We start from the raw sequence: 72,089 nt of genomic DNA on the forward strand, positions 1-72,089 counted from the left end.
ATCTGTATATTATACTATTAGTTTCTTGGCAGACCTTCGGAATGCATTTTGCATGCCGATTTAAGATTTTTACTTATTTCTAAGTATTAAAGGTAACAAATTGCCTCAAACCACAATTACAATTAGCCAAATATTAGCGTGACTTCCACAAATCAGGCTAGAATAATAAAATCTTTCAACTTATTTATTACAGAAGTCAGTAGAAAAAAATCTAAAATAACAAACCATAATAGAATTTATAGACAAATCAAGGCTTTGATACGAACTATAAACTTTTACTTATTCAATTGTATCAGTGAATCAAAACATCATTTCCATAAAGCATCTAGGGAAAAATTGTTGATAAATATTTCCTTTTAATAGTTTTCCCCTTGATATGGGTACAAGACTAATTTGTCCGGCACTAGATTTTGCCAAGTAGCAACTGTTTTAACCCTGCTGGAATACTGTCTCCTAAAACAGCAACATAGGAGGCTCCTGAGTTGCACAATGTACGGTTGCACATATCCAAAATTCAAAGTTCTTTATATCTCATGAGGACCATTTCTACTGAATTCATTTGAAAATAGAAAGCAATCGCTTTAAGCCAGGAATTTAAGTTTACCTTGTTTGAAAATAACGTACCTCTAGTTGTTGAATGGTCACGATCTGTGTCCAGAAAACATAGATGCAATAAAAACAAAACTGCACAAGAATAACACCTATCTTTGGTGTGTGGAATTACAAATTACATACTTCATTTGTTTTTTTATTTAAAATTTTTTTTTATGTTTATTTATTTTTGAGACAGAGAGAAACAGAGCATGAGTGGGGGAGGAGCAGAGAGAGAGGGAGACGCAGAATCCGAAGAAGGCTCCAGGCTCCGAGCTGTCAGCACAGAGCCGGATACAGGGCTCGAACCCACCAACTGTGAGATCATGACCTGAGCCGAAGTCGGACGCTTAACCGACTGAGCCACCCAGGCACCCCTAGATACTTCATTTGTAACTAATTCCTTCCAATGAGGTATCTATGTTGTTCCCACAGCCCCTTCTTAGCCAGATCATCCTCTCTTCTCTCTCCTTCCTCCCTTCAGCTCCTGAATTTTCTCTACCACTTTAAACTCCGTTTCCCCTCCAAATATACCATCAGAATTAATTAAAATGCTCTAAAACTACTCTAATACAGTAGCCAACAGTCATGTGCTACCTGAAATGCAGCTAGTCTGAACTGAGATGTGCTGGAAGTATAAAATTGACACTCAGTTTTCAAGACTTTATGTAGAAAATATAATGTCCACCTAATCAGAACCCCTCCACCTCCCCCTAAGGGAAGGTGACCTTCTCTGAAAAGATCCTTTCTTTTGTTTTGCTAATAATTCCTGGCCTGACCCTTCTTCCTATAAAAACCTTCCATTTTGTACAACTCCTCCAGGAGTTCCCTTCCAGGTGCTGCATGGGATGCTGCACAATTCATGAATGGCTTAATAAAGCCAATTAGATCTTCAAATTTGAAAATTCAAATTCAAATTTGAATTTCTGCTGAGTTGAATTTTGTTCAACAATATTGATTACATGTTGAAATGACACTCTCTTGTCTATATTGGGTTAAATGAAAAATTATTAAAATTAATTTCACTTTTTCCATTTCACCTTTTTAGTGTAACTAGCAGGAAATTTAAAATTGCATATGTAGGGGTGCCCGGGTGGCTCAGTCCATTAAGTGTCCAACTTCGGGTCAGGTCATGATCTCATGGTCAGTAAGTTCAAGCCCTGCATTGGGCTCTGTTGACAGCTCAGAGCTTGGAGCCTGCTTCGGATTCTGTGTCTCCCTCTCTCTCTGCCCCTCCCCCATTCACACTCTGTCTCTCTCTCTCTCAAAAATACATAAACATTAAAAAAAATAATAAATAAATAAATAAAATGCATATGTAGTGTACGTTGTATTTCTAGTGGCACTGCTCTAAGAAGTAAAAGAAACTGAATATTAAAAAGACCAACCCTCTAGGGATGTCAGGGTAGCCTAGTTGGTTTGAGCCCCTTCTGACTCTTGATGGCTCAGTTCTTGATCTCAGGGTTGTGAGCGGAAGCCCCACATTGGCCCCCCACACTGGGTGTGACGCCTACTTAAAAAAAACAAAAACAAAAACAAAAAACAGACCAACCCACCATAGAAAGCATTTTAGGAATAATCTTGTAAGGGGCTTATCAAATTACTTATTACAAAAAGAAAAAAAAAACTTTGTCCAAAAAGGATTCGCAAACTAGGGGCTGAACAAGTAAAATATTTCTCCATTCCATTACACGTGCGAATTCTTCATGTACAATTTTGCACCACACAAATTATTAATGCTGAGAAAGAAAGGGTATGGGGGCCAATGTCCACAAGTGGCCCAGCTCTGCGAACCTCTGTGCATTTGGGAAAGAGCAGAGCAAACCTTGTAGTCCTGGAAGTCAACCATCCTCCAGGGGAATTGAATGCATAACCAGAGCCTTATTAACATAGCCTACAGTTCCCATCACACCCTATAGCTAATTTTCTTATCATTAATACTAATCACACTGTAATTACTTGTGCAAGTAACTATCTCCAGCACAAGACTATGAGCTTTGTGAGAGCAAGAATCCACATCTGTCTTCCTCACGGACATGTCCACAATGCCCAGCAGCATGTATAATAAGGGCTCAATCACTATTTACTAAATGAATGTTTGGTAAAAATTGAATCAAGTAGTTTTTCTGTTCAGTGCACTGGAAGCCACATATCTACCAATGAGTGGCCTAGCTTGAAAACGCTATCAAAGCTTCTCTTTATGGCAGAGATAGAAAAGAGGCAACTGATAATAATAATACAGAAATGATGATATAGTGCAGGCAGCTAGCTAGGTATGTGCAGAGAACTGGATTCTCTGACCTGAAAAAGACAGAAATCACCAACTACCTCCTCACTGAAGTCAGGGAAAACCTGGGGGAGCTCACATGAGCTCTTCCCTATAATCGCTGCCCTAAAGTAACCAATAACTTCATTGTAATACATTTGCAATGAGGTTTTGACCCTCCCTGCAGGGGATGACTGCTGTGACAATTCCAACAAGGACCATGAAGGGTTCAAAATCTCACCCTCCCAACTAGTAGGAGAGATCTCTTAGATGACTGGAGGCAACCTCAGTCAGAGACTGCCCTAATTTGTACCCATAACCCATACAAGTATAAAAAATAAGACAACCCTGGGCCTGCCCAATCGCCCACTTTGAGAGTGCACTTTCACTCTGGCCACTATTAAAGGATTGCTTGCTTGCAAGTTTGGCTCTGAATTCTTTCTTGGCCAAATTCAGGAACCAAGTCCAGAGAACAGGACTCACCAGTAACAATGATATATTAATATTAATAATTAATAATTGATATATTTAATATATGAATATAATAATTAACAATAAAAGTGTTTTTTTAATATTTTTTAACATTTATTTATTTTTTGAGAGACAGAGAGAGACAGAGCATGAGCAGCGGAGGTGCAGAGAGAGGGAGACACAGAATTGGAAGCAGGCTCCAGGCTCCAAGCTGTCAGCACAGAGCCCGACGCAGGGCTTGAACTCACGAGCTGTGAGATCATGATCTGAGCTGAAGTCAGTCGCCTAACCGACTGAGCCACCCAGGCGCCCCTACGATAAAAGTGCTTTTAATAAAAATGATAATAGGGACACCTAGGTGGCTCAATCAGTTGAGCGTCCAACTCTTGATTTTGGCTCAGGTCATGATCTCAGGGTCATGGGATCAAGCATCGAGCTCCATATTGAGCATGGAGTCTGCTTGGGATTCTCTCTCTCTCTCCCACTGCCCTTCTCCCCCATTCACTCTCTCTCTCTCTCTCTAAATAAAAAAGTTAATAATAATAATAATAAAGCTAACATTTACTGAGGGCTTGCCAGGTGATACCCATCGTGCTAACCATTTGGCAACATTTCATCCTTTTTCACTTAACACTACAACTAACCAGATGAGTACTATTATCATCATTTTACACACTGGAAGACTGGAATTTAGAAGATTTAAGTAATTTGCCCAAAGATACCCAACAAGCAAGTACTAGTAAAAGGATATAAAATTAGTCTGATTCTAGAACTTAAGTCTTAACACTATGCAAGATGATTCCCCAGGACATTTGAGAATCTGAGAAGCAAAACGCCTCCCAAAATTGTCCTGAGGGATAGAATGCAGGAGTATCTATCCATAGGTGTCCATCCCCCAATGGAGGGTCATTGCTCTGTCAGGCCTCTGCCGCATCAGAAAAACAGAAAGCAAAAAACACAACGTAAGCTTGAGGCCAGACACTGGCAGCAATAAGTGATCCGGTGAGATTGAGAAGACATATGCATCTCTACAGAATATCTAATTCCCAAGGCTTAGTAGAATCAGCGAGAGAACCCGCTGCAGCAACTTATGCTGAGGCCATAGTTGACAGCCATCTTCTTCCTCTTCCAACTTTCATTCTAGATATATTTCACCCTTGGCCAGCACCACAGCTGACTGCTTACCTAGTGGGGTGACTGAGACATTTGAGCCTTTAGTTGCTTTGCCCTCATGAGGCTATTATTGCTGTAGTTGCCTTCACCAATTTGACTGGGCATGGAAACACCAAGAAACACCTCAATGAATCCCCTAGCTTTGTAGACACAGATTCTCCTTGTCCTCACTAAATAGAGTAGCATTTGTAATGAACAGGTCTGAGAAGAATCCAGGTCTCTTCTCCACCTGTTCGCCCCACTAGTATGAGGTACCCAACTAATCAAGCTGTAGTTATAACTTCAGTTTCAGTGGCTCCTATTATGGTCTCTGGTAGGAGAGTTCTTCTGTGGAGATTAGAACCTCTAGTAGAAGACTAGGAAGCAGAAATTCTGCAGTTAAGTCACTGGGAGGCAGTGTGAGAAAGGCCAATATTATTTCCACTTCTTGGTTCCCAGACTCATATATTCGAGCTCTTTGGGGGCACAAGATCATATCTATCAGCTGTTTTTGTTTTGTGCATGTAAGTATCCGGGATGATGGCCTTCCAATTCGATCAGGATTCCTGAGTGGGAGATATGATGGACCATGCCAATGTCCTATTAGGCCAGCTGCCTCCAGGGGATGCAATATACAGTAGGACCCATAGAACCCATGGTCGTGTACCCATTGTGACACCTCTTTGCCATAAAGTCGGTCCCTTACTCAAAGGCAATGTGTCAGAAAATCAGGTATCTTGTAAGTCCATCAGATTGTAGTGCTGGCAGAGGCATTGGGAACAGGACCAATCCATAACAAGGAAGGTGTCAATTCTTAAAGGATAAATCCCTTCACTCTCCAGGAAAGACGGGCTTTTCTGTAATCAATCAAGTGGCTGGCTGCTCTCCTTTCAGGATTTACTATCAATCTTTGCTGCTGACACACTGGACATTCCAAGAGCTATACAAGCTTTAGTAAGCAGGAGCTTTTGCTGTGGAGCCAGACATGCACCCTATCCTTAACATCATGGCTCCTCTGTTCATGAGAGTATCAGGCAAGCACTGAATCAGCTGAGGACAAAGGCTAACTAACACACATTGGACTTGCTGGCTGAGTGCCTCCTCTGTGATAAAGATTCTAAATGGGGCATAAAAATAATATATAAAGGTTCGTGAACTTTGTGCAGACACCCTTAGATCTATCCACATGCCTCGTCCAAAGCTCCTTGTCTCCAATCTGCTGATTTTGTACCATCTTCACCCCTGACCAGAAATAGACACTAATTAGGAGGGAGCGGCCATTTCTCCCTCCATACTGAGTAGACAATCAAGTGCTCACAGCTCCGTCCAATGGGGGCATTTCACCCAAATGTCTTCTTAGGGCCATCCCTGAGTAGGGCTGCAGAAAAACAATGATACATTTTCAGCTCAAACCAAGCTATTTAGCCAACCAATGCATGTATAAGGTCTGTGTTGTTGCTGTCGCTATTGTTGTCTCTTTCATTACTTCATCTTCAGAAGCCTGTCCTAAGGCCATAGATGTGAGCTGACTGAGAGGCACTGGGGCAATAGAGGTAGGTGGTATCTAACTTACTTTGCCCTCTGGACCTCCTCAGGCCTGATCCTTAATGTACCATTTTCCTCTACAGCAGATTGCTGTTCTACTTGCCTAACCTTATGACTCAGTGGGTCTGAATTTGACAACAGCCAGCTCACGATGGGCACCAGTGCTTTCATAGCCACTTGATATCCCACAGTTAAAACCCAGTCTCTACCAGCCCCCAGGAGTATTGCAGGAGCTTATCAAAATCAAGCAGTTTTCTGTAGTCTATACCTTGGATCTTCTATTGTTTTCCAGAGGTTCCAGTTAACATTGTTATCTACAATAGATGCCTCCAGCCCCAATGAATCTACTGGGTCACACAGGTCAAGTGCAGAAAAGTTTATACTTCAGTACTGCTTGGATCCGCTACAGAGCAGATCTGGGCCACATTCAGAGCTGAAGGCTTTTTGAGTCATCTAATGAATGGATTGAAGCAGGATTCCTAAATGTGGTATATGTGGCCTCCCAAATCAAGGAGTCATCGGTGCAATTTCTCTCTCTCTCTCTCTCTCTCTCTCTCCCTCTCTCTTTCTCTCTCTCTCTCTTCAATAGGGACTGCAAAGTGCATATATTTTCCTTCACTTGAAAGGATGTAGCCAGTGCTTCTGTGCCCCATGACATGACATTCCATCAGCAAATCTCTGACTTAAGCCACAGCTTTGTTGAACATGTTTGTGGGAGCTCAGATCCACTTTTCACTTGCAATGTTTCAGCTCAAGCAGACTCTATGAGTCTCTCTGCTTCCTGCCCCAGGGTCTCCCTTGAAACTACAGGTGTCTTTTAGACAGGGCTCATGTATGTTCTGAAATCCAAACTCCGGTCCTTAACACTTTGCATTCCTGAGAGAACTGAGCGCTGTTGTCTGGAGCAACCACCTCTATATGAACCCCAGTACTGACTCTCCTCATTCTCCCTCTTCCTTTCCTTCTTGTTTACCCTCTGCTTCCTGAGATGGCTTTCCAAAGAAATTACCTGCACACAAGTTCTTGTCTCAGGTCTTATTTCAGGTGAAACCAAACTAAGAGAGGATGCCACCAGCTCCTAAATCATTAGATGCCCCCAAGTCAGGCAGATTCTAAATCCTCATAGGTTTTCTCTCTCACTCTGTGGCACTCTCCCTAGAATATCTTCCTAGAATATCCAGCACTTGCCTCCTGTTATCTCTGTCCAATGATCATGATGTCAATGATAGAGAGGACGTCGTGACTGTCAAGGTTCCTGCAGGACTCCATATTGACGGAAAGCAGAAAACTTATCCTATCCCTGGAAAAAGACAGTGAATATGTACTTAAGTCTTTTTCATAAAGGAGTGAAGTGCTTTTGTTCTGCTTTATGGATGGGACATTTGCCAGCTCAATAACCATATAACAAGTATGAAAGGCTGTTTTAGCTATTTTAATAAAAATATCACATCTGGCACAAGAGCAGCTGTTATTGGAGCTATCGCTTGGTTAAGTTTCCAAAATCTACCAAAATACACCATGCTACTACTAATTTTTTCAAATACCAAAAAGATGAATTGAATGGGTTATGACAGAGATCATCATCTCTACATTTTTTAAGTGTTTACTGATGCAATCTCTACAATCCCTCTCGGGGGCAATAAGCTTCCGGTTTTTTATTCTGGTCCAGGGAGGCGAAATGATTTCAGGAGTTTTACCTTGGCCCTTCCTAGCATAAGAACTCTTACGACAGGTCAGAGAGGGATCTATCAGTTGCTAAGCATGTCAGTACCAATTATACCTGGGGGAATCCATAGACGCAGTGGACACACCGTGACGCAGATTTAGTCCCTGTGTAATTCACTTTCCACAGTGTGCTTCTCCTTGGGCAAATGGCTTTTGGTCCCTTGGGAAATGTGTTGGGAACATTTGTTGTAGGTAATTTGTAGTGGCATTGCAGGGTTCTTCCTCAAGGGACCTGGCTTCCCCCTCACTTGATGGGTCTGAATGTGAGGTTACTCGTATTAAGGCAGTTAATGTCAGCCTTTTGCTCACTACTTCTTCTGTTTGTTTTTATGGCTACTCAAGGTGAACAATATGCTTAAATACACATCTGCCTCACTGTTAGAAAGACTTTGACGGTGAGCCTGCAGACCAAGGCAACCCGATGCCACTCTGGTTTTGCTACCAGTTTTAGTAATTGCATCCACCTTCTGTTGGCTAAATGCTACCACAGGGCTTTTGCTCTTCTGGAATCCTCTCACCCCTGTCATCCTCCACTGATTATTCGGGATCCTTGTTCCATGGAAGCATCTCCTACTTCAGCCTGGGCTTATAGAGGACCCTAAACTTCTCAAAGGATATTCATTATTGCTTTATTGAAGGCAGTGCCCACCTAGCCTTCCCAGGCAATATAGTCACATGTCGGGTTCTTTGCCCTCCCATTAAAAATTCACTCCAGGGGTGCCTGGGTGGCGCAGTCGGTTGGGCGTCCGACTTCAGCCAGGTCACGATCTCGCAGTCCGTGAGTTCGAGCCCCGCGTCAGGCTCTGGGTTGATGGCTCAGAGCCTGGAGCCTGTTTCCAATTCTGTGTCTCCCTCTCTCTCTGCCCCTCCCCCGTTCATACTCTGTCTCTCTCTGTCCCCAAAAAAATAAATAAACGTTGAAAAAAAATTTTTTTAAATAAAAAAAAAATTTTTAAAAATTCACTCCAAAAATACCACCTCCCTGATTCCTTCCTCAATATTCTGTCAAGACCATTTTGCCAACCCTGTTTCATTTACTGGGGGCTTCCACTGCATTTAAGCTTCAGTGAACCATCTCAGCAGAGCATGGGGACTGCCTCTAGGTGACCTTGCCCAGCTATTAAATTGAATCATGGAGACTACTAATATGTCATTAAATCCTCCCTTATCCAGCCTGATATTTTGTCCCCTTCCACTATCCCACAAAGTCCAATACCTGCAATAACCACTCCCAGATTCTAGCCTGTGTCCTCTGGATTGCTGCCGGTTCTTATCGGCTAGATCTAGTGATTCTTTGGGTGACAAAACCATCTCCTGCCAAAGAAGGGACTGCACTTCCCCACTAAGGCTATAATAAGAGCCCACCCTAATTTTTAGTCTGGAGGAAATGAGGAGAGATTGGAGCAGATCTTGAGGATAAGCATGACCCTGTCAAGCACCTGTCTCTGATGAGGTCTTTTCATGGTCTTCAGGTGGGGGTGGGAGTGATTCTCCCTAAACAAGGGTGTGTGTGTTGGGGGGGGGGGGCTAAGGGTTGCTTCTACTAGCCCAGAGGGATTAAGGGAGTTTCCAGGTTTAAGGTTCCCAAGATCACCCACGTAACTTTCCCCTTCTTAGTCTCAGGATCCTTCTCCTCCCCTGACCCTAACATTAGAGACCCGTCAAAGATACACATTGGATTACCAAGCAGCTCTGCCACCCTTAAAATTAAATCTTGAACATGATTTTAGCACCCTGTCCTGTGGCTGCAAGAGATGAGGGTCTCCTTAAATGCTGATACATCTCCCAGTGAGCCTTGAGCTGAGAGCTGGCTGACCATGAAAGTTAAAAAAAAAAAAAAAAAAAAAAAAGCCAGCGAATTCTGCCATCTTCTAAGTGTCCTTATCTCTTCCCACTCAAATGCTAGAGCTACCATGCAGACCAGTGTTTTATCTTCACCTTCTGTTCACCACATCTAAGAAGAGCCTTAGTGATGGTGATACCCCAGCACACCCGGACGTATCAGTGTCGCCATCTGACTAGTGAGTCACCTGAGGGGCTGCATTTGAGACTTTCTTCCTACACTAACTTTCTTAGCTTGGTTTCCCTAAAAAGCGTAACCATGTGTGTGCCCAGGCCATCTGGAAGATGATCCCAGTGAGAAGCAGTACAGGAATGAAAGGAAGGTATAGGAAATGGTCTAAGAACGCAGTTTGAAAGTTGCTGCTCTGGGCAACCAGGATACAGTTTCCCCAGGACCTCTTGAGAAGCACACAGAATGGCCCTCCAGAACTGCCTCACTAAAGGGTAAGAGCAGGAGGCTTTACCCATCGGGGACTGTCACCCGTTGGTTGAAGGCCAACCCAGGAGTGAGTTGTTGTCATGGGAGTTAGCAAACTTTTAGAGGAGACTCCGGGCAGACTGCAAAGAATGATAGAGAAAGGAAGCCATCAGGGAAAAGTGACAAGTTTGCATGAAACCGACCCCACAACCAAGTCCAAAATTGGAGGTGATGCTCAGAACATGAGTCAAGACACCACAGGCTTTTGACACAATAGGACTATGAATTTCTTAGGAGTCGACAGTCAGTTCATTGCTGCACATCTTCAGTTTCCCACGGTGGTCATCACTAGGGCATCACAGTGATGTAATGGAGTCAGTACTTGTTAAAAACCGACTCAGTAACGTACTACTCAGTCTGTCATTCACCTCACATCTGACATGTAAAAATATTGCACTGGCTGTATTTCTTTGCTAGGGCTGTCATAACAAAATACCAGAGAATGGGTGGCTTAAGCCACAGAAATTTATTTCCTCAGAGTTCTGGAGGCTAGAAGTTCGGGATCAAGGTACTAGTAGGATTGGTGTCTTCTGAGGCTCCTCTCCTCTCTCTGGCTGTCTTCACATGACCCTCCCTCTGTACATGTCTGTCCCCAGATCCCCCCCCTTTTTTTTTTTGACAACTGCTACATTTCACCTTTTCTCCTCTTTTCTGCTTTCTGTTAAATGATTGCTGTTCTTCCTTTAAATGTGTTTAGTGATTCCCTGAACAGTCATCCAGGTAGATAATGTGCAAACCCCAGCTTGTCCAAGAAAAACAGCTATGAGTCCTCCACCAGCTTCCATAGCCTCCTGGATGCAGACCTCTTGATTCCCAATTCCCTGGGTTGTTTTTCTGGTTTGGTTTGGGTTGGTCTGGTTTGGGTTTTGAGGATGTCTAGACATTAAATTCCATGTCATTTTCAGTATTTTCTTTTTCATAGCTTAAAACAAATTCCAACTATGCTCTAAATGTATTTGCCAGTCCGTCTGGAATTGATAATAGCTAATGGATACAATCTAGGAAGGATGGAATTTGCTAGTAAAGAGGGAAATGATACATGAGCCCTCGGTGAGGCAAGGCTGAATTTTCACACACCAGCTATTAGCTGCTTTCCTGTCTTAGTTTTGCTCGTGGAGATCAGCATATTAGCATTACTGTAAATCCGATTACTGCCTGTTTAATGTCTCTGTTTATTTTGGTTGATTCTGCTCGGACTGCCTTCCCTCCCCTTTCCCCCATTTCAAAGCCATTGGAATCCTCATCATCTAGGTTCTGCCCTTTAGAAGAAGCTTTCATAAGCCATGCCAGCCAATACTTTACTTTTTCTGGATTTCCATACTCCTGTCCTAACCCTCATTTGGCATTGCATCTTGGTAATTCACTCAGCAACTATTTACTGAGTGCAGACTGTACCAAGCACTCTGTTCTAGATGATGGCAATACAGCTGTGACTGAGACAAAATCTCTGCTCTCATAATACATGGGGGAGGCGCAAACAGCAAGCTGCTGAATGGAAACTGGAAGTAGAGAAATAAAGGGGAAGTAGAAAGTCCTGTCAGAAAGGCTATGGTAATTGTCCAGGCAGAAGTAGAGGGTAACTTATGATGTCTCTTGTACAATAAGTTGTTCTATGCTGACATTTACCTTTTCTTTTGTGCTCACAACTCCTTGAGGGCAAGGAACCCATACTTGTAATTTATGAATTATGTATGCAAACTCTGCATATGCCCATTTAATAGGTGCTCAATAAAGAACTGTTGTTCAAATGCCTTTAAGTCCACATTATTCAGGTAACAGTATGGCATCATTAATGGCTTTGTCATTTACTGTCTCAGTGGGAAATTAAAATTCTCTAAGTCCTAATTTCAACATTTATAAAATGCTTTACCAGATTGGTAAGGATTAAATAAAAATGCCTAGCCACACTCACCTCGCTTATACTAGGAGATATCTGCCAGTCTTTGATATAAACCCTCACACCCAATACAAAATACAAATGTTGCCCTTTCTGTATAATGCCTGTGAAATTGTCAAAGCTGTGCGAAACTGACTTGATGTTAACATATACATTAATCCAATCCATCTCTCTATGGGTATCCAAATCATGCACTCAAAAAATGTTCTGGCTTCCTTACAGTAATCTTTGCCTTCCGGGCCATCTTAGTGTTACCTAAAGCTATCGCAGCTATCCCATCTTGGGGTTCATGTCATTACATCTCAGCGACCGTAGATGTAACCCTAAATGCAGGATAAATGTTTAGTGTTGATGGCTGGCAGAGCTACGGGATGTATGTACATTCTGAGCAGTAAGTGACATTGTGTTAACAATGCTGTCAACTTTCGTGTCACGTTGGAAGGCCTGGGGTTGCTGTAGCTACAAGGTGAATTATAACGTCAGAAGCAACCCAAGTGCGACTTCAGTCCGCTGTCACCAGAAAGCAGGTGCAAGTCAGGCAAAAACATAATAGAGACAGGTAGGGTGACTATGCCATCTCATCTGGATCAAGAGGGAAGAGGGAACCCCAGTGTTTCTAATTCCGGGTTCAACATTCTCCACTAGTCTTCCTTCCCAAATATCAGCAAAGGGCCATGGCAGTGGAAGTGGCCCCCAGCGTGGTGGCCCACGGGGGTAGGGACCCGGGAGTACGAGGCCGAAGCAACCCGGAGGCTGCAGAGGCTCAGAGACCAGCAACAAGCGAGGACCGATCAAAGGATAAGAACACTCTACCCGATCGGCGCTCCCCACTCCTAAGCAAATTTTAGTGGGCGCAGGAACGCACTCCCGGCATCGCGGTGCCCACCTTGGCTGCGCTCTACCCAGGTTCCTGAGAAGATAGAGCATGCGCGAAAAGTAACCGCGCCCTTGCGGCGAGAGACCCCAGGCCGGCGAGGGGGCGGGGCCGCACAGCTGCGCACGCGCGGGGACACGTAGGCGGAAGTGGCGCGCGGGCGCAGGCCAGGCGAACACCTTGCGAGGAGGCGGCGGCCGCTGTGGAAAGTGCAGGGGTAGGCGGAGAGGAGAAGGAGGTGATGGCGACCTGGGGAGGGGGAGACCGCTCCGTCTGGCAGGCGCCACCCGGGCTGGGGTCACCTTTTCAGGTGGCTTAACGGCTCTGGAGTGGACGTGTACCCCCGGCTTTTCGCCGTGTTCGGGACCCAGACCCTCCCCTCCCCAGAGAACCTGGACACAGCTTATCTTCCTCATCTATAACGAGCGTGCGGCGAGGGGATTGAGGGCAGGACGGAGGGCGGGGATGACTTCCTTTTTTAAAGAACGGAAACCTGGCACGGTTTCTAGGGAGGAGTGTGTGTCCCTCCTTGTCCCCTTTGCGCCCTGCGGCAGGCTAGAACCCCCTCAGGCCCCGGTCTGTGGACTCAGGCGTGAGGCCACTTCCAGGAGGGCCTTTTAGACTAGTGAGGGGCCTCTGGAGAACTGGCAGTCGCCTGGGTTCCCAAGACTGCTTTTGAGTGAAGAGCTACTTCCGGGTTCTGCGTTAGATAAAGTACTTAGGGTCTTCTGCTGTCCATCTGCTTTGCGGTGCAAGGTGATCGTTCTTGCCAGGTTATTAAATTTATGTCATAATCTTCCACTAAAAGTTATGCAGATTCTCCAGTCTTTGCAGCTTAGTTTTCTCCCCCGCCTTTTTATTTTTCTTTTAAAGAAATACTGAAAGGAGGTGGAATGCTTTGGTGTGCTGACAGTGGGTTTTTTTAGTGTCGGGCATATGCATTTCTTCTAAGGTAGGGTCTCACATGTCGATGTCGAGGGTAGATTTTTGGATTCACGTTTTCCTAAGTGAATTGGGATAGTTTGGGCCTTGGAAGAGAGAGATACGGCAGCATTTGAAAATAATTTGGATGAGTGTTATTTGTACTTAATTTCTTTATATTAAATCCAAAGCTTAGATTTATCCCTTGGAAAAAAATAGAGTAACTGTCAAAAATGAGTACCCTGTTTGATCTTCGTGTAGTGAAGTGTGTACAAAGAAATGAGCCCCCCTTTTTTTGTTGTTTTATAACCATAACCCATAGGTGAACAATTAATCGAGTCCAGTTAATGTAGATACAATGGCAAGATTATTTTATTTGTAACAACGAGTATGACAAAATACAGAGTAAAGTATGTTCAGGTTATTTACACTGTAATGTAATTTCCTCATATTCTACCCTTTAGTAGTGGGAGACTTTTCTTCTAAAGACTGGAAAAGAACTAGATTAAGAAATGAACTGAAAGATTTTTAACTTAAGTGGGTCATTGCAAACCAATGTTATTACCAGTTATTTATAATTTTTAGATGTCAGTATATACTGAAAATGCTGTCTTTTCCCATTTTAGCAGTTGCTTTGTACCAACAAGTAACTAAAGTTAGATATATGTGTTGACTTTAAGAACAGGAGAGGCCCCAGGCAGTGATTCACACCTGTGGGGTTTTTTGTTCTTAGTTTAAGGCTTACTGTGAATGTCTAAAGCAGAGCAAAATGTTGATCATTTAATTTGAAAACAGGTTTAATTCTATGCTGGATTTTATTTTTCCTGCATCGAAAGGACATTGGCCTAGGTTCTGTGGATATTGATTGATATCCATCATTAATGTCTGAAACGGAAGGTTTCACACATTAGGATCACAGTTATTGGGTATCAGAGTTTACAGTGTCTTCCTTCATCAGTCATGTGATCTGACCAGTGATGTTCTGATTAATAAAACTGCATTCTAAGTGCAAAGCTTGCAAGGCAGGTTTTCTGGAACTGGTACCTCAAGTAAGCAAAAGAAATGAATTTATTTCCATGTTCATTTCAGATGCTTTGTGGGAAATTTCAGTGGAGATGTCAATATTTTGGCACAGATGTCCAAGAAGTGACAGTGCTGAAGGGATTTAACTCTACATGTCTGGCACAGATCTGCGGCTCCTAAGATTGCCAATAGGTGTGTTGAAAGTGGCAAATTGTTGGAAAGGAGCAGAATTCTGTTGATTAAATTGGTGCTTACTAGAGTGCAATAGACTCCTTCATTTCATATTTTACACTTTTGTTATGTGTTGAAACATAGTGAAGATGATATCTTCTCTTCCCCTAAAGATTTCAGAAGCTTCTAAGAGAAGCAACCATAAAAGCAAAAAGTTATGCTGTTATGATTTAGGTATTTGTAAAAAATTTTATAAAATGCTATGAGAGTCCAGAGAATCACCCAGCTTGTAATGTATAGGGCCTTAATCAGAGGTATAGCATAGTGGGTATTCATGTTGAGCAGTGTGAAAGAGGGATCAGAGAGGGAAGAAGAGATTATAAACAGTAATCTAGTGATGCCTAGTAATCTAGGCAAGAGAAAACAGCTGCTAATGGTAGGTTCAGAAACAGATTTTAAATACATTTACAGATGTAGAGTCAACAGGAACCTTGGCAAGTGTAAATTTGAGGAAAGGGAAAGAATCTAACATAATTTACAGATTTTCTGCTCGATACCATAAGTGAGATTGGGAACATAGGAAGGGCAGGTTTGTTTGGAGGTGAACATAGTTCAACTTTGGACTTTTATTTATTTATTTAAGTTTATCTATTTTGAGAGAGAGAGAGAGCATGGGGGAGGGGCAGAGAGAGAGAATTGCAACCAGGCTACACACTGAGAACATGGAGTCCAGTGCGAGGCTCGAACTCATGAACCCCTGAGATCATGATCTGAGCCAAAATAAAGAGTCGGAGGCTTAACTGACTTAGCCACCCAGGCACTCCCAGCTTTGCACATTTTTGAAATGAGGTGCCAGTGGAACTCATGAGTAGAAATGCTTTCAAAGATGCATTTGGAAATAGAGATCTGGATTTCAGAAGAGAAGTCCGGGTTGGAAGTCCAGATTCATATTTCCAACTGCACATCAGAGGAGTGAGTCTCCCAGCAGCCGACCATATCGCACTAGCAGTAGTTCTAAAAAGTTGGGTAATAGTTGGGGCGCCTGGGTGGTTCAGTCGGTTAAGCGTCCGACTTCAGCTCAGGTCACGATCTCGCGATTCGTGAGTTCGAGCCCCGCGTCGGGCTCTGGGCTGACGGCTCAGAGCCTGGAGCCTGCTTCCGATTCTGTGTCTCCCTCTCTCTCTGCCCCTCCCCCGTTCATGCTGTCTCTCTTTGTCCCAAAAATAAATAAACGTTAAAAAAAAAAAATTTAAAAAAAAAAAAGTTGGGTAATAGTTAACATTGGTGGTCTTACTATATGCCAGATGTTTTTACATGTATTTCATTTAGTACTAACAAAAATTCTATGATAGGCACATTTTTTATCACCCCCCCCCCTTTTAAAGATGTACAACCTGAAGTTCAAAAAGGTTAAAAGAATTTGCTTAAGGTTCTTCAGCTAATCAGTTAGCAAAGCTGGGTCGTGCACTCAGATCTGTCAAAATCCAAAGCATAGGGAAAGCACCATGCTGTACTGCTTTCTCATAAGGGTAGCTATAATTTTTTTGAGTCACTGCAATATGCCAGGCATTTTGCTAAATTACAAACATCTCAGCAGAATATGGTTGGGGAGAAATTTTTGATACTAACAAAAGCAGGAAAGAGGTCTTCTAGAAGTTTTATTTATTCTCTCGTGTAAATATATAATCAATATTTGCACATCCTACTCAACCTGTTTTCCATAAGACTTTTAGTTTTGCTCACAAAGTTTGCCACCACCACAGTACATTTGAAAAATCATACTCAGGTAGACAGGGTGATTGCAAACTGGGGTTTCAGGACTTCCAGACGAAGGGCCAATTTATTTGGTTCCTTTATTAGGGTGCAGAGTATGCCGGATCCCAAGAACGGAGAGATAAGTAGGATTTGAGTCTTGCCTTTTCAGTTCTGTTCTCTCCCAGCTGGGGAATTAGAGAGGGTATCACAAAGGAAGGAACGCTAAAGCTTATTTCAAACCCTGACCTAGAGAAAGAAGACATCAGGCTGAAAGAACATCATTAACATAAGGTAGAGGTGTTTGAAAGTCCATGGTCTATTTCTGGAATGAAATAGTAGTCCATTGTGGGCAGTTTGGGGCTTGATTGAAAGATGTGGAGGGAGGAGAAGCTTAAGGGGGATCAGATTTATTTGAATGGTACTCTGTATCCATGCCTACACATGTGGAAAGTAGTTACTCAGGTTTTTGTTTCTTCTACATTCAAGATCATTTGAAGCATGATTTATAAAGAAAGTCAGATCTCAAGGGTGTCCTGCAATGCAGATGTCTTAAAAAGTCTTAACTCAGAGATGGCAGTGATTGAAACATAGTGTGGGAAGGAAGAACAATATATAAAGAAGAAGAAACAGGTAAAGGAAAAGAAATACAGTAAAACTTTTTAAAATTATGCTTTTTCTCTTTAGAAATTTGGTGGGTGCACTGTAAAACAAATGTTCTTTGATGCCTGAGTATGGTTAGTTACAAGGTGTATTCAGAACCTGGATCCATATTTAAATTACTAAAGATGGCCTGCTTAATCTCTGTGATCAGCAAAGGAGAAGTGATCACAGAGTGACTAAGTCTTGCCATTTTAAGCCATGAAGACAGTTTTGTCAAAATTATCCTTATCCATCCTCTTTACTCAACTAGTCTGAATTTTAGTCCCCATTGGGGTTGTGAAAGACAGTCTTTTCTAGGATAATTTTTCATCACAAATGTGTTTAGTTGTCCTAACTCTGCTCTCTCCTCACCCTGTACTTGGAATTCATTTTTCAGTTTATATAAATCCAAAGAGAAACTGACAGTCATCTACAGAGTCCTCATGACTTTTTTCCACAGACTAACAAAAAATGATGTTTTCCAGCTTTTTATAATCCCAAAGACTTCTTTATTTCTTTTTTTTTTTTAAACAGCTGTATTGAGGTATAATTTTTATACAAAAAAAAAAAAACTACACATGTTTAACATAACACAATTTGATGAGTTGGGACATATGCATATACCTATGATACCATCACCTAATAATCAAGGTAATACATATATCTGTCATCTCTACAAGTTTCCATGTGTCTGCCTGTGTGTGTGTGTGTATGTGTGTGTGGTTAAAAATGTATAACATGGTATCTACCCTCTTAAGAAGTTAAGTGCACACCACCATGTTGTTAACTATAGGCACTATGTCCTATAATGAGTCTCTAGAACTTACTCATCTTGTATAACTGAAACTTGAAATCCATTGAACAACTCCCCAAAGACTTTTTAAATTAAAATGATTTCCAAAGGAAGGAAACATCTTTTAACCTAAGAAATGCTGTTGCTAAAGCATATCATCCTTTCTATAGTCTCTGACAAATCTAGCTTTTTTAAAAGTAACTTATAGTTGTTTATTTTAAAACATCCTTAGCAAGTATATTTTAAATTGTATTAGTATTTAAGGGAGCATCAGTTTTTTTTGTGCAATTAAAGATCAACTTTAATGTTGAAGATGTTACTCATAGACTGTCATGGGCTTTAAGAATTATATCCTTAATACATATAAAAACAGTAAAAGCGTATTTACTTCTTTGATAAGTAAACACAAAGATAAAAAATAAACACTAAGTTAGCTTTTGACGTTTGCTGTGGGAATGAGAATGGCATTATGTTTAGCGATATTGGTCTTTACCAGGCAAACATAAATTGGAGAGTAGACATTGTTTTTGGTTGCTTAGAAGTTTGAATAGAGGAATTACTATATTAATATCTAGAGAAAATGAGATTCGCCTGTATAATTTTTAAAGTGTGATGTGAACTATTACTTGGAGCATAGTATCTTATCCAAAGGTTTTGCTTTAATTGCTAATTTCCTTCTTTAGGACTTGGCTCAGCAAGCAAAAGAAACACTGAACAAAGGAGAGGAAACCAACAAAGATAAATTTGGAAGCACTGAATGCAGCAAAACAAGAACAATGGATCTCAAGTTCAACAGTTCCAGGAAATATATTTCTATAACTGTCCCTCCCAAAACACAGACAATGTCACCACACATCAAGTCAATAGATGACGTTGTAGTGCTTGGCATAAATCTCAGCAGATTTAACAAACTTACTCAGTTTTTCATATGTGTTGCTGGAGTTTTTGTATTTTACCTAATTTATGGATATTTACAGGTAAAAATATTTATTTACAAGATGCTAATTATTTATAACAGTTGAGGTCAATAAGAGCATTACTAATAGTTTTACCAAAGGTAGTTTTCTCCATAGGATACCAGTTTATTCACATTTTTGAGTTTTTTAAATATGGAAAAAGACTTTCTAAAAGTTAGTGTGCTCCTTTTTTCAGGGATCAAAATTTCACAGTTGAACATTTCAGATGGGAGAGGAACAGAGACCATCTTAAAAAATTAAAATTATGAACACAATTTGAACTATTTATTGTGGTTAACAAAATGGGGGTAATATGCACCCATGTGTTTGTAAAGAGTGATTCAAGTATTCGCTGATACTTTGGAACATAATTCTCCAATAAAATTGAATAATAACACAAAAGTCATATTCTAGCCCATGGTTGATTCTTGGAGCTCATTAGAGTGATTTAAAAATTATTGTATTCTTTTCGATTATCATATATAGATGAAATATAAAAGGAAGTATAAATAAAGAAGATGGTAGAACTGATTATTCCTTACCTTGTAAAAATGCTATGAGGAGTATTAGCGTGAAATAAAAACATGAATTAAAAATCATAGTATTTATAATAACTAATTTCCCCACTAGAAGATGATACAAACATTCAGATATCACAATGAAGAACAATGAAAAATAGTAAATTTTATCAAAGAAAGGTTGCAATTTCTTGTTAAGACATATTTCATTTCTTCTTCAAAATACCATTGTTACCAAATAGTCTGGGAGCAGAGTTAGTCATTAGAAAGGAAAATGAATTAGAAGTTTGCTGTACAAATTTATATTAATCTTTTTCTGTTTGATTAATGAGCAGAGACTTAATAATCTATGCAAAACTTCTTTTAAAATTAGATAAACATCACTTTCACTTTGTGACAACTGATGTTGCTAGCATACTAAAATAGTTTAGGGGCGCCTGCGTGGCTCAGTTGGTTAAGTGTCCGATTCTTGATCTCTGCTCAGGTCGTGATCTCACAGCTTATGAGATTGAGCCCCGTGTCAGGCTCTGCACTGATAGTGCAGATTCTGCTTGGGATTCTCTCTCTCCCTCTCTCTCTCTGACCCTCCCTGGCTCGTGCTCTCTCTCTCTTGCTCTCTGACTCTCAAAAATAAATGAAAAAAAGAAAAGCTTTAAAATAGTTTAGAGAAAATGGTGGGGTTTTGTAATGAAGTTATTTATATATATATATATATATGTATGCATAATATATCTGAATGCTAGCATACTTAATAAAGCTATTTTCATGTTTTTTAGTTCATGTGCCAGAAAATTCCTAAATACCTTGCAGACGTACTTGAACATGAAGTAAATTTGGGGAATTACACAGTATCTAGTTCAGAGTTTATGAGGGAGGGTGATTTATTGGATTAAGCCAAATAACTATTGGAATACCTCTTAATGACTTGTTAATAATGGCTTATTAACAATTAATATAAATATTACTTCATGACACAACATTGTGTTTAGATAAGTAACCATTTACAAGGAGAAATTTCATAAAATCCGTGGCCCAGATATTCCAAAAAATAACATTGGTTTGAACTGATTAAATTCCTATAGAAAAAACAGGTCTGAGATAATAAACTTCTAATGAAATATATTTATTGTATCATAAAGGAGTTCTTGACCCAGGGACCTTTCTCAATGTTTGGGGGCAATTTTTAATTTTGGCAATCTTTTTTTTTTTTTTTTTTTAAAGAGCAAAGCATAGGATAATGTTGCTTTATAGCCAGCCTTCCTCCCTTTGTTTTTCTCACTCAGTTCTTTGGAAAGGCCTCCTGGACTTCTCTAATTTTACCTTTGAGGTGCCTTGTGATTTGGATGGTGTTTTGATTTTTGGTGGGTTTTTTTGTTTTGTTTTGTTTGTTTTTTTGGTGGTGGTGGTGGTGAGGCTTGGTTTCTTTTAAAATGTCGTGTTTATAGGGGCACCTGGGTGGCTCAGTTGGTTGAGCGTCCAACTGCGGCTCAGGTCATGATCTCACGGTTTGTGAGTTCGAGCCCCGTGTCGGGCTCTGTGCTGACAGCTCAGAGCCTGGAGCCTGTTTCGGATTCTGTCTCCTTCTCTCTCTGCCCCTCCCCACTTGTGCTGTGTCTCTCTGTCTCTCAAAAATAAATAAATGTAAAAAAAAAATTTTTAATGTTGTGTTTATAGGAATTTATTGTGAAGAAATTGGTTTGCCCAAGAACTTAACAGTATTCATGTATCTCTTGACAGGAATTAATATTTTCAATGGAGGGTTTTAAGTCCTTTGGCTGGTACCTAACTTTAGTACAGTTTGCATTTTACTCCATATTTGGCCTAATAGAACTTCAGCTTATTCAGGACAAAAGGAGAAGGTATGTAGTTTGTTTTTATTTTTTTGACAGTTAAATTCATTAGTAGTAGTTAAATTTTTTGTTTTGTGTTTTGGGAATATGGAGTATATTATACATGCAATATACATATTTCCTATTAATAAAACATATCTAATACCCAAGAATTTTTATCAGTATAATCAACTTACTAAAAAATACTAAATATATTTCCTTTATACCCTGAAAAAAAGTGGTCTCTCTTACAGTGTAATGTTATCAGAAAAATGTAGTTTAGGCTCAACTTACAGTAAATGTATCTTCTTGAAACGGGAGAAAGTATCAAGTGTACATAAGTGTTTTTATAAATTTCACTGAAGTGGGTGTGATTACTGAAAGACTTACAGTGCTACTAAGATCAAAGTGATGAAATGAACTATCAATGCCACTTTTATAGTGGTCTTTGAAATGTACAGTTAATGTTTGGTGGGATATGCTCTGCTTAATATTGTTGTATTTGTAATGTCCAGGACCTGAGACTGCATGTTTAGACATCAGAGAAATTTCATAACGTGTGTTTTCATCAAAACCACAGGAGCTTGTTTAACAGTGTATTTTAAATTGACCATCTAGATTTGAGAAATATCTCAAAATATTTTTAATGGTATACTGAACAATGTGCAATAAAAACCTGATTATATACAAGAGGAGGTTAGGAAATTGAATGTAACTTCTGTAAGTGTGGTTATCCTGTCATATCAGACTTTAATATGTGAACATTTCATGTATATATCGGGCAGTTTAAATGCAGTAAAGGAGCTATAATACTGACATTCGATCTTCATTGATACAAATGTTCAATCTTTCAGTAAAAATAGGATATTTTCACAGCTGCTATTTTTCTTACAAATATATTTTTGATATTTCTAAGAAGATAACTATAAAATTTTAAATATTTAAGTCTGTACCACTGGTATTTCTTCATAGTCCTAATTCATAGTTCTCAACCTCTTTACTGCCAATAAATTTTTAGAGCATTCATAGTAAAATGTTTGAGTCTGAGGATAGCATTTGTATTATTTTCATGCTCTAAAACTGCCATTCTCAGTCACAGGTGATAGAATAAAAAGTAATTAAATATATCTGTCAAGACTAATATGTAGGAAAACCTGATGATTCATTACCAATTGCAAACTGCTGGACGTCTGTTTTCAAAGTAAAAGAATCTAACGCTGTCTTTCTTAAATGGAAAGTGATACCAAGATACGCCTCTCTGTCATCTACCCAAATGAGATGGGGAGTGTGCCTCCGGCCATGTTTATCCCTGCCTTTAAACCACATGACTGTAACATGTTTAAAGATAAAATCATTTCTGTTTGATTTAAACATAAATGAAGGAGTGTAGGAAAAGAATTTACGGATGAAGATAATTATGAGTTGAAACCTTTTCATTTCCATGGCACATTAAAAACATTTTTAGAAAAAGTCTTTAAAGGTATGTTACGATGAAAATATGCTCAGTCACAGATTTCTGAATTTATTTAAATGCCACTGTTCTCTAAATCTTGAGTTAGCCAGATTCTTTGCTTAGTTTTTTTTTCCCCCCTTTCTTCCTATGTTTATATGAATACCTTGTACTTGAAAGAGAAAAGGATATGGAGTCAGGAAACATGTATTTGACTCTTGGCATGGCCTCTAATTAGCTGTCCTAAGACCTCAAGGGAGTTTCTTAAGTTCTCTGACCTTTGAGGACCACTCCATAATGTGTGGTAAAGCATATTGTAAGTTGCAATACCCTGAACCTGCTACTTGTTATTTTTCACCCGATTACCTTGTAACTTTGTTGTTACTTTATTTGAGTTTTTAAGGAAGATCTGTCAAATTGGTTTTGAAGGGGCTATTTAAAGTCACAATTTCCCCACCATGTCTAAAGAAGTAAGAAATTGAGATACTAAATAAAACAGACCCAGTGAGCACCCCAGAGGCAGGATGATGAATCTAATAACCTCCTGGTTTCACCAGTGAGCGAACACCCCTGGAGGAGGCTGGGGCCTTCATGAGTCTCTATGGCAAGTTGCTCTCAGAGTTGCAACCTTCTGAATATAGGTCTCCTGAGTTTCAGGCTGGTTTTCTTTCAACCTGTGTTATGCTACTTTTTAATCAACATTCCTTATGATTTTTCTGACTTGAGGTTTTTTTTAATTTTCTGGCCACTATTTGCAATTTATCTCTGAGGAAATTTGACCACTTTGACTTCTGTCATTACCTGGAAGAGTAGTGCTGTCCTTCCCTGATGATGCCTCACTGAGGATTAGACCCCACAGACAGCACGTAAATCAGTGTTTGTGTTCTCCACTGATGCATATGGGCATGCCACGTTATTTCCACACGGACTTTAAATGTTGACTACGCTATTAGTGGTTGAGTAGGAAAGGCCTGAAAATTGAAATGTAAACGGGAAGGATACATTTTAATTGAATTTTCCAGTAAATTATTTTGCCTTATATCTAGCCAAATAAAAACTATGGAGGAATTTTGTTGCCTTGATTTAATCCCAAATGGAAGCTACATCTAAGTATGCAGCATAATCTAATTATGTGCATAGTACTTCACGTGTTAGTCACACCAGTGTACAGGGTTATTTTAGACCACTAAATAGCCAAAGTGCACAATAATAGTGCAAAATTCTGAAGATGTCATATTAAAAATCCCCTTTAGGAAATTCAGATAGGACCCCAGGTAGTGATTTGGGATCGTGAGGAGGGGAATCAGATACCTCATCTTGAAGCTAATTGTAACATTTTATGGAATACAGAATTAGAGTTCACCCATATGACATTGTGGTAATAAAAATCACGTTCAGCATTTTAAACTGCCATGTACTTTTTCTGCAGGTACTCTGCTCAGGTTATTTTAGCAGAAGGGCTAGACGTATTTTTCCTAATGCTAGATGGGAACATTAGGAAACAACAATTTAGAAGTTGAAAATTAGTTAAGGTTCCTTTTACCATTATGGAGGTCAATATTTTTTAAAACTCTTTTTTTCCAAATTTAGTCAAGATGGTTTTTATACGTAGGTAGAACTGCTGTTAAAAAACGTCTTACCAACGTTTCAGACCATCCAGAAGAATCTGTAGAACTCTGTGGTACACCGTGTTTCACACAGCTGAAAGTTCTCACTTGTGATCAATTAAATAAGGGTAAATTGTTGCTTTTACCAACATTCTTCTGTATGAATACAGCGTGATAACCTTTAAAATAGTGATACTTCACCAGTATTTGTAGAAATATTCATCAGAAATTAGACATTTACACATTGTAAACACATTATCTTATAATAGTGTGAATTGGGTCCCAAAATGAAGATTTTAAAAATTGTCTTTTACAGAATACCAGGAAAAACCTACATGATAATAGCTTTTCTAACTGTGGGTACTATGGGGTTATCAAATACTTCCTTGGGCTACCTGAATTATCCCACCCAAGTCATCTTCAAGTGCTGCAAATTGATTCCTGTTATGCTAGGAGGAGTTTTTATTCAAGGTATAGTAATGATATGTTTTCATACTGTTTGAAACTAATAGGATCTGTTATGGCATCTAGCATTAGGAAAAACCTGAAACTCCAATTAATATTTTTTAATGAACATTCGAAATACCAGAACAATTCTGAGTGACATTGTATCAAAATAAGGTATTATAAAAACACTGATACTTCTGCAATATCCCCTAGTCTTTGCCGTCAGTAATTTGGATTGGGGAAAAATAAAAATAGTACTTTTTTAAATTACTTTTTCTTTTAGTCTGGAATCCATCACATTTCCAGAAATACTGCATTCATCTATTGAAGACGTAGCTCAGAAATACCTAGAAAACTCCTCTTTTCAATTCTTTCATTCTTCTGCTCTGCAGGGCTCCTCTCTCTACCTCCATCATACACACGGACAGTTCTCACACTAAAGTAAAGGTTAACCTGAGCAGAACTGCTTTTTTACCAACTCTGCTGGCTCACTGACTTCCTAGAGCCCCAACTAAGTTACAGGCTATGTGGAAATAGGAGCGAAAGAGGAAGCAATGATAGCAAGTGGAACACATTTTTGTTGTTTCTATAACAGTCATGCAGAATATTCATGTTTTGACAATCAAGGGTTTCTATTTCACTAAAGTTCTTACACAGCCTGACTTCATTTTTTACATTAGAGGCCTTCCCACAAAAGCCCTTTGAAATGAAAGTATGGATGTCAACTACTTCATGTATAATTTCAGGGTAACTGTTGATGCAGGAAAAAGTACTGATACCCTTCCCTATTAAAAACCACATGCATGTGTAATACGTCCTTAACAATCCTTACCAAAAAGTTACACTACATGATTTTATTATTTAGATGTGGATCTACTAAAATAGGTTCATTCGCACCAATTCTGATTATGGTAGTTGCAAACTTAAACAATTATGCAGCCTGAAAAAATTGCTCTGGTTACTTTGTAAACGTATGGGCTGTAAGAAAATTCAGAATCTTCTAATATACACGAAGTAAAAAAGGCACTCATGTCCATGCACTTTAAATGTTCATATTTACTCACCGTAACAGATAAGGTAGGATCTCATATCTAACTCCTAAGGACATGTTGCTGCTCATTGGTAATTTAATTTTCCGAAGCCCTTCTGTGACTGTCTAAGGCACTGATCTAAGCATTCTTCGTATGTTTTTGACTTTGGATATAAAAAGCAGATCCTGCTATACTTGGTTAGACACATAGATCTAAAACTGTGTCAAGTGGGCGTGTGCATAATGAGGTTGGCTTACATTTATTTTACACAGGGAAGCGTTACAACATTGCAGATGTGTCTGCTGCCATATGTATGAGCCTTGGCCTGATATGGTTCACCCTAGCTGACAGCACGGTTGCACCAAATTTCAACCTGACCGGTAAGGAAATTGTTTGTGCTGCTCAGATTTTACAGGCATTTGGGTTTAGAGTAAGAACTTTTATAATTTCATGAGAATTTTAAACGATAGTGTGACATCTATGATTTTTGTATCTGACATAAAGCTTTCGGACTTTCTGTATAAGATGTAGTAAAAATATTACAACCCTGCAAATGTAACAGTTCTTTTCAGTGCTCTGGTATCTTGACATGACAAAAGGCTGTGCGGCCAGTCAAAACCTTCTGTGATCCAGTACATGATAGATGAGTTTCTTATGGGCTGAATCGGAAGTATACACATTAGTTATAGGAGAATCACAGTAGTAACTTTTTATTCTTTTAAAAAAAAAAAAAATTTAAATTGCACATTTACTTGTCATTATTTTAGCTAAAGAGGAAAAGTTATGCTATATGTTAACATAGAACTGTGTACTCTAAATATGTCTATAACCTTACAGTGCTTGAAGTTTCCACCATGAACAGTTTCCTCCTTGTGTGTCCCGTGGAATTTTGCAAATAAAATTTAGATTTTTCACAGGCAAAATAGGTATTCTCTATATTTAGAACTAAATAAGAATAAAAAATGTGTTATAATATTGTTTTTGTTCTAACGACCTTGAAGAGAAATTATTATATTATTATATACACAGTATTGTCATTCTTATACTGTTGAGTTTTATTCATAAGCTTAGTATCATCCCATCTCCTAGCCTGACAAAAGTAGTATTTAAAATACTTACGTGTTCAGGGCAGGTCTTGGTGGCCGGAGGAGGAGTAGGTGCAGGTAAAGGTGGCAGCAGCCAAGGCCACGGACTGCATCATGGAGGTCACCTGGGGCCAGGCAGAAAGCAGCAGGAAGCCCAGTGCTGACATGCAAAGATCACTACTTTGATTCCAGTGCTCACTTTGGCATTTCGAAAGAGATGCTGAAAGATGAGGCACTCACCCTCATGTACCAAAACTCCATGTTTCATAGCCGACACCTCTTTGTGGACAACATGGTACTGGACGTGGGCTCTGGCCAAGGGATCCTCTGTATGTTTGCTGCCAAGGCTGGAGCCCGCAAGGTCATTGGTCATTGGGATCCAGTGCTCCAGTATCTCTGATTATGTGGTGCAGATTGTCAAAACCAACAGTTTAGACCGTGTGGTGACCATCACCAAGGGGAAGGTGGAGAAAGTAGAGGTTCCAGTGAAGAAGGTAGACATCATCATCAGTGAGTAGATGGACTGCCGCCCCTTCTACAAGTCGATGCTCAATACGGTGTTCCAGACAAGTGGCTGACACCTAATGGCCTCATCTTCCCAGACTGAGCCATGCTGTATGTGACAACCATTGAAGACCGGCTGTACTAAGACTATGAAGATCCACTGGTGGGAGAACATATATGGCTTTGACATATCTTGTGTCAAAGACATCGCCATCAGAGAGCCCCTGGTGGATGTGGTGGACCCCAAGCAGCTGGTCACCAATGCCCGCCTCATGAAGGAGGTGGACATCTACACTGTCAAGGTGGAAGACCTAATCTTCACCTCCCCCTTCTGCCTGCAAGTGAAGCACGCCCTGGTGGCCTACTTCAACATCAGGTTTACTTGCTGCCCCAAGAGGACAGGCTTCTCCACCAGCCCTGAGTCCCTGCACACGCACTGGGAGCAGACAGTGTTCTACATGGAGGACCACCTGACAGTGAAAACAGGCGGAGAGATCTTTGGCACCATTGACATTCAGCCCAGGGCCAATAATAATCGAGATCTGGACTTCACCATTGACCTGGACTTCAAGGGCCAGCTGTGTGAGCTGTCCTGCTCTACTGACTACCAGATATGCTGAAGCAGCACCTGGCTTCTCCCACAGGCCCAGGGGCAACAGTGTTCTTAGGCAGTTCTTCTCTTCCCTCCCTCAGAAGGGCTTTTTTTAGGGCCTGGGCTGAGGGGCGGGGCACATCATGGCTATGTTTTTCATAATTTATGCTTTTATATGGTTGCATTTATTGCCAGTAGATCCTCAACAGGGGGGAGGACAGTAAAAATAAAATAAAATACTTACGTGTTCATAGGAACTCTGAAGAAAGGGAAAAAATTTATTCATGAGAAAAAGGTACTACATAATGAAGAAAATGATTTACATCAGCTTTGCTGTTCCTAAGAATCAAAATTTTTCTTCATGGCTGTTAGTCAGCCTTCTTTATTTACTAACCTGGTTAACCAGGCTAAGTTAATGGATTTAAATGTAACCAGCACAGCCTCTTGGAGTAACCCTTCAACAACCAAAAGATTCTGATGGAACCTCTTACAACATCTGTTTCAACTTTGCTCAGAGTACAGGTGATCATTACTTCACTGAGTTTTCCTCTGAGAGAGAAGCTTATAGTTACAGATGTGTCTGACATGGTGTAGATTTTTCAAGAACGCTTCGTGTCAGCAACTCTCAAAGGAAAATTATGTATGGAAACTGAGGTAATTGACTCTTTTACTTATTGAAAAAGCAGTTTTAGAGAAGGCACAATTTGCAGTCAGAATCACGGCTTCAAATTCTGTTCAGATCACTTAAAATTATAACCCTGGCTAAAGTGCCAGACCCCTTTGTACTCTCCCCTTAAAACAGAGGTCATGATGATAACTTGCCTCACACAGAGGTGGTGGGAGGATTGACTGAGGTGATGGAACAGTGGGTATGAATGAAAGCACATGCACGTGCTGAGGGTGAAAGTGACAATAAAGATGGGCTGAAGTGGTGTCAGTGGTGTCGGTGGTCCCACAACCTCTCAAGGTGACATGACCGCTGACCTTTTCCAACTCCCATGGAAATATTTTGTAAGAAAATTAGAACCTGGTCATACTTCATCATTAAGAATAACTGATGAGCACTTATCATGGTCTCTGATCTGTAATAATATATTATCTAAAGGAGATTGGATTAACTGTTTAGGTAGTTATTTAAGATAGACATAAATAAAACTTTGAATGTGTAAAGTGAATATATCTGAATTTACTTATGCAGATAAATGTCTGCCTTTAAATATTCCCCTTAGAATGTAGTTCAAGCATTTTCATGCTGTGTTGCCTTTGTTCAAAACATTTTTAGAATGTCTTTGAATAGCCTGCCGGGAGCGAGGATGTTGTATTCAAGTCTTCAACAATAGCCCGTCTTTGTTTCAAGGACAGGTTTCATATTTGAAATAAGTAAAAGAGCATTCAGGATCAAGTTTGGTGAATAAAAATGTATGATTAGGTAATAAATACCACAAAGTTAGATGATGAAAAGGCAAACTGAAGAATAAGTATGAAAACTTGAAAATTCTCAAGTGCACACACATGCACATATATTTTTCTCCTCCGTGTAATTGCTTCTGCATTGTTTAAAAAAATGAAAAGGGGGAGACTCCCATAGGTCCCAGCAGACTCGCAGACGTACCCAAGGCTGCTTTTTGTTCTTTCTGTAAAGCACATGGCTGGTGACCGGTGTCCTGAACACTTCAGGTAACCAACCACCTGCTTCTTAGGTAGATGTGCCTATTCGCATTGGTGTGTTGATTTTCAGATTTGTACATGCCAGTTGTACTGTTACAACTAGGTAATAATATTGCTTGCATTGTGCAGAAATGAAGGACACCTGGGTGGCTCAATCGTTGAGCGTCCGACTTCAGCCTAGGTCATGATCTCACGGTTCACGAGTTCGAGCCCCACATCAGGCTCACTGCTGTTGGTGCAAAGCCCATTTCAGATCCTCTGTCCCCCTCTCTCTGCTCCTCCCCAACTTGCGCTCTCTCAAAAGTAAATATTTTTTTTTAAATTGTTTAAAAATGAGTTTGAAGAGAATTGTTTCTGTTAATTGAAACAATATGGTTGACTAGTCAACAGAATCATTGTTGAATTAGGTGTGGAGGAAACAACTGTAAAAATAGCAGGATATCATAAAAGCGTGAAGGGATTCTGCCCCCCGACTGTGTCCGAAGTTCCTGTGTTTTCCTGTATGCTTTTTAACGAAAACAACTGGGAAATCATTAACGGTGTGTGTTATGAGTATGGTTTTCGTTAGGACACATATTCAAAGAAAAGACCTTGGCAACTATGTGTATGTTTATGTGTTTTAAATGTTTTAATAATGTAGGTAATTTCTTTTATGATTTCCATCCTCATCTGATTTTTTCAATTAACTAACTACCAGTCCCGATAGAGCTCCTAAGAATTTCTTCTGTATGTGTTTAATAGAGTATTCCTTTCAAACATTTAACCTAAACAGAACTATTATTTTATATAATAATGAAACACAGTAAGGTGACAACTTTAATGTAGTTTATTAGTGTCCATTACCTTTTTTTTTTTGACGTTATCATCTATGCGCCCAATTATAGCTGGTTGTGGATGAAAATAATCCATTTTTACTGAGCAAATGTGATTTAAGATCTGCTTTGGTTTTTCAGCCAAGTTAAATCTCTGGTAAATCTTGAGTGTCATTCCCATGTTTAAATAAGGAGGTTGTATTTTTCTGCACTTTCTTGAAGGTGTGATCCTTATTTCCCTGGCACTGTGTGCGGACGCCGTCATTGGGAACGTTCAAGAGAAAGCCATGAAACTACACAATGCTTCCAACTCAGAAATGGTAAGTGCGCTGGTGTTTTTTTCTCCACGATGGACAGGCTCAGAAATGGTGACGTGCTTCATTTTGCGAACCACTTCTGGTGTTGGAGACTGGCACGGCATTTTCCAACTGGTTTGTCATCATTATTTTCACAAAAGTAATCCATGCAAACATTACAGGAAATGAAAAAGTAAAAATACCATTACCACTATGGAGCTTATTGAATAATATTTGATGAATATTTTCCCTATTTCTAGAGTTTTTTACATATTAAAAAATCCTTTGTTACATCACTTTTCTCCTCTCTTTGTATTTGGTATTATCTTCCATTTAGAAGCTTGTGATTTTTATATGGTTGATCCTTTCCTTCATGGCTTCTGGAAACATATTATGATTGAAAAGGGCTTTCCCATCTCTTAAGATTTAAGAATTTTACCCAGGTTGCCTATCCATTTTATGATTTCCTTTTTAATTAAAGCTTCGATCTAGCCAACACTTTAAAAGATTTTTCTTCCATATGGCTATCCACTTGCCCCAATTTCATTTATTGAAAGATCCACTTTTCAGCCTAAGTGCCTTCTTTATCATATCATAGCGTAATGTAGGATTCAGAATTATATTCTTTTGGATTTCTTTCTGCACCCAAACCATGTGATGACAGCAGCTTTGTCATACATGTACCATCTGCTAAGACTAGCCAGCAATGTTCCTTTTCTTTTTCAGAATATTACTACCATGGTTATTCTTGGGTGTTCATATCCCCAAATAAACTAGAAATCGCATTGCTATTGTGATTGGTATAGCACTGAATTATAACTTAATTTAGGGAGAATGACATCTATACACTTGATTCTTTCAGTCCAAGAATAAGGTATGACTTTCCTTTTATTCAAGTGTTTTTTTTCCCAATGTCCCTTAGATTTTAATTTTTTTTTTCATATAAATCCATATTTCTTATTGAAGCTATTGTTAGGGGTTTCATCTTTTTGCTGTTGTTACTGCTAATAATGCTCTTTCTTTCCCTATACCTTCTACCTGGTTGGTATTTATGTATAGGAAAGTTACCACATGTATGTTTACATTAATTTTCTAACCAACCTCTTGCTAGACAGAACATACTACATTAAGAGTATATAGGAATGGTCTTTCCTGTTACTTTGTCAGCAGAGTGAGCATCTTAAAGGAGTCTTTAATCTGGGTCAGAAGTTTTCTTGATGATCGTCACCACTCTTCCTGGGTAAGGTCAAGATCAGAGAATTAAGGAAGTGTAAATAGTTAGAAGTACAATGGTTAAGAGCTTAGGCTCTGGGCTAAGATCACCTCAGTTTATATCCCAACTTGGCGAGCTCTCTTATTTGGGGAAAATGACTTACTGTCTCTAAGTTTTAATTTCCTCATCTGCAGGTTGAGGCGTAAGTGGAATTATTCATAGACAGCATTGTTAACACAGTACCTGCAGCATCACAGGTCTGTAAATTTGATGACGATGCTGCTGCTGACTGTTCTGAGAGTATACTAAACCGGGATAGAAAGATTGGTAGGAAAACTGGGAAACGAAGCAATAGATATGCCAGATACTGCTTATTTTCCTTATATTTTAATTTCTTTGCAAATTTAACGTTTGGGTGTTTTCATGTTTAATAAGTAGCTTTAAAGTTATTTTGTTTTATTTATATGTGTTTTTAGAACCCCAACAATAAAATATGGTTTGAGTTCAGTAATTAAGCCAGGCAAAAAAATGAATATTATGTGACCATATATATGAAAGGATCAGTACTGCTGTGTTACCTTATATGTAAAAAAAGCTGTAAACTTCGAAACAGGATCCGTCATCGTCTCGACAAAGTTAGGCCGTATTGAAATAATGATGTTACTTAAAAAATGGTTTGTTCTTCACATTTAATTAATTAAGCCATGTATTAAAAATCCTTCATTTTCTGCCTTTGGTTTGATAGCATTTTTTTCCACTTTATCTACTATAGGTTTTGTATTCGTATTCCATCGGTTTTGTGTACATTTTACTGGGATTGACATGCACTAGTGGGTTAGGCCCTGCAGTAACATTTTGTTCAAAGGTAAACACTAATCATATTTTTAAAAATAAACATCTCCCATTAAATAGTTTCCTCTGTATTTCTTGTTCAAAAAGATTATTTTTATGTAATTTGATAACTCCTTTAATATAATATATGCAGATCAGAAATTATTTCAGAAATGAAATGATTTATATTTAAATTTATTTTATCCTTGCTCTACCCTATAAGTTAATTTTTAAGCGATGCATAATGTGTAAAAGTTGGGATTTTTAATTTCATCATTGTTTTTCCATTAAATCGGAACTAAATAAGAATCTTTGCTTGACTGCATTGTTGAATGGCTTATTACTACTCAGGAGGTTGATTAAAATCTGTAGTTTTATTTCATTTGTAATACCTCAGGGTTTGTTTTGCATTTTCCTAACAGGCTTTTTTTATATGTTGCAGAATCCAATTCAGACCTACGGTTATGCTTTCCTTTTTTCCCTCACTGGGTATTTTGGAATCTCCTTTGTTCTGGCTTTGATTAAAATTTTCGGTGCACTTCTTGCTGTAACAGGTATGAATGATATACTTGCTTACATTTAAATTTTCTCTGACTCTCATTTTCAAAAGATACGGGCAGTGTCTACTCTGCGTTAAAAAGAAAATTGTTGTATTTCATCAATTTATTTTTTGGCTTATGGTATTTCTTTAAAATTCTAAAGAAAATGATGTTTCCTCATAATATTTTATTTATTTGAAGGTTTAATTTTAAAATCAAATATGTATATATATCTAAATAGTAACTTTTAAATGCATTAAAAGAATTTTTTATTAAAAAGTGTGATGGGCTATGGGGCGCCTGGGTGGCTCAGTCAGTTAAGTGTCCAACTTCAGCTCAGGTCATGATCTCGCAATTTGTGAGTTCAAGCCCCACATCAGGCTCTGAGCTGTCAGCACAGAGCCTGGAGCCTGCTTCAGATTCTATGTCTCCCTCTCTCTCTGCCTCTCTCTCTCTCTCTCTCTCTCTTTCAAAAATAAAATAAACATTAAAAAAAATTTTTTTAAAGTGTGATAGGCCAAATAAAAAATGCTGCTTTTATATACACTTTTAATTTATAACAAAAATTCTAGTTTTGATGCACGGAAAATATGGCAGCTATATTTCAAACAAAACTTTGGACCTTCATTCGTACCCTTTCTGGGGCATTAGCCAGATTAGCTTCTCTTGTCACTAATAATTATTATGCACCTGCTTTGTGCAGGAACTTTGCTTGGCACTTTAGAGGAATGGAAGTTATATTTGTTATGCTTTGGAGGAGTCAGGAAAACAGATGAGAGGCTACAGGTGAGGCCCAGTGAAAAAGATAGATGATTCCATGTGCTAACCTCATACCATTTGCCAAGTGAATGGTCCAGATGACAAATGCACTCAGCATCTCCCATATGGAGAGAGCGCTGAAAGGAGCCCAGGATTGGATGCAGTGTGGCTGGTTTGGGATGTCAGAGAAGGTAGAACGTCGTCCCAGCTCAGATGCTTAATGGCATGTGGCCTGGAGAGTAATTCTTTCCTCTTCTCTGGCCTTCATTTCTCTCTTGGAAAGAGACTGGGTTGGACTTGAACATTTCTATCAGAGATTTGTAAGGTTTGCATCATAATGCACACACACATTAGCCATTTATAGCTGATTTTAACATTTCATACTTTTAAGGGAATACTTAGTTTAATACTACAGAATAAATTAAGCAAATGGATTTAAATCCTAAACTTTCTCTTTATTTGCTCACATATGACTCCCCTGCTGAAGTTTGTATTGCTGATGGTAAACAGAGGGCATTTAGTTATAGGTGAGGCCATATGTATAATCTGTCAAGTTATCTCATACTACCAAGAAAGATTACAAATTCATATACTTAGCTCGGGTTCCAGTTTCGCTTAAAGATGATAACTCTTCAAAAGGGGGTTGATATCAGTTGATACGTATTATCTAAACCCTGTAGTTAGTATAAAAAAATATGAGATGCAGTCCTTGTCTTAAAGGTGCAGACAGGTTTATTTCTCTTCCGTGTAAAAGAAATGCGGTGGCGATAATAATAGCCAGCATGTATATAACCTTCATTATGTACCCAGAGCCATTTCACATACATTATTCATTTTCATTTCGCAATAGTCCTGTAATAAAGTAGGCACTGTTATTGTTCCATTCTACAAGGGGTAAACAGAGGCACGGAGAGGTTAAGTGGCTTGCCCAGTGGTCAACCAGCTAGTAAGTTGCAGCATCAGTATTCCAACGGAGGCAGTCTGGCTCCTGACCTATGCTCTTAACCCATATGTGATCCTGCCTCCTGAACTGCTGTGGTGGCTCCACGTTCATCAGGAAGCCGGACTCCTGTCTTCTCTGCCAGCTTGTCCTCATCCTCATTTCAGGCAGTGGGGTGGAGAGAAGATGAAGGACACACCTTTGTCTTCAGAAAATCTTCCTAGAAATCACACACCCCTAGAAACAGCACTTCTCACTTTTCACCGGCCAAAACCTAATCACATGACCACACCTGACTGTAGGAAAGGAAGGTATGCCCAGGTAAAAATAGAGCACAAAAAATAACACAGAAGGAAAAATAGATCTGGGGAGTCAGGCTCTGACACATTTCCAAAACTTTCTTCATTTGGAGTTCATTTATTCATGCATTGGACATTGAGTGCCAGGGACTGTAGTCTGGGGATACAAGGATGAGTAAGACAAGGAACTAAGTAAGACACACAGTCCAGAGAGAGGATAGCAAGTAATAATGCAAGGCGGGGAACAGGGCTGCCATGGAGATATTTGCCGAGTCCTACCTCTACCTGGCTGGGACAGGGAGGAGGGCTTCATGCCTAACAGCAGACTTAAAATAATACTTGAAAGACCGGTAAAGGTTAATACAGCCATGTCAAGATTATTCATGGTCTTACCCAGACATGACCAGTAGTATTAGGATATTAGCTTACTTTATCCTTTAGCTTACTACTTTCATTTATTTATTTTTAATATAATTTATTGTCAAAGTGGCTAACATAACAGTGTGTTCAGTGTGCTCTTGGTTTTGGGGGTGGATTCCCATGGTTCACCGCTTACATACAACGCCCAGTGCTCATCCCAACAGGTGCCCTCCTCAATGCCCATCACCCATCTTCCTCTCTATCCCACCCCCCATCAAACCTCAGTGTGTTCTCTGCATTTAAGAGTCTTTTATGGTTTGCCTCCCTCCCTCTCTGTAACTATTTTTTTCTCCTTCCCTTTCCCCATGGTCTTCTGTTAAGCTTCTCAAGTTCCACATGAGTGAAAGCAGATAGCACTCCTAGGAATTTAGCTTACTACTTTTAAAGAATAATACCTGTTCTACCTAATCATACCTTCCTCGTGAAAGCCTTTCTTTCCTGCCAGACTAAGCATCTCTAAGGGATTGACATGCCCCACTAGTGTCGTGGCCTTTATCAAGTACTCATTACAGTTGTACTTTAACATTTAACTGTATGATTTAATGTCTCTACCCTCTACCAGACTGTTAACTCCATAACCCCAGCAGCAACTTTCTGTTTGTTTTTTGGTTTCTGTTGTTTTCTTAGCGTGTCATGTAGACCTCGGCACATAGCAGGCTTAGTTAATATTTGTTGAAATGATTTCCAAAATATTCTAAAAGATAGATATTAGTAGGCACATTCTAAGGCAACCTTTTTTTCTCCCTACAGTGACAACCGGAAGAAAAGCAATGACTATCGTACTTTCATTTATGTTCTTCTCCAAACCATTCACATTTCAGTAAGTAGTTTGTAATTCAACAAGTTTTTCTACTTGCAGGTACCTGGTTTCACATTTCATATTTCCTTAATTTCTTTATAAAGAATCAGTTTTATCTGGAGCCATACTTTATTGACGTGTCTTCTGCTACTTCAGAAATGCATGTAATTATTTTGAAGAAATCATGTTGTACACTTAAACTGCCTAACTAGGGTTCCAGTGCTAGCATGACCCTGTTTCCAGTATAAGTGAACGTGAGTGATGTCTTGAGATGAAGGGATTCTGCCTTGCCCTAGTACAAAAGTATAAATTATATGTATGTAATACATAAATTATATATGTTATATATATATGTGGTTTTTAAAGTTACTAAGTTTAGGGGCGCCTGGGTGACTTAGTCAGTTAAGTGCCCAACTTTGGTTCAGGTCATGATCTCATGGTTCATGGGTTCGAGCCCTGCCTCGGGCTCTGTGCTGACAGCTCAAAACCTGGAGCCTGCTTCGGATTCTGTCTCCCTCTCTCTCTGCCCCTCCCCTGCTCACGCTGTCCCTCTCTGTCTCTCAAAAATAAACATTAAAACAAAAAAATAAATAAAGTTGTTAAGTTTATTGTTCCCCTTAGAACAATTTGTTCCCCTTAGAACAAAGATTTGAGGTAGAGATCTATTCTGTAAGTTTATTTAGTTTATGGCTTCTTATAAAGCATTTACTGTTTTCTTTACTGTCTGGTATACATTTAAAATTAGTATCCTTTCAATTTATGCTGCTTAGTAATTGAGAAGATTCAAACCTAGAAATTATCAATGTATAAGCTTAAAGTTAACCACAGATAAATTTCAGTTGGTGTATTTGTTTTCTGTAATCAGTTTCTCTTTGTGCATGTGCTAGGTATACATTATAGCAACCCATGTAATTCCCCTACTTTCTCAGGATGTGCCCCTTTTTACCTCTGTATGTCCCACCCAACTGGGATAACTGGGTAGATTGTTGAATTCCCAAGATGGCCACTGGCAGATTTACACATTCAGTGTTTAGACTCTTAAGACTATTGGTTAGGACATGGACTTGAATTTGCTATTATCCTCAAAATTCAAATGAACTATATTTAATATTTTGTAAAATATCTTCTCTGTACCTATACTTAACATAAATAATAGGAATTCTATCTAATCTGGTCTAAAAATACTGGCTTTTTTTATTTTAGTGTCATGGTGGCCCTCCAATAACAAAATGTTTATTTTATTGAAGAATTATTGTTAACTCATCACCAAGTTCTGTGGTTAACAATAAATCGTTACCTTGATATTAATATTTTTTCCTTCCTTCTTTTCTTAGGTATGTCTGGTCTGGTTTGTTAGTTGTCCTTGGTATATTTCTCAATGTTTACAGCAAAAATATGGATAAACTAAGACTACCAGCACTATATGATCTGATAAACAAAATAGTGGAAATGAGAAAGTCAAGGACGTTGGCACAAACCGTATAGTGAGTGATTCATCCTGTTTAAAACAGAACTCTAAGGGAGTAATCATCAAGTAATTAACTTTCCAAAGGGATTATTATAAAAACCAAAGGATCTGAAGGCATGCTACCCATTTGTGGATGGGTCACCTACGAAGTCAGCCTTTTCTTCAGGATACTTGTTTAACCGTTTGACTTCTGAAGCAATCAAGAGAGCCACATCTGGCACGCCTTAGAATCAAATGTCAGTGCGAAGGACTGACATTTCTTAGCAACCTGTTGAGAATTGCACTGGAAATGGACCATGTTGCAAAACTAATTGGATATCATTATGACATATCAAAGAAATTGATATAATAATATCAATTAATAGATTGTTTTGTTTTCATTCCATTTTGGTGGTGTTATTTAAATGATTCTCTGTTATAAGAGTGAACTGATGATTTAAAGTCTAGAAAGAATAACTTCATTATAAATAAAAATTATTCTGTGATTTTTTTAAATAAATGTGTTATTAGAATTTTGTTATGAAGAGGGAAGTGAAGGTTGGAGTAAGTCTTTACAGAAACTTTAAAACTTAGGCTTTTCTCCGATAATTTAGTAGGAGTATTGGAGGAAACGTGCTTTAAGTTTTCTGTGAAATATAGACAGCATAATAAAAGGAGTCATCCTGCAACCTGTAAGTATGTGTCGCAGAAAAAATAGCTACTATTCATCAAAGAAGTGCTAAAAGATTTAATGATTTGGATTTTTTAATTGAAGGGAAAATAATGCATGCCTTAAATTACAATAAAATAATAAAACCATCATAGTTTTTCTCATAAAACTGAAATTTAATTTGGCAGCTTAAAGATTAAATAGGGTAAACGTAAGAAACACAAGTAGATTTTACCAAATTTGTACAGTATCTTGTTTGCACAGTTTTGAGTATAAACTCGTAAAGATTTTGGCCTTATTTTGTAGCAGTTGAGTTTTGGAATTGCTTCCACTGTATTAAAAAAATCCAATTAATCTTCATTTTCAGCATAAGTAATGCTAGTTAAAACAGCTTAGTTTCTGTGTTATTGGTGATATCACTTATATTGTGTGAGTATAATATACTTGGAATATTAATCTTGTTCTGAAAATTCCATTGTATTCTGATGGTAATTTTAACCTGTTATGTGCATATGTGGGTGTAACAGAGCCCGTGATAATTTAAGGGTCTAGCCATAAGGAATTCTGACTGAAAATCAGTTACATGTTAAAATACTCTGAGGGTATTTTTCCCCAAATGGTAATCATTTTTTAAGTTTTCGTATTTTAAAATGAAAGGAATCTTAATTTATATTTCATTATGCCTTCTTAAACTCTTAAGACGGTAAGGAAATTTGTGCCATTAAAAAAAATCAGTTTTCCCGAGTTCTTGATAAAAGATTATAATTTTAACTTTTCAAGGCATCCTTTTATGTACACGCTTTTCTAATTTTTTTTGTCTTTGCCTGTTAAGAATTCCTCACCCCACCCCCCAATTTTAAACAGCTGAGCACTGTTTAAAAATTGGTTTGCCAGCCTAACCCTTTTACTCCCATTTCCTTTTTTTACCTGCTATCAGATGGAAGCAAACCTCATCTCACTTATTTGTGTCCCTAGAGTACCCTTAGTGAATAGTTTGAAATACAGAATACTTTTCTATAGTAAAGGAAATCAATATTTGAATGTATACTTTGTGTCAGGTTTTCTAATAGCATTCGTAAATATTATGTGATCCCAACAACCCACGTATAAGTAATATAATTAATAAAGGAATTAAAAATAACAATTACTAAAATCACTAAAATTTAAGTGCTTATTAGGTGCCAGGCACTATTTTAAGTGAAATACTCAACAGTTTATTTAATCCTCACAACAGCTCTATGAGGGCAAGTATTATCCTCATTTTACAGATGAGGAAGCTGTGACCAGAGAGATTAGGTGACATTTCTCACCTAGAAAGAACCAGAGCTAGAAAGAACCAGAGCTGTCTGTCAAGCAGCCAAGTCCCAGAGTAAGGCTCTTAGCCATGTTGCCTCTCTAAGTAGATGTGATGGTTTATGTTCATGTTTTGCAAATACAGAGGTTGAGGACCAGGGTAAGTACTCACTAGCTCACAGTTAATTGGATTTCAAGTCCCTTTCCATCATACCCCAAGGCATATTTTCTGAACCCCACTATGAGCATTTAGGTAACAAGTAACGTAATGATGAAATATTTTTTTTAAGTTTATTTATGTTTGAAGGAGAGCATGAGCACGAGTGGGGGAGGGGCAGAGAGAGAGGGAGAGAGAGAGATTCTCAAGCACACTCAGCATGGAGCCTGATGCGGGGCTCAAACTCACAAGCCATGAGATCATGACCTGAGCTGAGATCAAGAGTTGGATGCTTAAGCGACTGAGCCACCCAGGCGCCCCAATGATAGAATATTTTTTAGTAAAGAATTTGTGAGACATACTTTAATGAATAGGCAAAGATGATTTGATTGGAACATTAGTTCAGTGCAGATAGATATATTTGTTTTAAGCAGTATGTAAATATAGATTGTTTCTTCAGCTATATTCACATTAGGTGCCTATCACATAGTTAGCACTCACTAAATATCTGTGTTATCCAAGACTAGTCCTCAAAGAATACCATGAGGCCAAAAACTATATTGGATAATATATGTTCTGAATTCTTCCAGCAATGTCCCTCTTTTTAGCATAATAGTGCAGCAACAAAATAATAGCAGAAGAATCTGGCCAACTCATGTGGATCACTCTATTCAATCTTACGTACAGGTAAGCCAGCCTAGCCAGAATCCTTAGTAAGGCCAACTTATATGATGAATTTGGCTGGCCTTTCCTTGGTTCCTGGTAGGGAGTTTCCAATCTTTGGGATTTCCCAAGTGATGGGCATGTCTTTGATATTCATGGTAGGTCCCTAAATAGTTCCAGAGTAGGGGCTGACCATGTTAGAATGACTAACCATGTAACTGTCTATGGAGTTGGGGTTTTGAGCCACATCATATCAGCCCGACCTCCAAGGATGGCAGAGGATTTGGGACGTCAGTTCAATTGTATAGCCAATGATTCAGTCAGTCATGGCCATGCGGTGAGGATCAATAAACACTATACCTGAAAGCTTGGGAGAGTTTCTCAGATTGGAGATGCACGTGGATGTACCAGGAGGGTGACAGGAGGATGTGCCAGAGGACTTGGAAGCTTAGTGTCTGTCACGCTCCGCAGACCTTGCCCCAAGGATTTCTTCTTTGGTCTGGTCCTGATTTGTAACTTTGTAACAAAACAAACATAGGAAGTATAGCACTTGCTTGAGTTCTGCGAGTTGTTCTGGCACATTCTCGAACCTGAGGGGATAGTGGGAACTGCCGAATTTGTACCCAGTGGGTAACAAGTACGAGTGGCCTTAGGATCCCAGGGCTTGCAGCTGAGGGAAGTCTTGTGGAGACTGCCTGTGAAATGACCTAATCTGGGTTGTTACAATTCCATTGTGGGCTTTATTGCTGAACAAATGCTTGTAAATAACTATTAGCATTCTCTGCACTATTCTCAAAGCCTCTTGAGTTTTCTCAAGTGATTTTCATCTTCAGCCCACTTTACATTCTAGATTCCTCCTTGATCAAAGAGCATAGAGTTCTAGTAAAATTTGACCAATATTTGGGGCCAACAAATAATAGGGCTTAACATAATGAAAATATTTTTGCATTCCAATATCACGTTTGTCCTTTAAACTACAGTTTTCCAATTACCAAGTTATGCCCAGAATGCTCAAAACCTTTGTATGCTTTCTTCCTAATTAAGCACATGACCTTTTTTTTCCCATTGTGTGTTTGAACAAAAACATTTTCTCCTGTTTTTACTTACTCTGCTTTTTACGTGTCCCTATTGAATGTCCTCGTTCTTGCCCATGGGGCCAACCATCTTAACCTTTTTAACAGATTGTGTACCATCACTGACTTGACTACTCTTATTTTTACTTTAACATACTTTCCTCTTCCATTCTCACTGGCCAGATATGAGCCAAGCATTATACTAGATGCTGAGGATGAGAAAAATAATCAAATAAACCCTAACTCTTAAGGAGAACCTATTCTATAGAGAAGATTTGCTGTGATTGCTACGTGAAAATACATAAACTTCCTGTCACAGAGTAGCTTGTTAGCCTTAAGTTTTCAAAATAACGCCCCAAGGTGGTAGTGCTTCTAAAAGTTATATGTGCACGTAAGTCACCAGAGGATCTTCTTTTAAAAGATTTTAATTTAATAGGGTTGTCTTGGGGCTGAGACTTTGCTCTAACAAGATGCTGATGCTCTGGTCTTTGGACCACACTTGCGTATCAAAGCCTTAGAATACCAGATCTGTGTCCTGCTCTTGGGGTCCAGACATCTTAAGCTATTTGAATAGCTTCCACCTCATTCCCTTCCATTTGCTTTTCAAACTTCCCATTCTGTGGGACCTACCTCACACTATGTAACATCTCTAAGTCTCTTTGTTCAAACTGAACAAAAATCTTACCATGTTGCAGAGTTGCTAGCGTAAGTGAAAAGAGTTCTTTAATCAGTGTAGGTGTATGAAAGATTTAATATTCATTACTTTCTCCATAAATGTGGCTTTTTTTTTAAATCTTCACGAAACTAAGATAAACCCATAATTTCCTACCAGTCATGGTCTGTTGTTTTAATTTCATGGCATGTAGTTAGAATCCCTTTTACGCTATTTTGTAGTGACATTATGAAGAAAATGTTCACTTCAGTGATTTACTCCGGCTTCAGAATGAACTGTATTATAAGGGGTTCAGGAAGTAGGACTTAACACTTAAGGGATTCTTCTGAGACTTTAATCACAAAAATGTGTTTTATTAAATATCTTAATGCTATGATACCCCCAAATGTCTAAAACATTCCCATTTTCATCAGTTTCACACAATTGATAAGATTTAAATAGGTGAAATAGGTAAAGTGTGGATAATTATCACAATAGATAATGATAGAAATGAGACTTTGGAGTCTGATTATTAGAGATTTCCTTACAGTCACCTTCCATGTTTTCTCCTAACACCAGTCACAATGAAAGGACTAAAAAGCATATTTCTGACTCGACAGAAAATGAACATGTGGGAATTCATTTTTTTATACGTTATGAAAAATTGTCCGTTAATATATATCCTATTTTTAATTGTGTAGGATTTGTACGTGTGTGTATACCCAGAGATGACTCATAAAGGTGGGTGATTATCTTTTCTCTAGTTTCTAACTACGTATTAATTGACATAATGTTAATCTGCAATATATGTGCTGATCTCAGTACTGTTTTGGTATTTGGGTACCTCTCATGAAATGAAAAGTTGATTGAAATGTCTGCCCTTACAAAGGTTTGATCTAATAGGATGGGATGGGGCTGGGGGTAATTTCCTGTAAAATACCTACAAACACATCCACAGCCAGTTCAAGCCTATCTTTAAACCACTAGGGATTATTGCAGGATCCAGGAGAGGCTTGCACCAGAGGAGTGCGGTGCCCGTGGGGACACAGGTTGGCTCATGGAGCTAGTGCACAGTTAACGGGACTAGTTCAAATGTGCCTACATTAGCTGACAGTCAAACACTGAATAAAGAAGCTCCTTATTTTTTTTTTCTTTAAGGTTTATTTATTTTTGAGAGAGAGCGCGCGCGCACCAAGTGGGGGAAGGGTGAAGAGAGAAGGGCAAAAAGATCTTCAGAAGATCTGAAGCAGGCTCTGCACAGACAGCAGAGAACCTAATGTAGGGCTCGAACTCACGAGCTGTGAGATCAGGACCTGAGCCGAAGTCAGGCACTTAACCAACTGAGCCAGCCAGGTGCCTGGAGGAACTCATTCTTTAAGATCCCAGCTACTCAGATTCTCAAACTTAATCTTACTAAACATATATTTAATTATTCATTCAATTCTCGGCAGTCAGCCATTCTCATAAAACTGAGCCATGGGTAGTTTTGTTTTTGTTTTTGTTTTTGTTTTTTCCCGTAATTCTCAGGGCTTATCTATTTACAAAATTTCTAAGAAGACCTGATAGTTTTTTGTTTTTGTTTTGTTTTTATTTTTGGTTTTGTTTTTGTTTTCTTTTCTTTCCCTCAAGGACTCCTAAGAGATGCCAATTCTACTTTTGCCTCACATATCCCTGAGCTGTTCTTTCATGGTTTCCAACTCTTTATTCTTTCTTGCTGCTTCTAGGAGAGTTTCTCAGTCTGATCTTTCTGCTTGTTCTTCATCCATTCAACCTACTATTTGTCCCATTCAGTGCAGTGTCATTTTTTTTATATCCCAGTTATTACATATTCATACCTAATATGTCCACTTGGATTCTTCTAATGATTTCTTGGTTCTGCTTTATGTTAACAATATTTTCCCTTATTATAGTTACCATGGTTATTTTAATTTCCTGGATTCTCTATCCTAATCATTCTGTTTCTGATGATAGATGTTTTTTAAGTTGGTGGTCTTTTATTAATTATACACCTTTGTATAGGCATTGGCTGTTCAGCCCAGCCTTCTCACTGCCTGCTATAACACATTCCCCCACATACCTGGCTCCCACACACACCAGGCCCCTCCCACACTGTGCTCTCTGGCACTGTGCTCCTCCCCCATACACCGTCCCCTCTGCACATTGCACTCCTTTCTCCACGCTGCAAGGCTTAAGACTGTCTTGGCCTCCCCAGGACATCTCACTTTTCTGTTTTTCTAGAATCCATATGTCTGTCTCCCTATTGCCTTTATCTCTCTTCAATAATTTCTCTGGGGTGGTTTTAGAAGAAGCCAGCAGCCTGTGCTAGTTCACCATTTGATAGGAGCTGAAATTAATTAAAAAGGAAGCTCTCTCAATTCTGTCTCTCAGTGATTCACACTAATGATTCTCTGATTTGCCATTCCAACCCCTATAAGTAATGGTTTGCTGGCTGCTATTTTGATTCAGTGTATTTTACAAATACTGGTTCATTTAAATTGGTAAAAATTCAAATTTAAGCAGTAAGATTTATAATATTCAACCATTTGAAAGATTTCACATCTTTTGAAAGGAAAATTAAGTAATGGAAACATAAAATAGAATTCAGTCATTACAATAAACTTAAATTTTATATTATAGTTAATTAGATGAGATTTTTTTTAATTAATTAATTTATTTGGGGGGCGGGGTGGCAGAGAGAGAGGGAGAAAGAGTATCCCAAGCAGGCTCCGCACTGTCAGTGCAGAGCCCAACACGGGGCTCAAACTCACCAACTGCAAGATTATGACTTGAGCCAAAATCAAGAATCAGAAGCTTAACTGACTGAGCCACCCAGGTGCCTGAAGATTATTTTAATACATCTGCATAATTACTTGAGATTGAAAAACTTCACTACACTTAAAGCTTTAATTTTGAGATGATACTTATTCATATACCTTATAAAATTCTCCAATTGTGCTGTTGTTTAATGCACAGCGAAGTAATCATCACTTGTACAAAATTCTGGGAACAGAAAAGGCAAAAATGATTTCTGTTGTGCAGACATGGAAATGGGCCTTGGCAAGACAAATGTGGCTAAAGTTCACATGTAGTAAAGAGGCAAAATGAAACCACACCCAGTGTCTTTCACTCTGTATCCTAATACCTGTCTGATAACCCACGATTCCTGAACCTCCACTCTTTCTAGCCACCACAACACCACATTCAGATTGGCATCCTCTCCATTGTTCCTGTGGTCCGTCAAAGGACTTAATGCCGCCTTCTTTCTCTGTCCCACTTACACTGAGCAAGACTTTTCCCAAGGAAGGGATTTTATGGACAATTCTGCTTGTATATTACCTATTAACACATCTCAGGAGACTGGCCACTTCAGCCAGGTTTTAAGAGAGATACCCAGACAGTGGTGAAAGAAGGGATTTTCTGCCTTGTGTCCCTAAGCAGGTAAATCCACATATGCATCAGTGAGATTTTACAGGTAGGCACTTAGGGTAGGCTACCAGCAGGTAATAGAACCCAACCAGAGGAGAAGTTTTAGGGACAAGTGGAGGTGGGGGATAGAATTAAAGGACTAGTCAAGGGAGCCTGGGTGGCTCAGTCGGTTGAGCATCCAACTCTTAATTTCAGCCCAGGTCATGATCTTGTGGTCATGAGATTCTCTCTCTTTTTCCCCCACCCCCAAAAAGAAAAGAAAAGAAAAGAGAAAAGAAAAGAAAGAAAAAAAAAGAAAAGAAAAAGAGAAAGAAAGAGAAAGAAAGAAAAAGAAAAGAAAGAGAAAGAAAAAGAAAAAGGGAGAAAGAAAGAAGAAAGAAGAAAAGAAAGAAGAAAGAGGAAAGGAAGGAAGAAAAAGAAAAGAGGAAAGGAGAGAGGAAGGAAGGAAGGAAGGAAGGAAGGAAGGAAGGAAGGAAGGAAGGAAGGAAGAAAAGACTAGTCAGAATGTGAGTTTCAGCAGAAATGCTGAGCACAGAGCTAAAGTGTGGTCAAGGTTGAGAAGACATCACTGGAACAGAACACATGGCGGAAGCTTAATCACAAGGGAAAAAATAGAAAGTGTAGGTGCCAGGGTCAGAGGAAAATGAAATGGGGTCTGGCTTGCTAAGCTGTGAACTCCAAGGTCTATTTGCCTCCCCCAGTAAGAGATCCAGAAGGGACTAAACGTAAAGATTAAAGGTTATCCACCATGGGAATTTCAAAAATATGGCCTGTAAGAGCAAGATCAGAAGTTATGCTTAATGATTTTGTGTGACTCTTCTAGGTTAGGTCAAGACAATGTTACCACCATAAGAAAGGGGGAGAATCTAGAATTAGGAATCAATACTCCTGAATTAGTGTCAGTAATGTGATGAGAGTTAACATAAATTGCTTGATTTTACTGTATTTTATCTGTTGCTTTGAAAAAGGGATGATTAAAAACACGTTCACCACAGAAGTGAGATTTCTTTCTTACGATAGTTTTGTTAATAAGTGGTATATAATTTGAAATCATAATATTCAAAATTCAAATTACATGATCTGAGCTTTTCTAAGCATACAGCTTCAATAGTATTATGATTTGACGATTATCTTCCAAATAGACATGAATATTCAAATGAGGTGGCGATAATGTCAGAAGGCTTCATTATAACTGCATGAACACAGACTTTTCCTGGAGAGCAGAGACGGTCATATTCTATTCATGTTCTATTTTAAAGTGACATTGACTCAAATTAATAGTGCCATCTGAACTAACTGACTTTTCCGAAAGGTTAATAAATAACAATCCATAGACGCACATGGCCCCTCCACTGAGAAGTATGAATTATCAGCAATTGTGATAAGCGATGAGAAAATAGTAAGCTTTTCTTTTTTGTTTTTTGATGAGATCCATTGACCCAAATGTCACATTGCTTCATCCATTCAACAAATGTGTACTGAGCAATTTGAAAGGCTCTCAGAATATATATTAGGATATATATAAATGCCATAGCTCCTTCACTCAATTATCCTACAGGAGAGAGGCAGGCATAGAGTTATGGTATAATCATTTCTATAATGTGATAATAATTTCTATGATGTGAATATATATGTGTTCAGAAAGACTTTCGAAGAGGAAGTATTTAAGAAAATCCATATAAGAAATTATGAGGACATAAATAAGTACTTGGAAATTGGTGCTGGAGAGAATGGAACCAATATGAGAGATATGTAGGAGGTGATTAATACAGGGGGTGGAAGGAACAGAAGAATTCCAGGGTAACTTTTGAGGTTCCCTCTACAAAATAACTGACCAGTCAGTATAAAGGTCATGAGAAACAATGAAAGACTGAGAAATTACCACAGGCTGAAGGAAACCCAGGAGACAGGATGCCATCATGGTATCCTGGATTGGATGCCTGAACAGAAAAAAATACAACAGCGGACAAACTGATGAAATCTGAATAAACTCTGTAGTTTAGTCAATTGTATCATATTAGTGTTAATTTCTGAGTTTGATAAGTGTTTTGTTTGATAAATATGTTAATACTGGAAGAAGCTGGATGAAGTGCATATGGGAGCTCTCTATAACTCTTCATTAAATCTGAAATTAATTCAAAATAAAACTTTAAAAATAGAAGGTTGTTATTCATCAAAAGATACCACTAAGAAAATAAAAATATAAACTGTGGAGTGGGACAGTGAATTGACCACACACATAACCAAAAAAGAACTTGTACATAGGATATGAAGAGAGTCCCTTTAATGAACAAGAAAAAGGATAACCACACAAAAGCTGGGAAGAGACTTCAGGCATTTTACAAAAGAACATAGCCAAGTGGCCATCAACATATGAAAAGGTGCTCAACCTCAGGGAAATATAAATTTAACCTCAATTGAAAATCTACAAATTTACCAGGAAGGATAAAATTAAAGAAGTCACAACTACTGCATATAGACAACCATGTGGAGAAAGAGGGCTTCTCGTGCACTGCTGGTAGAAATATAAATTTATGCAACCATTTCAGAAAGCAACTTGTCAGTATATCTACAAAATTTGAATGTATGCTTCCCCAGTGACCCAGAAATTCTACTCAAATGCACATACAACAGAAATGTAAGCACATGTGTATCCAAAGACACAAGAATATTCTGAGCAACATCATTTGTAAAAGCAGAAACTGAAAGCCACTCAGATACAGCAGCCACCTACAGTAGAATGGGAAACAAGACAAAAACAAAAACAAAACATGGTATATACATATAAATGTAATGAAAATGGACAATAAGAATAAATTTCATATTAATGATGTTGGATGAAAAAACATAGTACAAAAGAAGAGAAATGTCTGATTCCATTTATACAAAGTTCCAAAAAAAAAAAAAAAGACAAAGCAAAACTGGAATGTTTAAGGATGCATGTTTTGATGGTAAAATTATCTAGGAAAGCAAAGAAGTGATATGGACTTTGTGGGGCACCTGGGTGGCTCAGTCGGTTGAGTGTCTGACTTGACTCTTGATTTGGGCTCAGGTCATGATCCCAAGGTTGTAGGATCAAGACCTGTGTCCACTCTGAGCATGGAGCCTGTTTGAGATTCTCTCTCTCTCTTTCTGCCCCTCTCTCCCATCCCATACTCTCTTTCATAATAATAAAATAAAATAAAATAAAATAAAATAAAATAAAATAAAATAAAATAAAATAAAATACTACTACATTTTGGGGGTACAGAAGGCAGGAGGAATGGCAGGAGGAGGTTCATAAGGTGCTTGGCAGTTTTTTATTGTCCTGTGTGGTAATTTCACTACTGTGCCATTTCAGATAAAGCATCGAGCTGTATATTTTTTGGTACAGTTTTCTGTACGAGTATTATATTGCACAATTAAACAGTTCTCTAAAAGAGGAAAGGTGGGGGGGAGAACAGAGAATATATTCTTTAGAATATAAGATGACTCAACAGTTCTCTAAAAAATGGGGAATCTTAGGGGTGCCTGGGTGGCTCAGTCGGTTAAGCAACTGACTTTGGCTCAGGTCATGATCTCACGGTTCATGGGTTTGAGCCCCACGTTGGGCTCTGTGCTGACAGTTCAGAGCCTGGAGCCTGCTTCAGATTCTGTGTCTCCCTCTCTCTTCTCCTCCTCCAATTGTGCTCTGTCTCTCTCTCTCTCTCAAAAATAAATAAAATTTAAAAAAAAGAAAAAAAATTTTTTTTAAATGTGGAATCTTAGACCAACCATGATTATTTCTATGTCTTAAGTCTCGTTTTCCTCTTTCAGTGAAAAGATCTATTCCTTCATTTTGGACTGAATCAGACATTTTTAATAAAACATAAAATTTTCTTTTCACAGTGCCTTCTCCTTCCTTATCAGAGTATTTTTAGCAAGCTAAAGGTGCTCCTGGAAAGAGTTGTTTTTCCTTAATGACAGCAGCTGATTACATGGATGTCACTTACACACACATGCCTACCTTTAAATATGTGTTTATTTTTTAAACCTCCCTTCAAAGTCAGTATATTTGACTGGAAGGGATATATTCAGTCATTAAGATACTTTTTCATCACATATCGCATTAAGTGTTTTCCATTTAGAAGATAGATCTAAAACACTAGTCTTATCATTCTTCTGTTTGCAATTTAAGTATAAAATCCTGCCAGTGTTGCATTCATTAGAATAAAACAGTCTTGGAAATTAAGCACTAATTTCCCCCTCAAATGGCCATTTCTGGGTTTTTTTTCTTTCTAATTACCACTGTAATGAAGTGGCCAGTATTGTGGTAGGAAGTGATTTCAAAGGCAGCAATTTCTTATTATGAATCATATACTTTATTTCTTCCCTAATGTGAGTCAACCCCAGTTATAGAAAATGCACGTGCAAACTCCCATGTCTGCTGAGACTAAAATCGTTTGGGAATAGCAAATCATACTTTCAGCTCATAGAGTTAGGCTTTCAAACATTCCACTAAAGCAAAGAGGAAGAAGAAAGCCATTATATTTTCGCTCTGGGATCATTTCTGATCACTCTAATCTATTGCACTCAGAAGCAGATTTTCAATATCTTAAAACACTGCTATATTAATAACACATCTGGTAAGGCTAACTTGTATCAAAATAAATATGAGAAAACGCACTTTAAAAAGAGTGTTAAGTATGCACTCCATTCTTTGGTATTAGCACTATCAAATTTAAATGAGAGTGGCATCTAGGAATAGGTTAAGTGTGTCTATTTGAAAATAAACAGTGCTAAGCTTTGGACTCTCACAATTGAGATTTTTCTGATGGAAAAATATAGAATAATACTGACCATGACTAGACACCTGGTTGGCTCAGTTGGTTAACTGTCCAATGTTTGATTTTGACTCAGGTCACGATCCCTGGTTCATGAGATTGAGCCCCGTGTCAGGATCTGCACCAAGCGTGCAGCCTGGTTGGGATTCTCTATCTCCCTCTCTCTCTCTCTCTCTGCCCCTCCCCCCCATCCTGCTTGCTCACTCTTTCTCTCCAAATAAATAAATAAGCATTAAAAAAAATATGATGGTAATTGCCTAGATTGTGCACCAGATTATTTTATCATTGCCACATGTTAGAAATTGATAAACTGTTACTGAACTGTCATACATAGCTGCTTGCAATATGGTAATGGATAAGAGAAATCAGTGTCCCTCATGGGCATTTCTGGGTCTATCTGGACCCTCATTTCTTCCCAAGGGTCTTTCTTCTTCCTATAGCTTGAATACATTGATCAACAATGTATTCACTATAGGTTCATGGGAGTAGAAAATGCAACCTGGTCGGTCCTCGAAAAACCTCTACTGCTCACTAAAAAACATTCAACCTGTATTTACTATTTGTGCAAAATAATTTACATTTCACGAAGCTATTCTTTCTTTGTTTTAAGAAAACAGAGGTCTTGGGGTGGCTGGGTGGCTCATTTGGTTGAGTGTCTGACTTCAGCTCAGGTCATGATCTCGCAGTCCGTGAGTTCAAGCCCCTCATCAGGCTCTATGCTGACAGCTCGGAGCCTGGAGCCTGCTTCGGATTCTGTGTCTCCCTCTCTCTTTGTCCCTCCCCCACTCATGCTCTGTCTCTGTCTCTGTCTCTCTCTGACAACAATAAACATAAAAAGAAAAAAAGAAAGAAAGAAAGAAAGAAAGAAAGAAAGAAAGAAAGAAAGAAAGAAAAAGAAAGAAAACAGAGGTCTGCCTAAAAAGAAAAGGCAATTTGAGCAATCCATGGCTCAAAAGATAATATTGGAGGACAACTACAGTGGCAGTAAAAAGATAAGTGGTTGAGGAGGAGGAGAGGGAAGGGAAGGATGAAGAGAGGAAGCACAAAGGAAGCTATTCTGTGTGAAACTGTCATGTTGAGTACATGTCATTACACATCTGTCAAAACCCATAGAACTGGACATCACAGAGTGACACTTAGTGCAAATTAAATGGACTCTAGTTCATAGGAGTATATCAATATTGGAACATTAATTGTAACAAATGTACCTCACTGTGGAAGGTTGTTAATAATAGGGAAACTATGTGTGGGGAGTTGGGGGTGAGAATGGGGGCATGGAAGGAGGAGTGGGGTGTGTATATGGAATACTTTTTACTACCCACTCATTTATTCTGTAAATCTAAAACTATACTGAAAAATAAAGCTATTATTTAATTTTTTAACATACGAAAGAAGACGGGAATGAAGAAGCAACCAAGGTAGACAAAAAATGGCCGAATCTCTTCCTGGAGATCTGGGAGTAAATCCACAGCTCCCCAAGCTTGCTTCAAGATGGTGTGAATTACACATACAATTAAAAGACTTGAAAATATGAATAGATTTAAAAGAATAACAACTGTTTTGAAGTTTTGCAATGCCTGTATTCATCTGGACCATATCAGAAAAATAAAGAGAATGTCATTACATATTCATTAAGGTATTTTTTTCATTAAGGTATTTTAATAAAGTTTAGACGTTCTAATTAAAAAAAGATTTGCTTGCTCACTGTGAAAAATTGGTGGTGGGGGAGAACATAAAATAAAAAACAATTTTATATGTTAAAATATATATATATATATACATATATATATATATATATATATGTATATATATATATAAAACACTTGCTCAACAGATCCATAATGACAAGGACAGTGAAGGCAAAGAAAGACCTAACAGCCCAGTACTAAGAGGCTGGGCGGAGAAGCAGTGTAAGCGAATAATTGGTTAAACAGCAAAGGGTGCTCAGATAGCTGCACGTAGTTCACTGCAGCTGAAACTCAGATTTCAATTAGGGTTAAGCTGCAGAGGGAGATGGGGAAGGCTTGAAGTTGGGTGTTGCCCTTTGGGAGTGGGAAGCCATTGTGGGCCTCACAGCAGGAAGCAACATGACTTAGCAGTGTGCCTGGTGGGGGGTGGGGCAACAACATAGGAGGTGATGTATCAGAATAATGCAGATTAGACCTCATGAAGGGATATACAGAGGAGGGGATGACTTTGAGAGATATAAAGCAGGCAGCACAGTAAGACAGTGGCAGCTTGGGTGGGAGGAGCCAAACACTTGAGACGGCTCCCATGTGCCATCTGTGACATGGGGAGTCTAGCAGGAACAGGGGAGGTTCAGAGCACAGCGTTGGGAAAGCACTGGATTTCTTGCGGGGCATGGTGAGATTTAGTTTTCTGTGGGTCATCTGGGCCTCCTTGTCCAAAAGGAAAGCAATGGGATTTATGCCAGTCAGAATGGTCTGTGCCAAAGATGAAGTCATCAGTCTACAGATGGTAGTGGAAACTGAATGCGTGAGATCACCTAGGAGATGTTACATACAGTGAGAGGGAAAGTTGCCCAGGGACAGAACTCTGAGAAACACCCACATCTCATGGAACAGCAGAGGGAGATGATCCCACCCAGGGCTCTGCAAAGAACTGGAAAGGAAGGGAGAACCAGTAAGCAAGAGGAAAAAAAAAAAAAATGTTATTCTCTGGTGAAGAATGTTACCAAGTATTTTCCTTCAAGATGTTTTCTCATTGCTAGAATATTTTGAAAAGTCACAAAAGAAAATAAAATTTTGTTCCATGTCTTCTAACTCTGAAATATTAAAAATATAGCTCCGTTGGGATGCACACGGGCTGTTATATGTAAGTGATGAATCACTAAGTTCTACTCCTGAAATCATTATGACACTATATGTTAACTAACTTGGATGTCAAAAAAGTTTAAAAGTTATTAAAAAATTAAAACATAGCTCAGTTAAATCAATCTAATTATAATGGAATGCCAAGTACGAATTAATTTAAAAAGTGTTGTATTCAACTTAACAGCACTAGTGACCAAGAGAGGAAATACTGCTGGCTTCTCTTCTCGTGGTAGATCATGCCTCCATCATGGCTTAGACCCTTACTGGGCTTCGAAGAGAAAAAATAAGTATCGATGCTCACCAGCCTTCAAGTAGGTAGACCTGAGTTTAAATAAGATTCCCGTCACTTATCAGCTTGGGCAAATCATTTCACCTACTCGAGGTCCAACAGAGGGGGCAGCAAGTTCTGGAAACTTAATGCTTGGAGTATCTTTTTTTAGAGTTCAATTCACATTCTTCAACCTTTGGTATTCGTTGCGTACTTTCAAATACTGAAAAATTTGATGGCGTTCTAGAGATTATCTAATATTTTCTTTTAGCATAATTCCTGTTTAAAGGCACACAGGGACCCCTGAGGTCACAGTGGCTCCTTCTCTCTTCCTTGAAGACTCTGGGATAAATGCCATGCAGGGGGGCCCACTAGCTGAGAACTACCTAATTGTGCCCATTCTTTAAGTTTATTTATTTATTTTGAGAGTGAGAGAGAGAGCAAAAAAGTGTGGGGGGGGGGGCAGTGGGCAGAGAGAGAGGGAGAGAAAGAGAATCCCGGGCAGGCTCCACACTATCAACACAGAGCCCAGTGTGGGGCTGGAACTCACAAAGCATGAGATCACGACTTGAGCTGAAGTCAGATGGTTAACCAACTGAACCACCCATGCCCAACCGTGCCCGTTTTAAGTGCAAACATGGGCGTGCAACTTAACAATTTAATTCAACCCAAAGATTTTTTTAATGAAGTTTCTCCAAAACCATCTGTAGATCTGTTGAATTTTTTTTTTCATCCCGCAGGTTATCTGATATATAGTAGAAACCCCCGCAGGTTATCTGATGTATAGTAGAAACATAACAAAGGTCTTTGTCTCCCCCGTCTCTCCCAATGCATTAATATCTCACTGTTGTATCCTAAGCCTGCACAGTACATTATGGTAGAGCTGAAAGTCCCTCCCCGCAACAAGTAGACAGCTACACAATACCCCGTCCCCTCCCAATTACCACAGCAAGAAAAGACTGGAAGCCCACTTATTACCTTAGTCATTTTGAGTAAAAAGAAAGATAATTTGATTCCTAAAAATGATGGAACTGAAACAAAATACATATCCCTTGATACACTCAGCTGGAATGTTGCTTGTCTTTATTTTGTTTGTTTTTTTTTTTTTCCTTAGATTTACTGATGCATCATCTACCTATAAGAAAATTTGTCCTTTCTTATATACAGTTCTATGAATTCTGGCAAATATTACAGTAATGTAGCATATACTTTAGAAGAGCCAAAAAACTCCCCCACCCCCCAAATTCCCTCCTCTCCTTGTAGTCAACCTATCTTCTCCCACCCACCCCACCTCTTGGCAACCAATGACATGTTTTCTGTCTCTATAGTTTAATCTTTTTCAGAATGTCGCTTAAAATGGAATCAAGGTGCCTGTACGACCTTTTGAGTCTGACTTTTTTACATAACCTAATGCATTTGAAATTCATCCCTATTGTGGACAATGCAAGCTGTCCCTTTGCATCATTGAATAATATTTTATTGTATGAATGTGCCACAGATTATCATTTCACTTGTTTTTTTTTTTTAATGTTTCATTTATTCCTGAGAGAGAGAGAGAGAGAGCATAAGCGAGGGAGGGGAAGAGCGAGAGAGGGACACAAAATCAGAAGCAGGCTCCAGGCTCTAAGTTGTCAGCACAGAGCCCAATGCAGGACTTGAACTCCAAGCCATGAGATCATGACCTGAACCAAAATCGGACGCTTTACTGACTGAGCCACCCAGGTGCCCGTATCATTTTACTTGTTGATGGACATCTGGGTTATTTCCAATTTTGGTGAATGTGAATAAAGCCACTACAAACATCTATGTATAAGTTTTTTTGTAAACAGAAGTTTTATTTCTCTTGAATCAATAAATACCTAGGAGTAGGATATTTATACTATATGGCAAGTATATGCTTAACTTTACAGGAAGCTTGCAGACTATTTTTCACAGTGGTATTCTTATTAGTAATATATGACAGTTACAGCCTCTCTGAATCCTTGCCAACACTTGGTAAGGTGTTATATTTCAGTAAGGTTCTTTTCAGTAAGGTTCAGTAAGGTTCAGTAAGGTTCTTTTCACGCACTTACTTGTCATTTATATATCTACTTTAGTAAAGTGTTCAAATCTTTTGCCCATTTTTTATTGGCTGCATTTTTTATTATTGAGTTTTAGGACTTCTTTAATATTCTGGATACACATTCTTTATCAGATACAAATTTTGAAATATTTTCTCCCAGTGTGTGGCTTGTCCTCGTTTCCTCAACAATATTCTTCAAAGGGCAGAAGCTTTTAGTTTTGATGATATTCAATTTAACACCATTTTCTTTTGTAGATCACGCATTTGACCATTTCTAATAAATCTTTGCCTAATCTGAGGTCACAAAAATTTTCTTTGTATACTTTCTTCTAGAAGTTTTATAGTTTCAGGTTTTACATGTAGGTCAGGTTATTCTTTTTGAGTTAATGCTTGCTTATAAAATGAGGCATGGCATCAAAGTTTGTGGTTTTGCATTTGGATATTCAATTGTTCCAGCACCATTTATTGGAAAGACATTCCCTTTTCCACTAACCTGCATTTGCACTTTTGTTCCAAAATCTGTATGCATGAGTCTAATTATGGACTCTATATTTTATTCCATCAATTTCTGTGTCTGGTTCTGGTTTTTTTCACCAATATTGCACTGTCTTGTTTATTTGAACTTTAAAATAAGTCTTTAGGGTGCCTGGGTGGCTCCGTCGGTTAAGCGTCCAACTTCAGCTCAGGTCATGATCTCACAGCTCATGGGCAATCTGGAAGAAATGGACAAATTCATAGAAACATATAAAGTACCAAAACTGAAACAAGAAGAAATAGAAAAATTGAACAGACCCATAACCAGTAAAGAAATCAAATTAGTAATCAAAAATCTCCCAAAAAACAAGAGTCCAGGACTGGATGGCTTTCCAGGGGAATTCTACCAAACATTTAAAGAAGAGTTAACACCTATTCTTTTGAAGCTGTTCCAAAAAATAGAAATAGAAGGAAAAATACCAAACTCATTCTACAAAGCAAGCATTACCTTGATTCCAAAACTAGACAAAGACCCCACTAAAAAGGAGAACTACAGACCAATTTCTCTGATGAACATGGATGCAAAAAACCTCAACAAGATACTAGCCAACCAGATCCAACAATACATTAAAAGAATTATTCCCCATGACCAAGTGGGATTTATACCTGGGATGCAGGGCTGGTTTAATATCTGCAAAACAATCAATGTGATACATCATATCAATAAAAGAAAGGACAAGAACCACATAATCCTCTCAATGGATGCAGAGAAAGCATTTGACAAAATACAGCTTCCTTTCTTGATAAAAACCCTCAAGAAAGTAGGGATAGAAGGATCATACCTCAAGATCATAAAAGCCGTATATGAAAAACTCACCACAAATATCATCCTCAATGGGGAAAAACCTGAGAGCTTTCCCCCCAAGGTCAGGAACACTACAAGGAGGTCCACTCTCACCACTGTTATTCAACATAGTATTGGAAGTCTTAGCCTCAGCAATCAGACAACACAAAGGAATAAAAGGCATCCAAATTGGCAAGAAGGAAGTCAAACTTTCCCTCTTCACAGATGACATGATACTCTACATGGAAAACCCAAAAGATTCCACCAAAAAACTGCTAGAACTGATCCATCAATTCAGCAGAGTTGCAGGATATAAAATCAATACACAGAAATCGGTTGCATTTCTATACACCATAATGAAGCAATGGCAAGAGAAATCAAGGAATCAATCCCATTTACAATTGCACCAAAAACCATAAAATACCTACAAATAAACCTAACCAAAGAGGTGAAAAATCTATACACTGAAAACTAGAGAAAACCTATGAAAGAAATTGAAGAAGACACACACAAAAAAAGGGAAAATATGCCATGCTTACGGATTGGAAGAACAAATATTGTTAAAATGTCAATACTACCCAAAGCAATCTACATATTCAATGCAATCCCTATCAAACTAACACCAGTATTCTTCACAAATCTAGAACGAACAATCCTAAAATTTGTTTGAAACTAGAAAAGACCCTGAATAGCCAAATCTATCGTGAAAAAGAAAAGCAAAGCTGCAGGCATCACAATCCCAGACTTCAAGATGTGTTACAAGGCTGTAATCATCAAGACAGTATGGTACTGGCACGAAAACAGACACTTAGAACAATGGAACAGAACTGAGAACCCAGAAATGGACCCACAAACATATGGCCAACTCATCTTTGACAAAGCAGGAAAGAATATCCAATGGAATAAAGACAGTCTCTTCAGCAAATGGTGTTGGGAAAACTGGACAGTGATATGCAGAAAAATGGACCGCTTTCTTACACCATACACAAAAATAAACTCAAAATGGATGAAAGACCTAAATGTAAGACAGGAAGTCATCAAAATCCTCAAGGAGAAAGCAGGCAAAAAACCTCTTTGACCTCGGCCGCAGCAACTGCTTATTCAGCAAGTCTCCAGAGGCAAAGGAAACAAAAGCAAAAATGAACTATTGGCAATTCATTAAGATAAAAAAGCTTCTGCACAGTGAAGGAAACAATCAGCAAAACCAAAAGGAAACCAATGAAATGGGAATAGATATTTCAAATGACATATCAGTTAAAGGGTTAGTATCCAAATTTATAAGGAACTTACCAAACTCAACACCCCAAAATCAAATAATCCAGTGAAGAAGTAGGCAAAAGACATGAATCAACACTTTTCCAAAGAAAACGTCCAGATGGCTAACAGACACATGAAAAAAATGCTCAACATCACTCATCATCAGGGAAATACAAATCAAAACCACAATGAGATACCACCTCACACCAGTCAAAATGGCTAAAATTAACAACTCAAGCAAGGACAGGTGTTGGCAAAGATGTGGAGAAAGAGGATCTCTTTTGCACTACTGGTGGGAATGTAAACTGGTGCAGCCACTCTGAAAACAGTATGGAGGTTCCTCAAAAAGTTAAAAATAGAACTACCTACCCTATGACCCAGTAATTGCACTACTAGGTATTTATCCAAGGGACACAGGTGTGCTGTTCCGAAGGGGCACATGCACCCCAATGTTTATAGAAGCACTATCCACAATAGCCAAAGTATGGAAAGAGTCCAAATGTCCATCGATGGATGAATGGATAAGATGTGATATATATATATATATATATATATGCATATATATATGAAAAATATATAATGCATATATATGTATAATGTATATGTGTATATAATATATATAATGTATATATATATTATGCATATATACATATAATGGGGTATTACTTGGCAATCAAAAAGAATGAAGTCTTGCCATTTGCAACAACATGGTTGGAACTTGAGGGTATTATGCTAAGCAAAATTAATCAGAGAAAGAAAAATATCATATTACTTCACTCATACGTGGAATTTAAGATACAAAACATATGAACATAAGGGAAGGGAAACAAAAATAATATAAAAAAAGGGATGGGGACAAAACATGAGAGACTCTTAAATATAGAGAACAAACTGAGGGTTGCTGGAGGGGTTGTGGGTGGGGTGATGCGATAAATGGATAAGGGGTATTAAGGAAGACACTTGTTGGGATGAGCACTGGAATCTACTCCTTAAATCATTATTGCACTATATGCTAACTAAATTGGATGTAAATTAAAAACTAAAAAAAAATACAATTGATTTTTATATATTTAGTGGCATTTTATTTCCAGTTATAATTTTTCCCCTGGTCATTATATATATATATATATATTTTTTTTTTTTTTTTTTTTTGAGGACAGTGGTCCTCAAAGCTAGATGAGGGTCAAAATCATCTATGAAACTGTACATATACAGATTCCCGGATTTCATCTCCCACAGGTTTTTATTCCACAGTTCTGGGACAGTCCTAGGAATTTATGCTTTAAAAGATTTCCGAGGCAATTCTGATCCCAATGAGGTTTGGGAATTACTCTTATGGGTTTGTGGATATAAATTAATCAATAAACAAATATTATAACTAACAGTTCATTTCCTATACAAACACTACTGACTTCCATTCACTAGACATTTTTAGTTGGATTTCTGGTGATGAATTTGCAGTGATAAGTCTTTTCAGAAAACTAGCTGCTCCTTTTTAACCAACGGCATGTATTTGTTGGAAATTGTGCCAAATCACTAACTGGTGTGTTAAATTTCAGTCAGTAAATGAGGCATTCAACTCATTAAGTTTCTGTCTGTGGCCATGCTTGGCCAGATTAGCACAATATTGTTAACTGCTTGAGCAAACTATATACAATTTGGTGGGAAGAGGAAACAAGTAAGAGGACACTGGCTGAAAAGGCAATAAAAATTTGGTAAATTCTAGAGTGGTTTGCCAAAATCAAGTGTGGTGAGGAAGGAATTATTGAGTGCAAGTGCTACAAAGTCATATTTAATTAGCCTTGTCAAGAGGTTTATCACCAGGACATTGCTGTTTCTCTTAGAAGAAGAACCCAAGAGCAGGGATTGCAAACTGGACTACATCCAAAGGGACTGGAAGAAGGACAAAGAAAACCTTCAGGATCCAGTTGCTCTTCTGTTCCTTCTCTTCACATCACCATTCTTGCCTCTGTCTTGTTTTGTTCCTGCAGAGCAGCTCTATTTCCTCTTAGTCAAGAATATTCCTAAAGGAGATCACACTCTTTATATCTACATGACCCCGAAGTCACACCAGTGTCTAACCAAGAAGCTCTCTGGTGAAGTTATGAGATTGACCTAAATTATATTATGTGACCACCTCTTAATATCGACTGATAGAGGTGCTGATAAATGACATTCTGAGAAAAATATTTAGAAAGGCATATAATTTTATTAACACTTGCCATATATGGATGCCATATATGGAAACTCTTAAAAAGTATGAAAACGTATAGTGATATGGTGTGTGTTTCTACCGTGTCGTTCTGTGGTGATGACATGATATATCCAATGCAAGTATAGATATTTTGAATTATCTAATAAACTAAGAACAGTATTTGTCAAATAAAACTCTAATGTTTGTAAAAAAAAAAATAAATTCCATTCTCAACACATAAAGCTTAAATTTAATCTATCCTTTTAAACATGAGCATTACAAAAACAGAACTGGGGTAATTAAAATGAAATTACTTCTAAATAAATGAGCTAACTACATAACAAGGCCATGGAAATAAGGCCATTTACTTGGATTTTATACTACGGTTTCTTTCCCCTCTTCCTCCCTACTTCTCAGATTACAGTGATTTCCAGATTATACCTCAGAATTCAATCAAGTTAGGCATAAAGCTTGGCATTGTGGAGCTATTTACACCTACAAAGAGAAGAACGGTTTCTATATGTTACATGGCAAGTGTTCTAGAAACATTGGAACCAGAATATGCATTCTCCAGAAGGAAGTCTTAGGGAAGTCCAAGCCAGATGTTAGGAGTAGAGTAGGGTTTTACTGCTATGTACACTTCATTTAAATTTTTTTTTTAATCTTTATTCATTTTTGAGAAGGAGACAGAGTGTGAGCGGGGGAGGAGCAGAGAGAGACACACAGAATCTGAAGCAGGCTACAGGCCCCGAGCCATCAGCACAGAGCCTGACACGGGGCTCGAACCCACAAATCGTGAGATCATGACCTGAGCTGAAGTCGGACGCTCAACCGACTGAGCCACCCATCGCCCCAATGTACACTTCATTTTAAAGAAGAGGAAATTGACTCCAAGGATTATCCCAATTGTCTAAGGTTTTACTCTGAAGGATCGGCACGACTGGGTGGGGAAGAGTAGAGGTAGCTGGGCTCCCTTCTGTGAAGCCATGTTTGTCCACTTAAAAGCTCTGGTGAGAGAAAAATGACAGCAGTAAGCTTTTAAAAACCAAACCTGTTATTCTCCCTGAAGAAACAAGCCTGAATAGGGTTCCTTCCACTCTCACCCTACTGCTGATTCTCACACCTATCTAGCTATATTCCTCTCCTTTATTAAACCTCTCCTCCACCATCTGAGCATCCCCAGCTAGACTTTGTATCCACTGCTTTATTAGAATTCTCCTTTAATCTCCAAAGAATTATGTCAGTGTTGCTGATATTCTTGTAAATGGTGTGAGAAAGTGGTCTAGTTTCAACCTTCTGCATGTTGCTGTCCAGTTCTCCCAGCACCATTTGTTAAAGAGGCTGTCTTTTTTCCATTGGATGTTCTTTCCTGCTTTGTCAAAGATGAGTTGGCCATACGTTTGTGGGTCTAGTTCTGGGGTTTCTATTCTATTCCATTGGTCTGTGTGTCTGTTTTTGTGCCAATACCATGCTGTCTTGATGATTACAGCTTTGTAGTAGAGGCAAAAGTCTGGGATTGTGATGCCTCCTGCTTTGGTCTTCTTCTTCAAAATTACTTTGGCTATTCGGGGCCTTTTGTGGTTCCATATGAATTTTAGGATTGCTTGTTCTAGTTTCGAGAAGAATGCTGGTACAATTTTGATTGGGATTGCATTGAATGTGTAGATAGCTTTGGGTAGTATTGACATTTTGACAATATTTATTCTTCCAATCCATGAGCAGGGAATGTCTTTCCATTTCTTTAAATCTTCTTCAATTACCTTCATAAGCTTTCTATAGTTTTCAGCATACAGATCCTTTACATCTTTGGTTAGATTTATTCCTAGGTATTTTATGCTTCTTGGTGCAATTGTGAATGGGATCAGTTTCTTTATTTGTCTTTCTGTTGCTTCATTGTTAGTGTATAAGAATGCAACTGATTTCTGTACATTGATTTTGTATCCTGCAACTTTGCTGAATTCATGTATCAGTTCTAGCAGACTTTTGGTGGAGTCTATCGGATTTTCCATGTATAATATCATGTCATCTGCAAAAAGCGAAAGCTTGACTTCATCTTTGCCAATTTTGATGCCTTTGATTTCCTTTTGTTGTCTGATTGCTGATGCTAGAACTTCCAGCACTATGTTAAACAACAGCGGTGAGAGTGGGCATCCCTGTCGTGTTCCTGATCTCAGGGAGAAAGCTCTCAGTTTTTCCCCGTTGAGGATGATGTTAGCTGTGGGCTTTTCATAAATGGCTTTTATGATCTTTAAGTATGTTCCTTCTATCCCGACTTTCTCAAGGGTTTTTATTAAGAAAGGGTGCTGGATTTTGTCAAAGGCCTTTTCTGCATCGATTGAGAGAATCATATGGTTCTTCTCTTTTTTTTTGTTAATGTGATGTATCATGTTGATTGATTTGTGAATGTTGAACCAGCCCTGCATCCCAGGAATGAATCCCACTTGATCATGGTGAATAATTCTTTTTATATGCTGTTGAATTCGATTTGCTAGTATCTTATTGAGAATTTTTGCATCCATATTCATCAGGGATATTGGCCTGTAGTTCTCTTTTTTTACTGGGTCTCTGTCTGGTTTAGGAATCAAAGTAATACTGGCTTCATAGAATGAGTCTGGAAATTTTCCTTCCCTTTCTATTTCTTGGAATAGCTTGAGAAGGATAGGTATTATCTCTGCTTTAAATGTCTGGTAGAACTCCCCTGGGAAGCCATCTGGTCCTGGACTCTTATTTGTTGGGAGATTTTTGATAACCGATTCAATTTCTTCGCTGGTTATGGGTCTGTTCAAGCTTTCTATTTCCTCCTGATTGAGTTTTGGAAGAGTGTGGGTGTTCAGGAATGTGTCCATTTCTTCCAGGTTGTCCAATTTGTTGGCATATAATTTTTCATAGTATTCCCTGATAATTGTTTGTATCTCTGAGGGATTGGTTGTAATAATTCCATTTTCATTCATGATTTTATCTATTTGGGTCATCTCCCTTTTCTTTTTGAGAAGCCTGGCTAGAGGTTTGTCAATTTTGTTTATTTTTTCAAAAAACCAACTCTTGGTTTCGTTGATCTGCTCTACAGTTTTTTTAGATTCTATATTGTTTATTTCTGCTCTGATCTTTATTATTTCTCTTCTTCTGCTGGGTTTAGGCTGCGTTTGCTGTTCTGCTTCTATTTCCTTTAGGTGTGCTGTTAGATTTTGTATTTGGGATTTTTCTTGTTTCTTGAGATAGGCCTGGATTGCAATGTATTTTCCTCTCAGGACTGCCTTCGCTGCGTCCCAAAGCGTTTGGATTGTGTATTTTCATTTTCGTTTGTTTCCATATATTTTTTGATTTCTTCTCTAATTGCCTGGTTGACCCACTCATTCGTTAGTAGGGTGTTCTTTAACCTCCATGCTTTTGGAGGTTTTCCAGACTTTTTCCTGTGGTTGATTTCAAGCTTCATAGCATTGTGGTCTGAAAGTATGCATGGTATAATTTCAATTCTTGTAAACTTATGAAGGGCTGTTTTGTGACCCAGTATATGATCTATCTTGGAGAATGTTCCATGTGCACTCGAGAAGAAAGTATATTCTGTTGCTTTGGGATGCAGAGTTCTAAATATATCTGTCAAGTCCATCTGATCCAATGTCTCATTCAGGGCCCTTGTTTCTTTATTGACCGTGTGTCTAGATGATCTATCCATTTCTGTAAGTGGGGTGTTAAAGTCCCCAGCAATTACCACATTCTTATCAATAGTGTTGCTTATGTTTGTGAGTAATTGTTTTATATATTTGGGGGCTCCGGTATTCGGCGCATAGACATTTATAATTGTTAGCTCTTCCTGATGGATAGACCCTGTAACTATTATATAATGTCCTTCTTCATCTCTTGTTACAGCCTTTAATTTAAAGTCTAGTTTATCTGATATAAGTATGGCTACTCCAGCTTTCTTTTGGCTTCCAGTAGCATGATAAATAGTTCTCCATCCCCTCACTCTGAATCTAAAGGTGTCCTCAGGTCTAAAATGAGTCTCTTGTAGACAGCAAATAGATGGGTCTTGTTTTTTTATCCATTCTGATACCCTATGTCTTTTGGTTGGCGCATTTAATCCGTTTACATTCAGTGTTATTATAGAAAGATACGGGTTTAGAGTCATTGTGATGTCTGTATGTTTTATGCTTGTAGTGATGTCTCTGGTACTTTGTCTCACAGGGTCCCCCTTAGGATCTCTTGTAGGGCTGGTTTAGTGGTGACAAATTCCTTCAGTTTTTGTTTGTTTGGGAAGACCTTTATCTCTCCTTCTATTCTAAATGACAGACTTGCTGGATAAAGGATTCTCGGCTGCATATTTTTTCTGTCTAGCACACTGAAAATCTCGTGCCAATTCTTTCTGGCCTGCCAAGTTTCAAAAGAGAGATCAGTCACGAGTCTTATAGGTCTCCCTTTATATGTGAGGGCACGTTTACCCCTTGCTGCTTTCAGAATTTTCTCTTTATCCTTGTATTTTGCCAGTTTCACTATGATATGTCGTGCAGAAGATCGATTCAAGTTACGTCTGAAGGGAGTTCTCTGTACCTCTTGGATTTCAATGCCTTTTTCCTTCCCCAGTTCAGGGAAGTTCTCAACTATTATTTCTTCAAGTACCCCTTCAGCACCTTTCCCTCTCTCTTCCTCCTCTGGGATACCAATTATGCGTATATTATTTCTTTTTAGTGTATCACTTAGTTCTCTAATTTTCCCCTCATACTCCTGGATTTTTTTATCTCTCTTTTTCTCAGCTTCCTCTTTTTCCATAACTTTATCTTTTAGTTCACCTATTCTCTCCTCTGCCTCTTCCATCCGAGCCGTGGTGGTTTGCATTTTGTTTTGCATTTCCTTTAAAGCGTTTTTCAGCTCCTCGTGACTGTTCCTTAGTCCCTTGATCTCTGTAGCAAGAGATTCTCTGCTGTCCTGTATGCTGTTTTCCAGCCCAGCGATTAATTTTATGACTATTATTCTAAATTCACTTTCTGTTACATTATTTAAATCCTTTTTGATCAGCTCATTAGCTGTTGTTATTTCCTGGAGATTCTTCTGAGGGGAATTCTTCCGCTTGGTCATTTTGGATAGTCCCTGGTGTGGTGAGGACCTGCAGGGCACTTCCCCTGTGCTGTGGTGTATAACTGGAGTTGGTGGGCGGGGCCGCTGTCCGACCTGATGTCTGCCCCCAGCCCACCGCTGGGGCCACAGTCAGACTGGTGTGTGCCTTCTCTTCCCCTCTCCTAGGGGCGGGATTCACTGTGGGGTGGCGTGGCCCGTCTGGGCTACTTGCACACTGCCAGGCTTGTGATGCTGGGGATCTGGCGTATTAGCTGGGGTGGGAAGGCAAGGTGCACGGCGGCAGGGGGGGCAGGCTTAGCTCGCTTCTCCTTAGGTGATCCACTTCAGGAGGGGCCCTGTGGCAGCCAGAGGGAGTCAGATCCGCTGCCGGAGGTTTGGCTCCGCAGAAGCACAGAGTTGGGTGTTTGCGCGGAGCGAGCAATTTCCCTGGCCGGAACCGGTTCCCTTTGGGATTTTGGCTGGGGGATGGGCGGGGGAGATGGCGCTGGCGAGCGCCTTTGTTCCCCACCAAACTGAGCTCTGTCGTCCGGGGGCTCCGCAGCTCACCCTCCCTTTGTCCTCCAGCCTTCCCGCTTTCCGAGCAGAGCTGTTAACTTACGACCTCCCAGACGCTAAGTCGCGCTTGCTGTCGGAACACAGTCCGTCAGGCCCCTCCGCTTTTGCAAGCCGGACTCGGGGGCTCTGCTTGGCTGGCGAGCCGCCCCTCCGCCCCAGCTCCCTCCCGCCAGTCCGTGGAGCGCACACCGCCTCGCCGCCCTTCCTACCCTCTTCCGTGGGCCTCTCGTCTGCACTTGGGTCCGGTGACTCCGTTCTGCTAATTCTCTGGCGGTTTTCTGGGTTATTTAGGCAGGTGTAGGTGGAATCTAAGTGATCAGCAGGACGCGCGGTGAGCCCAGCGTCCTCCTACGCCGCCATCTTCCTCGATCTCCCTGTTGCTGATATTCTTTTAAATTCATCTAGAGTTTCCACATAATACCTGGCATAAAGACTTAGATAAGTAAAAATATTTATATATAAATACCTAAGAGAGTAGAAGAAACTATCTTAGAGTTTTAATGACTTAATTTGTGGTTTAATTGTTCTCAGAGTTGATACTGATGAGTGTTATGGGCTGAATTTTGCCCCCTATAAAAAAACACTTATGGTGAAGCCTCAACCCCAATGTGACTATTTGGGGACAGGACCTATAACACAAGCAACTAAGGTTAAATAAGGCCGTAATGGTGGTGCCCTAATTCTGTAAAACTGGTATCCCTGTAAGAAGAGGAAGAAACATCAGAGACCTCTCTCTCTCCACACATGCACAGAGGAAAAGCCATGTGAGTACAAGAAAGAAAGAAGGCAGCCGTCTGCAAGCCAAGAAGAGAGGCCTTGCCAGGAAGCAACCATGGCACTTGATCTCTGCCTTCGGCCTCCAGAACTGGAGAAAATAGATGTCTGTTGATTAAGCCACCAGACTGTGTGGTATTTTGTTATGGCAGCCTGAGCAGACTGATACAATGAGTCAAGCTGCGGGCTGTGTTGAGAATTGTAAGATGTTTTCCGAACAACTATGCAAGGAAAAATAGCATAACAAAAAATAACATGAGCATATCTCCAGAACTTATAATATATATTTTTAAAGGTTTACTTTCATTTTCCAATGTCAGCACTTTTAAACCTTATTGGAAGGTAATATATTTGCTTGTGCTTCTTTCTACCGTGACATTTTTTGCCAGATTTTTTTTACATGACCCAGAACAATTTGGGAAGGTTTTGCATTTTTTAATTTTATATTTATTTCAGATGTACCATTTACTAACACTTTTCCATTGGATCCCCACTCATATTATTTTTTCAATAGTTTCTTTGTAGATTTAATCAAATATTGTGACCCATAATCTGCTTTTCCTGAAATCAAATTACATGCTTAAAAAATCCTATTTTTCCATTGTATAAAAATTTTAGGCAGTTTAGATTAATTTTCATTTTAGCTTGATCTCTTAAGTTTCCCTGAAAATAAGCTTTTTTTTTTTTTTTTTTGTCTCTTGCATGAGCCTGTTAGGTTAAAGAGATACTACCTGTCTCATTTTTCACCATATCCAGACCCCACTCCTAAGTTGTAGGAGGATCCATACGGACAATATTTATTTACTGACTCCTGGAAGATATAAATCTCCAAATGACAGTACATTCCATTTTCAGTCATAAATCCTGAAGTCGTACAGAAAGTTGCCATTAGCTGTGTCATACATCCCTGAGGCATTTGTGTGAGAAAACGTTAAGGGCATTTTACAAGCTGGTAAACTGAATAGCAAGATTTTATGAATTTATTTTCAGAGCCAGGCTAAGGGATTACAATGAAATCCCCCACTCTTAGTCCCTCCTGTACATTTCCATTTTCCATTACCTTATAGTTAAAAATCATTCAAATGTGCTTGATTGATTGAGGTCAAGAAAAGAAGACAATGTCCACTGACTTTTTACAGTTCTGATTTGGTGCTAGTCAATCAACTTCTAAAGATTTTTCAGTCTATATATCATGATTAAGATACTAAAACAAAAAGAGTACCAGTTATGATGCTCAGATTCACTTTAGCAACTGTTATTTTATGTAAGGAATTTGAATGCATGAGGAATTGGGACAAAATATTATTTGAGAGAGATCAGTATTAGTTGAGATATTGAGGATATAACATTAATTTTCTACTTGTCATTGTTAAATGATGCTAGCAAAGTCAGAGAGTATGACTGTGATTGCCCAGGTTCACACAATCTGGTTTATTTGGACTGCATATTTTCATGTGCATGAAGCTCATGTCAAATGAGTCTCACAAAAAGAAATGCCAGAATGAGAACATGAACCTCCAGTGACCAGATTATGTTCCAGCTCAAATCCAAACTTCTGTGAAAGACACGCAAAATTCTCTATTATCTTCCCTTTTCACACTCTCCCTTTTCTCAATCTCTCTCTCTCTCTCTCTCTCTCTCTCTCTCTCTCTCTCTCTTTCAACTTCACAGAAGCCTGTGCTCCAACCAGGCCTCCTTCCTTCTTGCTCTTTTACGAATATGGTATTTGTTGCCGGCTGCTTCCAGAGTAACATCAGAATTCTTTGGTAGGATTTCTCGGGTTCTTCTCAGCCTGGCCCCAGCCCATGTCTCTAGCCTCACCCCTCATACACACATCTCACTCCAGCCAGACTGACACAGGACGAACTTTCCTCTTCTCTCTTTCCCACTTGCCCTCACCAAATGATTCCCTCTGCCTAGGATGTTCTTCCTCTCCTTCCGCTGGCTAATTCCTTCCTGGCTCGAGATTCCTATTAGGCATGAACAACTCTGGGAAAAGTTTCTTTGTACTCCTATTTCTCCCCCAGTCATGTCACGTGGCCCTTCTCTGAGGTCAATGAGCATACCACCTTTGGCTCTTCCATGGCACCCATCACTCTGTAGACAATAGCCTGCTAGGGTCTGTTGGACTTTTCACTCTAGAACAAAAACCATGGCTTTTATCTCTGTGGCCCTCCCATCTAGAAAAGTGAGTTCGAGAGTAAATGTTTATTCAATTTATTTATTTTTTATTTTTTTAACGTTTTTATTTATTTTTGAGACAGAGAGAGACAGAGCATGAGCAGGGGAGGGGCAGAGAGAGAGGGAGACACAGAATACAAAGCAGGCTCCAGGCACAGAGCCCGACGCGGGGCTTGAACTCACGAACCGTGAGATCATGACCTGAGCTGAAGTCGGACACTCAACCGAATGAGCCACCCAGGCGCCCCGAGAGTGTTTATTAAATAAATACCCAACGTTGTGCCTTTGTTCATATCCTTCTCCTTGGCCAGAATCCCCTCCTTCCTTTTGTTCACCCATCCCAATATTTCTTTCTCTTCTACCAAAATCCTACTTAAACCTCATCCCTCTATGAAGATCTTCCCTTCTCTGTTTGTGGTTTGCGCTTTTCATTGTTTTGTGAAAGTCTTACAGACCCAAATCCTACTAGAAGACATTCTAGGCAAAGGTTGTGTCTGTATTACTTCTGATCAGCTTGATACTGGGTCCAGAGAAGTCTCCTCATACTCATTGACTGATTTGCCTGAATGGGAAATAAAACACTCTGGAAGTAGGGTAGAGGGCCAACCCCTTCAAAAGAATAATGATCTGTACAAGGCCATGGCACCCTTTTAAAATAAAATAATTCCTTTTGTTTAGTGTAAGTGCTATTATCATTATTATTTGTATTATTATTATTATTACTTGCCAAATAAAACAATCTATCCTGAAGCCAAGAAAAGCAATAAGACTAGTGACATGCTTTGAGTGCTTTTATTAGTCAGAACACTGGTCTATTACATGCTCAAGTCTTTAATATGCATGAAACAATATTCTCTGATGCAACAGATGATTAAAGAAATATATTAGAGCATTCATTCTGAATGAAAATACATGGACAAGGTAATTCCCAAGGCTCAGAGCAAATACAGGGAGGAATATAAGCTGAAGTAGGTCATTTCTCTCCAGAGAAATTCTATGGAGATTGCTTTCAATTTTGGTTTTAAATTTAAGAAGTTGTGGCAGAGAATCGAAAAATACGGTTTCTGGCTTATTCACATGCAAGCTCTGGGTTTTTGTGCTTTTTTTGTTTTTGATTGGGGAAGGGTAGGGGAGTGCAGGGCGGGGGGGGGGGCGCATGAGATCCTTTTCTTTTTTCTTCTATGAAGACCCTTCATTGAGGACTTCATCATAAGACCTGTTTGTTGTCAAAGCGCCAGGAACTTCCCACGTGCCATTCTGGCTATTAACTAGTTTCGGGCTAAACCTCCTGACCTTTCTGAACCCCCGCTTTTTTTACGTTTCAGATAGGAGCAGTAACATCTTTGCTTACCCCACATTGTTGTGGGAGTGGAGTAGGGCTGGGAGGTCAAGTAACATAAGGAGTTAGTTTTTTTTTTTTTTTAATTTATTTGTTTTTACTTTTATTTTAGAGGGAGAAAAAAAGTGAGAGGGACAGAGGCAGAGAAAGAGGGAGAGAGAATTTTTTTTTTTTAGCTGTTTATTTATTTTTGAGAGACTGCAAGCAGAGAGGGGCAGAGAGAGGGGGACAGAGGATCTGAAGACGGCTTTGCGCGGACAGCAGCAAGCCCGATGTGGGGCTTGAACTCACAGACTTTGAGATCGTGACCTAAGCCAAAGTCAGGCACTCAACCAACTGAGCCACCCAGGTGCCCCAGGAATTAGAATTTTTTATTCAAAGAGAAGGCATTAAGATTCACTTATTCCCACAGTTTGGTTGCCTCCCAAACTGAATTTACAAACACTTAGGTTAAATCATGAGATTAGCACTGATATAGGCTTAACGGGGGCAAAATCTGTTTTGCTTTTCTAGAGGTAGAATTGTTCTTTGGCTGGCTAGCACCCTTGACTGGGATTTTTCTTTCAACCGACCAATCAACAAGTTTATATTGATTAACTTATTCACAAGCACTTGTCTGGACAATGGACAGTGTATAGAGTTTGCCCAGTCTCCAGAACCATAATACATAATTGAAGATATCAGACATGTATGTGTGCCAAGTTAATTAAAACTCCACCCAATGTAGTTGTGTAGATTGGGGTTTGGGGTGGGGAATAGGGGCTGGAGGAGAGAGCACCTGAAACTTCCTGAACCCAGAAAGACAGAGTATTAGTCCTCTGGGCTGCTCTAACAAAGACCACAGATTGGGTGGCTTAAATAACACACATTTATTTCCTCCCAATTCTGGAGTCTGGAAAGTCTAAGGTTAAAATGATGGCAGATGGGGTTGGTTTCTTCTGAGGCCACTCTCTTTAGCCTGTAGGTGGCTGTCTTCACCCTGTGACCTCACATGGTTCTTCCTCTGTGTGTGTCTGTGTCCTGATCTCTTCCTTCTTTCCTTTTTTTTTTTTTAATTTTTAATGTTTTATTTTTATTTTTGAGAGAGAGTACAAGCAGGGGAGTGGCTGAGAGAGAGGGAGACACAGAATTCAAAGCAGGCTCCAGGCTCCGAGCTGTCAGCACAGAGCCCGACGAGGGCTCAGACCCACTAACCATGAGATCATGACCTGAGCCAAAGTCAATGCTTCACCGACTGAGCCACCCAGGCGCCCTTCTTCCTATAAGAACATCAGCTCTCTTGGATTCGGGCCAATCCCAGTGACTTCATTTTAACT

At 39.0% G+C, this 72,089-nt stretch overlaps 1 protein-coding gene and 1 pseudogene across 14 annotated transcripts; both read left to right on the forward strand.

Moving 5' to 3' along the window:
* The first annotated feature begins 12,972 nt into the window (after positions 1-12,972).
* SLC35B3 (solute carrier family 35 member B3) lies at positions 12,973-52,552 on the forward strand. Of its 14 annotated transcripts, none has more exons than XM_030314871.1 (14): positions 12,995-13,058; positions 14,852-14,977; positions 17,198-17,341; positions 18,827-19,120; positions 21,355-21,476; positions 24,820-24,974; positions 26,254-26,361; positions 30,865-30,962; positions 32,924-33,016; positions 33,425-33,536; positions 36,690-36,759; positions 40,896-40,992; positions 43,395-43,434; positions 52,314-52,552. In XM_030314871.1, the coding sequence occupies exons 4-14, from the start codon at positions 18,920-18,922 to the stop codon at positions 52,382-52,384; spliced, it is 1,167 nt and encodes a 388-aa protein (XP_030170731.1). In that variant the 5' UTR covers positions 12,995-13,058; positions 14,852-14,977; positions 17,198-17,341; positions 18,827-18,919; the 3' UTR covers positions 52,385-52,552. The 14 variants fall into 14 exon arrangements, with proteins under 14 accessions (XP_032449011.1, XP_030170731.1, XP_030170732.1 ...); XM_030314872.1 differs by having other exon boundaries at positions 52,317-52,552; XM_032593115.1 differs by lacking the exon at positions 12,995-13,058 and adding an exon at positions 13,090-13,614.
* On the forward strand, positions 26,374-30,015 carry LOC115513606 (annotated as a pseudogene).
* Positions 52,553-72,089: the final 19,537 nt, after the last annotated feature.

This window comes from Lynx canadensis, chromosome B2 (genome assembly GCF_007474595.2).
Source record: "Lynx canadensis isolate LIC74 chromosome B2, mLynCan4.pri.v2, whole genome shotgun sequence".
Lineage (NCBI taxonomy): Eukaryota > Metazoa > Chordata > Mammalia > Carnivora > Felidae > Lynx > Lynx canadensis.

What these genes read in the sequence shown, in the direction of transcription:
- SLC35B3 (XM_030314871.1), top strand. Translation starts at nt 18,920, where the DNA reads ATGGATCTCAAGTTCAACAGTTCCAGGAAATATATTTCTATAACTGTC. An exon ending in ATTCAGGACAAAAGGAGAAG is followed by an intron (nt 21,477 to 24,819) that starts GTATGTAGTTTG and finishes TGTCTTTTACAG; the next exon opens with AATACCAGGAAAAACCTACA. An exon ending in CTATTCAATCTTACGTACAG is followed by an intron (nt 40,993 to 43,394) that starts GTAAGCCAGCCT and finishes TTAATTGTGTAG; the next exon opens with GATTTGTACGTGTGTGTATA.